General features: G+C 47.0%; 1 protein-coding gene and 2 pseudogenes across 3 annotated transcripts; 2 read left to right on the top strand and 1 right to left on the bottom strand.

Annotated features, from left to right (window-relative positions):
• Positions 1–3,678: 3,678 nt before the first annotated feature.
• LOC311514464 (olfactory receptor 52R1-like) lies at positions 3,679–4,707 on the top strand (the record flags this gene model as incomplete). Its single annotated transcript, XM_084617026.1, has 1 exon — positions 3,679–4,707. One exon carries the CDS (start codon positions 3,679–3,681, stop codon positions 4,705–4,707), a length of 1,029 nt encoding a protein of 342 aa, XP_084473152.1.
• Positions 4,708–38,548: 33,841 nt separating this feature from the next.
• On the top strand, positions 38,549–39,545 carry LOC311514561 (olfactory receptor 52R1-like; annotated as a pseudogene). Its single transcript has one exon. The product of its transcript is annotated as an olfactory receptor 52R1-like (transcript).
• An 11,696-nt stretch (positions 39,546–51,241) lies between these two features.
• Positions 51,242–56,053, bottom strand: LOC311514550 (olfactory receptor 52R1-like; annotated as a pseudogene). The gene is made up of 2 exons: positions 55,818–56,053; positions 51,242–52,030 (listed from the first exon to the last, which is right to left on the bottom strand). The product of its transcript is annotated as an olfactory receptor 52R1-like (transcript).
• Positions 56,054–72,089: the final 16,036 nt, after the last annotated feature.

The following is a 72,089-nucleotide window of genomic DNA, read 5'->3' as shown; positions in this document are numbered from 1 at the left end:
GCCTGACCTGCTGTATAACACAGGCCATTACATTTCACACAGTTTTCTCTGCATTGAGCTCCATAACTTGTGTTTGACTAAGGCCTTGTCTGCTGTAGGATTTTACATCGTAGAATCATAGAGCCACAGGGTGAGAAGAGACCGCAAGGTTCATCTAGTCTAACCCCTGCCGAGATGCAGAATGTGTTCTGTCTAAACCATTCCAGACAGATGGCTCTCCAGCCTCCTTTGGAAAACCTCCAGTGAAGGAGCTTCCACAACCTCCCGAGGTGTCTGCTCCATTGTTCTCCTGTTCTTACCGTTAGGAATTTTTTCCTGAGATTTAAATCTTCTCTAAATCTACTCTGCTGTACTTTGAACCCGTTGCCTCTTGTCCTGCCCTCAGTGGCAAGAGAGAACATTTTTTCTCCATCTTTTTTGTGGCAGCCTTCCTTTCAAGTATCTGAAAACCGCTGGCATGTCCCCCCTTTATTTCCTCTTCTCCAAGGTAAATATATCCAGTTGCTTCAGCCTTTGCTCATGCGGCTTGCATTCCAGCCCTCGAATCCTCTTTGTCTCTCAACTCTGGATCCTTTCGAGTTTCTCTACATCCTCCGTATGGTTTGGTGGCCAACACTGGACACAGTACTCAACTGTGGCCTGACCATTGCCGAGAGGAGCGGTATAATCATCTCCTGTGACTCGCATGCTCTGCCTGTGTTAACGCAACCTAACACTGCATTTGCATCTATTTTTCTGCAATAGTAAAAACATCCACACCTCTGAGAGATATCACTTTATCATCCTAACCCCGGTGTAGACAGCATGAGGTTGAACGAAGAATTCTTCCACCGACCCAGCTCCCACCTCTTGGGAAGTGGATTACCTGCACTTTTGGGAGAACCCCCATTGTCGGTGTCAGCAGTGTTTACACTGAAGCACCCGAGCAGCGATGCTGTAACATTTTAAGTGCAGACAAGCCCTTAAGCAGATCTTCAAGAGAAGCACCCAGTCTGGATCTGCAGCCATGGGGAGTTGTAGAATCCACCACTTCCCTTCGTCCGATGAAGTGAGCTGTAGCTCACGAAAGCTTATGCTCAAATAACTTGGTTAGTCTCTAAAGTGCCACAAGTCCTTCTTTCCTTCCCTTCGTAGTGTGTCCCAATGGTTAATCACCCGGAGTGCTAAAATTTTGGCCTTTTTTTCCAGCTGGATTTTGTCTGGCTTCAGCTTCCAACTCCTGGGTCCTGCTCTGCCTTTCTCTGCTAGATTACAGAGTGCATTATTACTCACAGATTTCTACCCATGGAAATCTCCCCTTGATCATCTTTTTGATAAGATAAATAGATGAAGCTCTTTAAGTCTCTCACTGTCAGGCATTTTCTCCAGCCTCTAAACATTTTTGTGGCCCTTTTCTGTACCCTCTCCAATTTTTCAACATCTCCTTTTAGAATGTGGACCCCAGAACTGGATACAGTTGGTTTCACCAATGCCATGTGCAGAGGTAAAATCCTTCCCCTGCTCCAACTCACGTCTCCCTGGTTTATGCATCCAAGGATCGCATCAGTCCTCTTGGCTACAGCATCACACTTGGAGCTCACAATGAGCTGGGTGTCCAGAATGACCTTAAATCCTTTTCAGGGTCCCTGCGTTCAATAATACAGTGCCCTAGTCTGTGGGTCGGGCCTGCATTTCCTGTTCTAAGAGGATAACTTTGCATTTGTCTGTATTAAAACATTTTCTTTCCATGGGCCCACCTCACCAAACGCTCCAGATCAATTGTTATGCCTGCCCCGGGCCCCTCATTGTAATCACTCCGCCAATCTGTGGGTCATCCTCAAATTTCATTTGCAGTGATTTTACATTTCCTTCCAAACCATTGATGAATGGAATCAAGTTTCTTTGGCAAGCCTTCTTTTCCATAAACCCTCTTGTTCACGGACATTAATTATATTCCCAGCCTTTTTTTTTACTCTAATCCCAGACCAGCTTTTCCATTGTTTCCTAACCTTGTCAAATCTTTTTAAAAAACTTTCTCTTTCCTTTTTTGAATAATTTAGTTTTAACACAGTACTGTCCTGTTGTTCCTTTCTTTCTTTTTTTTTTTTTTGGCTCTGCTCCTGTCTGATTGCGTACTTCTGGTTCCAACTGAGATGTGTGGTTGATCGGTCAGTTCTTAACCCGGTGTTTGTAACTCTAAGGTTCTGTTGTAGATGCTGTTTATCATCCCCTTTGACGGCTAATGGACTGGAAAGTATTTAATCATCTTAGGTGATATGAGTACATCATACCGCTTCTTTCCAAATGTAGAACAAAAAATAGGTATTGAACACATCTACCTTTTCTGCAGCATTAACAAGTTTCCTTTCTCTCTCCAGGAATTGGCCTAAACCTTTTCTAGGAGTTCTTTTGTTCTTAATATACTTAATTATCTTCTTTTTGTGATCCTTAGCCCTGCCAAGCATGGGTTTTTCCCTGATGTCTCTAATGTCCCTTATCAGTGTTCATAACTTCCAATTTGTATTGCTTGCTGTCTATGTCCCTGTTTCCCATCTGTTATATATTGCTTTCCCCACCCTGAACAGCTGCCTTCAGTTTGTCACTAAACCAGGTTTTTAGCCAAAGTTGTCCATTTCCTTGACTTTGGAATTGTGGCTTTCTAGTTATCTAATAACCACTTCCAATAAAATTTCCTCTTTTCCTTCCCAGTTTTCTGTCTAAATTATTCCTCCCAATCTGATTTTCTCATAATTTGCCTCAAATCTGGGGAATTAGCCCCTTTGAAACACTAAGTGTCTATCAATATTACTGGTTGGGAACTGTTCTCTGTTTGTCCATTGGAATCTAATCAGATCCACTGTTTATTTTCCTCTCCTCTATCATATACCCCCTTAGTTGCCTCTTCTCTAAACTAAACAGTCCCAGACTTTTCAGACTGTCTACATATGGCAGCCTCTCCCATTCTCGTAGCCTGTCTTGTCCTGAAAATCCCCTTTCTATCTGCTATGTCCTTTATAGAGACTGGGTGACCAAAACTGAGCACTTGTCCAGAGCAGGTTATTCTCCATCCCATTGCTTAGGTATGAGAACATTGTCTCTCTTTTCACCACTACTGCAAAGGAACAGGGGTTTCCATGGAGCTTCTATCAATGACACCCAGGTCTTTTCCCTGATGTTTGTTCTAGTTGGGATGTTTCCACATGTACATGCTCTGCAAAGCTTTGTTTTTTTTCCAGACTTAGATTTTGAGCAACCGGATAAATAGGAATCTCCCCACAGCATGGGCTCTCTAGCCTGGGATTCATTGCATTAAGGAACAATTATGGATAGCCAGTACCCACACTCCGGTTTCCTGCTGGTGCCTATTAAGGATTCCCACACCACAATGTGTCAGAATTATTGATGCATGGGGCACCATGAAACATGGAATTGGATTTGGAGAGTCAGTGTTTCATAATTCATTTTTCTGAATAATGAAAACATTATTTTTAGTGTGTGAAGGGCAACAAATCTGCTTCACCTATGAGAACAGCCCCCAGTACTGCATGTAGTGTCTAATATTAACGCTGTCTCTCCATCAGGCATTTGTACTGTGACCATCACCCTAGAGCCTGGGCACATACAGGAAGTCTGGTGAATGTATGGTACGTGCAGGAGACACCATTCTGCCTCAGAGCTGGACACCTTCTTCCCTACTCCATGTCAGATTCCAACACAACTCACTTCACCAACCCCTCCACCTTCATCCTGCTGGGCATTCCTGGCCTGGAGGCAGCCCACGTCTGGATCTCCATCCCCTTCTGTGCCATGTACGCCATAGCTGTCTTGGGGAACTTCACCATCCTGTTCATAGTGAAGAGAAAGCCGAGCCTCCATGGGCCAATGTACTATTTCCTCTGCATGCTGGCCGTCACCGACCTGGTCCTGTCTACATCCATCCTCCCCAAAACGCTGAGCATCTTCTGGTTCAATTCCAGGGAAATAGATTTCAGTGCCTGCCTCACCCAGATGTACTTCCTTCACTGCTTTTTTGTGGTGGAGACTGGGATCTTTGTGGCCATGGCCTTGGATCGCTACGTGGCCATCTGCCATCCCCTGAGGCATTCCACCATCCTGACAAACCCCGTGGTGGCCAAGATCGGCCTGGCCGTGGTGCTGCACGGTGGCATGCTCACACTGCCCTCGATCCTCCTGACGAGGCAGTGGCCATATTGCGGAACCAACATCATCCCCCACACGCACTGCGAACACTTGGCTGTGGTGAAGCTGGCCTGCGCCAACACCCATGTCAGTAGCTACTACGGCCTCTTTGTGGTATTCTGTGTGATGGGTCTGGATGTGATTTTTATCACCGTGTCCTATACCCAGATCATCAGGGCCATCTTCAGCCTCCCCACGAAGGACGCCTGGCTCAAGATTTTTGGAACCTGCAGCTCCCACCTCTCTGCCATCTTAGCCTTTTACATCCCTGGTCTCTTCTCTTTCCTCATGTACCATTCTGGCCTCAATTTGCCCCTGCATTTCCACATTCTCATTGCCAATATGTACCTCCTGGTGCCCCCCATGATAAACCCCATCATCTACGGGGTGAGGACCAAACAGAACCGGGACAGGCTTCTCCGGCTCATTACCCATAAAGGAACTAATTTTTTCTCTTTCTGCTTTGGCTCTCAGACCAAGTTCCATGCAGATCTGGGTGGTGAGCTGGTGCTGGGCCCTTTTCCCTGAATCACTTCCTGGTCAGTGAGAGACATTAAATAATTTCCTGATCTTAGTGTGCTTTGTCAGCGTGACAAACTGGGGAATCGGTCTGTGTACAACTCACTAACTCATAAGGTTGCCCCCTTTCTAATTTCTGGTAACTGGACCCCTGAGGTCCTGTCCCCTGCCCTGCCTCTTCCTCCAATGCCCAACTTCTGCTCTGCATCTCATCTCAAGGCTCCACCCACTTCTGCGCTTTTCCCCGCAAGGCGCTGACCCTCTCGCTTGCTCCTCTTCTCCACCCGTCACTCGCTGAGTCTCCCCCACCAGCTGAGTTCCCTCTGCTCTGGGGCTGAGACAGGATCTGCTGCAGCCTGATAAGGAGCCTGCAGTGAGTGCAGGAAGCACGCAGTGCTGGGCTCATCAAGCCAGTCGGGAGTGGGGAGGGAAGCCAAGAAGCCGTATAAAAGCAGCTGAGGGTTGGGAGCAGGGTTGATTGGCAGGTGGGTGAGATTGTGCATCATACAGCTTGTAGGCCCTGAAGCTTGATTACAAAGTCCTGAGGGAAGAGACCGTTCTGTGACTTATTTCTTTAGCTTTCAGATCCCTTTTGTTCCTCCTGGCCGGGAGCCTGTAGCAGGCAGGATCCATGCAATGGTTATGGGCTGGGACCCCATTGCCCTGAGCCAGGCCTTGGGGTCCAGGCAAAGGATCAGTTTTGAAGATAGGTGGATAACAGCTAAGAAAGGCAGAAGGATCAGCCCCTGCATTAGCTGGGAAGGCAGGATGCTGGGCAGAGGCTGAGGTGATGTTGGTAGCTCACAGGGAGGGAGATAAACGGCACACCTGCCATTAGCCAGCTATTTACACACATACGCAGCACCTTCTCTGGAACTATAGGGCACCCATTGCCCAGGGGCTGAAGCTGAGCTTTGAAGCTGAGTCTAACATTGACTCTTCCTGACGCTTTTGATCATTACATCTAGAAGCTCTTTATCTAGACTGCTAGCAGTATTATCCCCGTGTTATGGACTGACTGAGCCACACAGTGGTAAAGTGGTTTACCCAAGGCCACACAGTGACTCGGCGGTAGGGCTGAGAATAGGAACCAGGAGTCCTGACCCCTCCAACACCACTGCTCTGGCCATAAACTGGCACTGGTCTTCTGATCCCAGTATGTCGCCATTAATCATAACTTCACACAAAGATGATACATGCATATAAACAGGATAGTCATACTTAGCAAATCAGAACTTTCCCATTGACATCTGACCGGACATACTGTGTACAATTTTGTTGCAATTGCATAACTGTAGGAGCAACAGTGATTTCTTAGGAATGTGTATCTCTGCAATATCGGCCCTGTTCTTGCCAGATTCTGTGAGCAGGTCCTGCTGTGACGTTATTGACATAAACGATGACTGTATAGATCATTGTTCAACCACTGTTATATATTTGCAGCAAATATTGTACAAACGTCATCATGTGAGGTGTCTATGAAAAGGTTATGATTTGCTGGTTATGTTTATGTGATCTGTATATGTGTAACATTTTTGTCATTGAAATTTTGAATATTGGCTATGTACTCGTATCTCAATGTGTATTGACTATAAGTAGCCTCAGTGAAGCATTTGCTCTTGAGAAAGGACTATTCCCAATAAGTGCCCAATCAAGAAACACTTAACTGACAATTTCAGAGTTTTTTGAGGGTGGGGGTGTGTGTGTGAGAAAACCTGGATCTGTGCTGGAAATGGCCCACCTTGATTATCATGCACATTGTAGGGAGAGTGGTCACTTTGGATGAGCTATTACCAGCAGGATAGTGAGTTTGTGTGTGTGGTTTTTGGGAGGGGGGTGAGGGGGTGAGAGAACCTGGATTTGTGCAGGAAATGGCCCAACTTGATTATCATGCCCATTGTGTAAAGAGTTGTCACTTTGGATGGGCTATCACCAGCAGGAGAGTGAATTTGTGTGGGGGGTGGAGGGTGAGAAAACCTGGATTTGTGCTGGAAATGGCCCAACCTGATGATCACTTTAGATAAGCTATTACCAGCAGGACAGTGGGGTGGGAGGAGGAATTGTTTCATATTCTCTGTGTGTATATAAAGTCTGCTGCAGTTTCCACGGTATGCATCCGATGAAGTGAGCTGTAGCTCACGAAAGCTCATGCTCAAATAAATTGGTTAGTCTCTAAGGTGCTACAAGTCCTCCTTTTCTTTTAACTGACAATGAACTCTGAGAGACGCCAATCCACATCTGAGCTTTCCTGGGAATGTTCAAACTAACATGTAAACAATGGTGTGGGTCTGCAAACTATGTCATGCATGGACATGTGACTTGCCCATGTGAGTCTAAGCTTCATCTTGCTGCAGTAATTTTCTACAGTAAGAACAAAAGAGGTCCTTCCATGGGCAGAGAATATAAAAGACCCTGAAAACCCCTCCATCTTGTCTTCAATCCTGCTTCTTGCCTCTGGAAGAACCTTGCTACAAACTGAAACTCTGAACAAAGGACTGAATGACCCATCCCAGCTGTGGATGTTCTCCAGAGACTTGATTTACACCTGCAGTTTATTCCATCACTGCTACAAGCCTAAACCAATAACTTTGCCATTACTGTATGTATTTGATTACATTTAACCAATTCTAGCTCGTATGTATATTTGTTTCTTTTTATGAATAAACCTTCATATTTTAGATTATAAAGGATTGGCAATAGCATGATTTGTGGGTAAGATCTGACTTGTATATTGACCTAGTTCTGGGGCTTGGTCCTTTGGGATCGGGAGAACCTTTTTTCTTTTACTGGTGTATTGGTTTTCATAACCATTCATCCCCATAATGAGTGGCCCTGGTGGTGATACTGGGAAACTGGAGTGTCGAAGGGAATTGCTTGAATGACTTCTTGTTAGCCAGTGGGGTAAAATCTAAGTCCTGTCTGTTTGGCTGGTTTGGTGTGCATTAATAGGACAGGAACTGCAGATTTGGGGTGTAACTGCCCTGCTCTAAGCAATTTATCCTGAACTGATACTCTCAGTTGTGTCCCTCCAGAGGCCACTTTGTTACAGCATCTAACAAGATCTCACCTGGATAGAAGAAAGGAGTAACTACATTCTAGATAAAGCCAGTTTCCCCAACTTATCTGAAGAGGGGTTGGCATGGAAGAAGTGGAACCTCCCCAGAAGAGGGAACAGAGAGAGAAGGGGTTGGTCCAGCCTCTTAAAAACACAGAGACTGGATGAGCCAGAAGAAGCTGGGGCAGGAGAGAGGCACAAAGGTGACAAAGGGAGCTCTTTGGTTGCAGGGCTGTGGCTGCAGCAGAGAGACAGACTCCAGCGGGAGGAGAATCCATGAGTTTCAGGAGGTGGGCCCTGGACACCCCAGAGGGCTCGGACAAAATCCCAAAGAATGCTCCAGGGTGGTGAGGACACAGAGACAAGGAATGGCATACAGGTGTTGTGTTTACCTGGATCTGGGGATCTCCTGTGCTGTCTAAAGTAGAGGAATTGTTTTAGCAACCCATTTTGCAAAGCCTGGGTCTGTTTGCTTTAGGAATTTTGTGCCCCAAAAGCAAGAAACTGGAAACAGAATGAGCCGAAGTGAGAGCTCTGGGAATGGTGTGCTCAAGAAGTTGGAGAGTCTGGGTGAGCAGAGCAAAAACTAGTTTCAGGGCCTTGGCATGCAGGTCTCCAATTCCAGAGGGAGGCTATAGAAAGGAAGCTGCACTCTGAGAGTGAGCCTAGAAAGACAGACACAGACACATGCTGCTCCAATTCAAAAGCACATGAGTCCAGTGTGTGGGACCCAAACACACCTGCGTGGTGGGTGTCCACCTGCGGGAGATTAAGCAAGACTGTGACAGCAAACCTGGAGCTGCTACATGGATACTAGGGGACTGCGTGTGGAAGGGAAGTGGGGCTGGGTGGGGAGGTGTTCATAAGATGTCATCTTCACCCAAATGTGGCCAATTCTCCTCTGCCCTCGGTGTTTCCGTGAGTGGTATGGTTCCTGGCCTGATCCAGCCAGAATCCCTGAAGGAAATGTTTCCTGAACCAGGAAGTGCTGGTTTGGGGTCAGGGAGATGATTTGTCTCTCCCTTGGATTGTACTCCTCAGAATGGGTTCCGTCTCTCTGCCACTTGTAACATGCATAGAATCCTATGTGGCAGTTACAAATTATTACACTGTTATTCCATCAATTTCAGTGGCAATTGCAGGTGAAGCACTGAGAATCACTGCATCTGAGAGCTGATCTGGCTGGGCAAGCGGCAGTGTGCATTACTCTGGTTATTGATCCAGGTAAAGTTACCCTGGCCTTTGCTATCAAGCAGCCTGCAGTTGCAAACTGCAACCAGCCTCGGTATTAACTTGCCTGGAGGGATTGCTGCGCAGGTGGCAGCTTCATGTACAGGGCTGGATGCTGCTCGACTGATGTGGGCGTTCGTAGAGTAGCAGCTGCTGCCCTCTTCCCTTCTGCACCCTTTGTGGGGATTTCGTGGAAGCAGACTTGCTACAAAGCTGCAGATCTACAGCACAACGGGTACCCCAGCTCCTGTTGATGGAAGCGAAATGGGGGGGGCTGAGGAAGGCTGAGGAACTCTGGGCTGACATTTGCTATGCTCATGGTCTCCAGCAGCTGGTCTGTATCAAGGGGTAGCACAAGATCAGGAGTCAGCATATGTTGAACCCAGCAAGCGCCCTCATCAGCTGTGTCAGTTTTGGCAGCTTTCAAGCTGGGGACACATTACGAGAGTGAAAGACCAGGAATTCTGAAGTGGGCATACTGAGAAATGCCACTACAAGGCCAGTGATCATGTTTGTGCCAAACTTCGGTGGTACAGTAAGACTGCCACTGCGTGAATATACAACCTGACCACCTTGAGATCTTTCCAGAGATCTATCTGCACAGCGCTCGGTTTGCAAGGAGGCTACGTTCCTTTGGAATTTGCCATGAAGATGATGATGATGATGACTGACCAGAGGAATAGCTCCCCAGATACTGTGGCAAAAGATCTATTGACCCAGTCATGTGTGTGACGTTGAGGTCTGATGAACAGAAAGAGCTGGTGACACACACTGAACAAGGAAAGTGAGAGGGACATTTTCAGGTCTTATGCATGCGATGCATAGCAGGGAAAACACTCTTTCATTTTCCTTTGCTCTGTACCTTGGCTTTCTTTCCTCATGTGGTACAGAGCAGAATGCAGTCTTTTTCAGGGCATGGATGTATGTCTTATATAAAAGTACAAAAGTAGATCTCAAGGAGCTGTAGTTCTATAGATATATTGCTCTGACATGTTGTACCCCAAAGTAACAGCCTGGCAACCCCATATTCACCACTGTTATATAATTGCAACAAAGCTTGTACACAATATGTCATGTGAGGTGTCAATGGAAAAGTTATGGTTTGCTGAAGGTGATTATCCTATTTGTATGCATGTCTCATTTTTTGTAGCTGAAGTTACGAATATTGACTATGTACCTGTATTTCAAATGTGTTTCCTTCTGTGGTAACTCCCACAAGGTAGTTTACATCCAGTCTAGCCAGCACATTGTCAATGGATTATTCAAGTTGATGGCCTGTCAATGAACACAGTGGGCCATGGAAGAAGCTTTGTTAGAGAGCTTATTCCTTCACTCTCCCACTTCCCTGGTCCTTCTCGCATGAACACAGAGCAACAATACCCGAAGTCCGAAGGTGCAAACAATTCAATGTTTATTGGGGTGAACTTCCAGCAAGCTTAAATACAAGTTCCTTTTTCCTTATTTTCGAATCCCAACTTACTTCCTGTTTGCCCCTAATTTATATAGTAATATTCTTAGTTATACCTTAACCAATCATTCTACTGAAATTTAACTAACCAATCCTAACATATTGTAACATGATTAGCTAACCAATTATATCCCACCACCTTAATTAGTTTACACCCAGCAAAATTAATTATACAGCAGACAGAAACAATCACAGAACCAGACAGAGATGATACAGACAAACAATAGCAAAGTGGGAACTATAATGACAAAACAATACAGAAGTGAGGATTTCACATCCCAGCTATTGATAAGTGAGTTCTTGCCAGACAGGATGCTATCAAACTAAGTTTCCTTTTACATTTTCTAGGCACTTCCCTTTCTCTGGAGGTGATAGGAATACAATCCTGTCCTGATAGTGCCTAACAGCCCAATAGCACCTTATTTCAATGTGACTAGTTTGGAATGTGAGGATGTGACCGGTCGCTTCCCAGCTTATGGCTGCCTCTGCTGCTTAGCCAAAGGCCTTAGCCTAAGAACAGGGCCTCAGACTGTCACAGTAAGAGAAGGCCCTTACACCGGCAGACAGTGATTTTGATTCTTTCTTTTATACCTCTAGAACTAGCCAAGTAATAAGAATACCCCTAAATTCTTAAAGTACAGGCCTTTACAGACAGGCCTGAATATCTATATCCTAACAAGCTTATTCACACCTGATGGGATTTTATAGAGATGTCCTAGCTAGAACATGGGTAATGGCCCCTGTTATGACTCATTGAAACATGCAAGGGCATGTGATCAGCTCATGTGACACTGGACTCCATCTTGTGCCTGGACATTTCCATTAACTGTGCTGGGATTTTTGTTTGGGACAATGAAGTTCCCTCTACGTGGCAGAAGCTATAAAAGGGAGAAGAGACATCACCAGTTGCTGTCACTGCCCTCACAATGGAACACTTGAAAACACAGCTAGAGGGAAAAGACTTTGACTAGTGAGGTGGTCCCAGGATGAAAAGGAGAAATCCTGGAGTGTTTATAGAAGATTGGTGAACTTTTTGTGTCATCAGGATGAGACACTGTTTGATTCAAATACTGTCTAGTTTATAGAACTCAGATTGTGATTTTGCTTTATTTCTTAGGTAATCTACTTTGATCTGTATGCTATTACTTAGAATCACTTAAAATCAATTTTTTCGGTAGTTAATATATCTGTGTTGTGTTTTTTACCAAAAACAATTTTTGGTTTGAAGTGTAAACGGAAAACTGTTCAAGAACAGGAGCTGGTATCCCCATATCGAGGGAGGGGAGACTGGTTAATAAACTTACACAGGTCAGGCTTCTGATCAGGACAAGATGGTACAGCTCTGAGGTCATATGCTGGGGATATGGGGGAAATTGGCTGGAGCATCTTTATTGTTGGTTCCTGAGTGACTGGCAAAAACATTCCTGTCACGCTACGGGGTGTGTCCCTTCCTCTGTGGAGAAATAAGTGGTTCGGGACTATTTAGAAAAGCTGGACGAGCACAAGTCCATGGGGCTGGATGCGTTGCATCCGAGAATGCTAAAGGAGTTGGCGGCTGTGATTGCAGAGCCATTGGCCATTATCTTTGAAAACTCATGTCAATCGGGGGAGGTCCCTGACAACTGGAAAAAGGCTAATGTAGAGCCCATCTTTAAAAAAGGGACCAAGGAAGATCCGGGGAACTACAGGCCAGTCAGCCTCACCTCAGTCCCTGGAAAAATCATGGAGCAGGTCCTCAAGGAATCAATTCTGAAGCACTTTCACGGATTCCCCAAGGGCAAGTCATGCCTGACTAATCTAATTGCCTTCTATGATGAGATAACTGGCTCTGTGGATGAGGGGAAAGCAGTGGATGTGTTATTCCTTGATTTTAGCAAAGCTTTTAATACGGTCTCCCACAGTATTCTTGCCAGCAAGTTAAAGAAATATGGGCTGGATGAATAGACTATAAGGTGGATAGAAAGCTGACGAGATTGTTGGGCTCAATGGGAAGTGATCAATGGCTCCATGTCTAGTTGGCAGCCGGTATCAAGAGGAGTGCCCCAAGGGTTGGGCCTGGAGCCGGTTTTCTTCAACATCTTCATTAATGATCTGGAGGATGGTGTGGATTGCACCCGCAGCAAGTTTGCAGATGACACTAAACTGGGAGGAGAGGTAGATACGCTGGAGGGCAGGGATAGGATACAGAGGGACCTAGACAAATTGGAGGATTGGGCCAAAAGAAATCTGATGAGGCTCAATAAGGATAAGTGAGGGGTCCTGCACCTAGGACGGAAGAATCCCATGCACCGCTACAGGCTAGGGACTGAATGGCTCGGCAGCATTTCTGCAGAAAAGGACCTAGGGGTGACAGTGGATGAGAAGCTGGATATGAGTCAACAGTATGCCCTTGTTGCCAGGAAGGCCAATGGCATTTTGGGATGCATAAGTAGGGGTATTGCCAGCAGATCGAGGGATGTGATCATTCCCCTCTATTCGACATTGGTGAGGCCTCATCTGGAGTACTGTGTCCAGTTTTGGGCCCCACACTACAAGAAGGATGTGGAGAAATTGGAAAGAGTCCAGTGGAGGGCAACAAAAATGATCAGGGGACTAGAACACATGACTTATTAAGAGGGGCTGAGGGAACTGGGATTGTTTAGCCTGCAGAAGAGAAGAATGAGGGGGGATTTGATAGCTGCTTTCAACTATCTGAAAGGGGGTTCCAAAGAGGATGGCTCTAGACTGTTCTCAGTGGTACCAGATGACAGAAGAAGAAACAATGATGCCAAGTTGCAGTGGGGGAGGTTTAGATGGGATATTAGGAAACACTATTTCACTAGGAGGGTGGTGAAGCACTGGAATGGGTTACCTAGGGAGGTGGTGGAATCTTCTTCCTTTGAGGTTTTTAAGGTCAGGGTTGACAAAGCCCTGGCTGGGATGATTTAATTGGGATCTGTCCTGCTTTGAGCAGGGGGTTGGACTAGATGACCTCCTGAGGTCCCTTCCAACCCTGATATTCTATGGTTCTTTCATTCCTGAGAATGTTTGTGTGAGTGCAGGACCTGGAGGGGTTTGCAGCTTTTCACATTATCACTGTGTGAGACGGGGCCCAGACTGGTATGCCAGAGGGCTCAGTGGCACTCCAGTTCCACTTCCAGGATGCACCCTGGGGAAGTCTGTCACAATGGCATAGCAAGCAGTGTGAAATGCACAATTTGTTGTTCTGAGAGAGATGTGCACTTGATACAAGGGTGTGGAGATTTTAAGTGAGACGTTAAGTGTGGTTGCTGTAAGTCAGTCAAAGAGGTTACCAGTTTGTTCCTTCCTGTTTCTTATTTCAGGAAAGCAAAGTAGGGACAAAAAGCAGTAAGATGAGGGATAACATAGGAGAATTTTGCAAAAAGAAAAGGAGTACTTGTGGCACCTTAGAGACTAACCAATTTATTTGAGCATGAGCTTTCGTGAGCTACAGCTCACTTCATCAGATGCATGCCGTGGAAACTGCAGCAGACTTTATATATACACAGAGAATATGAAAAAATACCTCCTCCCACCCCATTGTCCAGCTGGTAATAGCTTATTTTGGAGCTCAGGCAGGGAGCAGCTGCCAGAGGAGACTGAACACAGGAGGGTTATGGAACTAAGCGACAGGAAACTGAGGAGAAAGAGGGAGAGCAGAAACACCAATTGGACTTGCTCGAAAAGGAGAACCAGAACCCTCCCACTCCAGTGATTTCCACCTCTCCAAAAATCCACAGATGGGAACAGCTCTGTCCTGCATACAATGAGGCAGGTGATATTGCTGACTAGATTCATAGATACTAAGGTCAGAAGGGACCATTATGATCATCTAGTCTGACCTCCTGCACAACGCAGGCCACAGAATCTCACCCACCCACTCCTGCGAAAAACCTCTCACCTATGTCTGAGCTATTGAAGTCCTCAAATCATGGTTTAAAGACTTCAAGGAGCAGAGAATCCTCCAGCAAGTGACCCGTGCCCCATGCTACAGAGGAAGGCGAAAAACCTCCAGGGCCTCTTCCAATCTGCCCTGGAGGAAAATTCCTTCCTGACCCCAAATATGGCGATCAGCTAAACCCTGAGCATATGGGCAAGATTCACCAGCCAGATACTACAGAAAATTCTTTCCTGGGTAACTCAGATCCCACCCCATCTAACATCCCATCACAGGCCATTAGGCCTATTTACCATGAATATTTAAAGATCAATTAATTACCAAAATCATGTTATCCCATCATACTATCTCCTCCATAAACTTATCGAGTTTAATCTTAAAGCCAGATAGGTCTTTTGCCCCCACTGCTTCCCTTGGAAGGCTATTCCAAAACTTTACTCCTCTGATGGTTAGAAACCTTCATCTAATTTCAAGTCTTAACTTCCTGCCTTTGAGATGCTGTGTCTGATTCATTAGATTCATAAGTATACACTTGGATTGAGGTTGTGAATGAAATAGGGGACAGACTTGTTGAAAGTCTCTGGGTAAGGATAAAGGGGGTGAAAAAAGGGTGATATCATGTGTGATACAGCAGGGCAGGAAGCAGTGGGAGAGTAATCGGGGGGAGATATACAAGTCCTAGGCTAATTAAGATGTGGTTCCCTGTAGACAAGGGAGGGTTGCTACAGGTTAATTGGATCACCAGTAGTCAGTTAAGGCCCTGCCAGGAATCTAATAAAAATATCCAGCTTCAGGCAGACAGCATGGTAAGATGAAGGAGAGAGGACTGGAGTTTGGAGATGTGTTGCTGACAATTGAAAGAGCAGAGAACTGGAGGAAAGGAGACCCTTCCCCAGCAGGGTAGGAAGTCTCCCTCTCCTAGCATCAAGGACCGAGATTAACCCTACCCAGGAGGGAAGAGGGTAATAGACCCACAGGGGTTGAGAGTGGCTGGGGCTCAGAGTGAGGAGCAAACCCAGAACCCTTCACCACTTCCCTCCTCTTCCACCTTCCTGGGCCACTAGTGGAAAGCGTCCCAGAAAAAGTGGAAAGTAGGACAAATTGCAAAGATAAATATAAACAAATAACAAAAGTATGTAGGGACAAAATTAAAAGGCCAAGGCACAAAATGAGACCAAACTAGCTGGAGTAATAAAGGGTGAGAAGAAAACAGTCTACAAATGCATTAGAAGCAATAGAAAGACCAAGTACAGGGTAGTGCCGTTACTCAATGAGGAGGGAAAATGTGGAAATGGTAGAGGTGCTTGATGACTTCTTTGTTTCGGTTTTCACCAAGAAGGTTGGTGGCAACTGGATGTCTAACATAGTGAATGACAATGAAAATAAGGTAGGATCAGAGGCTAAAATGGGAAAAGAACAAGTTAAAATTTAATTACACAAATTAGGTGTCTTCAAATGCCCAGGGCCTGATGAAATGCATGCTAGAATACTCAAGGAGCTGACTGAGGAGACATCTGAGCCAGTAACAATTATCTTTGAAAAGTCATGGAAGATGGGAGAGATTCCAGGAGACTGGAAAAGGACATTTATAGTGCTGTGACGATGCTGCCCTTGGTGGGACACAACTGAGAGTATTAGTTCAGGACAAATTGCTTAGAGCAGGGAAGTTACACCCCAAATCTGCAGTTCCTGTCCTATTAAGGCAAACCAAACCAGCCAAACAGACAGGACTTAGGTTTTACCCCACTGGCTAATGAGATGTCATTCAAGCAATTCCCTTTGACACGCCAGTTTCCCAGTATCACCACCAGTGCCAGTCGTTATGAGGATGAATGGTTATGAAAATCAAAACCCCAGGATAAGAAAAAAGGTTCTCTCAATCCCAAAGGACCAAGCCCCAAGAGCAGGTCATACACAAATCAGATCTTACCCACAAATTATGCTGTTGCCAATCCTTCAGAATCTAAAATCTAAAGGTTTAGTCATAAAAGGAAAAAGATAGAGATGAGAGCTAGAATTGGTTAAATGTAATCAAATACATACAGCAATGGCAAAGTTCTTGGTTCAGGCTTGTAGCAATGATGGAACAAACTGCAGGTTCCAATCAAGTCTCTGGAGCACATCCACAGCTGGGATGGATCATTCAGTCCTTTGTTCAGAGTTTCAGTTTGTAGCAAGCTTCCTCCAGAAGTAAGAAGCAGGATTGAAGACAAAATGGAAATGAGGCAGCTGCCTTTTATAGTCTCTTCCAGGTGGAAAGACACCCCAGTTGCTGGCACCCAGTGCCGAGAGGCTGAACAACAGCTTGAGTTGGTTCGTTACCCGGTGTGCTACACCCAATAATCATAACGGGGTGGAGAAGCAGAAAAGTTTATTTGCAGCTGCAAAAAGGTACAGGGAGAATAAAATCTCAAATCCTGCACACAGAGCAGGAAGTTACACAGGCTTTTATACATCCTTTTTCCCAGCATACTTATCCAATAGCAAGCTGCCCCAAGTATCCATATAGCCAGCCAATCCAGTTCCCAGCTAGTTCCCTGATTCTCTGTATCATTTGTTAAACTATACATAAAGCTGCTTTATTCAGCATTGTTCTTCCATATCTCCCCTGTTTGGCCTTGCTTAGTTTCAGGCAGTCTGACTCTGCAACATACTGTTGCAGATTCTCAGCATAACTGCTGCGAGTGCCTCTAGGCAGGAGGGGGGGCCAAGGACACCTGGGCCTAGTGCGAGGGGGCTTCATTGACACTCGTGGTCTTCCATCCCCTCGAGTTACCTAGTGGCCATGCCCCAGGGTCCCCAACACCCCTTTGTTCTTACTGTGGAAAATTACAGCAGCAAGATGGCGCTTGGAGTCACATGGGCAAGTCACATGTCCATGCATGACATAGTTTGCAGACCCACACCATTGTTTACATGTTAGTTTGAACATTCCCAGGAAAGCTCAGATATGGATTGGCGTCTCTCAGAGTTCATTGCCAGTTAAGTGTTTTTTGATTGGGGACTTACTGAGAATTGTCCTTTTTGAAGAAGCTGACCAAATGCTTCACTGAAGCTACTTTCAATCAAAACACATTGATATACAAGTACATAGCCAATATTCAAAACTTCAACTACAAAAACGGTACACATGTACAGAGAGCATAAACATAACCGGAAAATCATAACCTTTTCATAGACACGTTACACAACAACCTTTGTACAAAATTTGCTTCAAATGTCTAACAGTTGCAACAGTGATCTATACGGTCAAAGGTTATGTCAGTAACGTCAAAACTGCCAATCTATAAAAAGGGAAATAAGGACAAACTGGGGAATTACAGAGCAGTCAGCTTAACTTCTTTACCTGGAAAGATAACGGAGCAAATAATTAAGCAATCAATTTGCAAACATCTAGAAGATAATAAGGTAATAAATAACAATCAGCATGGATTTGTCAAGAACAAATCATTTCAAACCAACCTAATAGCTTTATTTGACAAGGTAAAAGCCTTGTGGATGGGGGGAAGTGGTAGATGTGGTCTATGTTGATTTTAGTAAAGCTTTTCATACTGTCTCGCATTAACTTATCATAAACAAATTAGGGAAATTCAACCTAGATGGAGCTACTATAATGTGGGTGCAAAACTGTTTGGAAAAGCATTTCCAGAGAGTAGTTATTAGGGGTCCAAAGTCAAGCTGGAAGGGCATAACGAGTGAGGTCTGGCAGGGATCAGTTCTGGGTCTGGGTCTGTTCAATATCTTCATCAAGGATTTAGATAATGGCAATGAGAGTACACTTATGAAGTTTACATATGATACCAAGCTGGGAGGTGTTGCAAGTGCTTTGGAGGCTCGGATTATCATTCAAAACCATCTGGACAAACTGGAGAAATAGTCTGAAGTAAATAGGATGAAATTAAATAAGGAGAAATGCCAAGTACTCCACTTAGGAAGGAACAATTAATTGCACACATACAAAATGGGCTAAAATCCACTTTATCAGATGCATGGAGTGGAAAATACAATAGGAAGATATATATATATATATATATATATATATATATATATATATATATATATATATATATATATATATATATATATATATATATATATATATATACAGTACATGAAAAGATGGGGGTTGCCTTACCAATTCTAATGAGACAATTCAATTAAAGTGGGCTATTATTAACGTGAGGAAAAATTACTTATGTAGTGGTAATCAGGGTGGCCCATTTCAAACAGTTGAGAAGTAAGGGGAAATTAGCATGGGGAAATTAGTCTTTAGTTTTTGTAGTGACCCATCCATTCCCTGTCTTTATTCACATACACTTTGCTTCTCTACAGAGGAAAAAGGACATTAAACTATCTAAATCCTACATGACACAAGGAGCCACAACAGTGGTTCCCTTAACTCACCCAACTCACCCAGCTATACCCTTAGTCTGGTAAAAGAGTCTGTCCTATCTCGGGGCCTCTCCTTCTGCCCAACCATCCCCACAAACATGATACAGTTCTGCGGTTACCTAGAATCCTACTTTTGACATCTCTGACTCAAGGAATATTTCCAACACACCACTGAACAACATACTAACCCACAGAAACCTTCCTACCAACATTACAAAAAGAAGGATTCTGCGTGGACTCCTCCTGAAGGTCGAAACAACAGACTGGATTTCTACATAGAGTGTTTTCGCTGACATGCACGGGCTGAAATTGTGAAAAAGCAGCATCACTTGTCCCATAACCTCAGCCGTGCAGAACACAATGCCATCCACAGCCTCAGAAACAACTCTGACATCATAATCAAAAAGGCTGACAAAGGAGGTGCTGTCATCATCATGAATAGGTCGGAATATGAACAAGAGGCTGCTAGGCAGTTCTCCAACACCACTTTCTACAGGCCATTATGCTCTGATCCCACTGAGAGTTGCCAAAAGAAACTACACCATCTGCTCAAGAAACTCCCTGAAAAAGAACAGGAACAAATCTACACAGACACACCCCTGGAACCCCAACCTGGGATATTCTATCTGCTACCCAAGATCCATAAACCAGGGAATCCTGGATGCCCCATCATCTCAGGCATTGGCACCCTGACAGCAGGATTGTCTGGCTATGTAGACTCTCTCCTCAGGCCCTAAGCTACCAGCACTCCCAGCTGTCTTTGAGACACCACTGACTTCCTGAGGAAACTACAATCCATTGGTGATCTTCCTGATAACACCATCCTGGCCACTATGGATGTAGAAGCCCTCTACACCAACATTCCACACAAAGATGGACTACAAGACGTCAAGAACACTATCCCCGATAATGTCACGGCTAACCTGGTGGGTGAACTTTGTGACTTTGTCCTCACCGACAACTATTTCACATTTGGGGACAATATATACCTTCAAATCAGCGGCACTGCTATGGGTACCCACATGGCCCCACAGTATGCCAACATTTTTATGGCTGACTTAGAACAACGCTTCCTCAGCTCTCGTCCCCTAACGCCCCTACTCTACTTCTGCTACATTGATGACATCTTCATCATCTGGACCCATAGCAAGGAGGCTCTTGAGGAATTCCACCAGGATTTCAACAATGTCCACCCCACCATCAACCTCAGCCTGGACCAGTCCACACAAGAGATTCACTTCCTGGACACTACGGTGCTAATAAGCAATGGTCATATAAACACCACCCTATACCGGAAACCTACTGACTGCTATACTTACCTACATGCCTCCAGCTTTCATCCAGATCACACCACATGATCCGTTTTCTACAGCCAAGCTCTACGATACAACCGCATTTGCTCCAATCCCTCAGACAGAGGCAAACACCTACAGGATCTCTATCAAGCATTCTTGAAACTAAAATACCCACTGGGGAAGTGAAGAAACAGATTGACAGAGCCAGAAGAGTACCCAGAAGTCACCTACTACAGGACAGGCCCAACAAAGAAAGTAACAGAACGCCACTAGCCATCACTTTCAGCCCCCAACTAAAACCTCTCCAGTGCATCATCGAGGATCTATAACCTATCCTGAAGGACGATCCCTCACTCTCACAGACCTTGGAAGACAGACCAGCTTGAAGCAAATACTCACCAGCAACCACACACCACACAACAAAAACACTAAACCAGGAACCAAACCTTGCAAGAAACCCTGGTGCCAACTCTGTCCATATATCTGTTCAAGGGACACCATCATAGGACCGAAACACATCAGCCACACCATCAGGGGCTCATTCACCTGCCAGTGTGATATATGCCATCATGTGCCAGTAATGCCCCTCTGCCATGTGCATTGGCCAAAATGAACAGTCTCTATGCAAAAGAATAAATGGACCACAAATTAGACGTCAAGAATTATAACATTCAAAAACCAGTCGGAGAACACTTCAGCGTCCCTGGACACTCAATAACAGACATAAAAGAGGCAATTCTTCAACAAAAAAACCTTCAAAAAGAGACTCCAACGAGAAACTGCAGAACTCGAATTAATTTGAAAACTGGACACCATCAAATTAGGCCTGAATAAAGACTGGGAGTTGATGGGTCATTACACAAACTAAAAACTAATTCCCCCATGCTAATTTTCCCCCGTACTGTTACTCACACCTTCTTTTCAACTGTTTTTAATGGGCCACCCTGATTACCACTACAAAAGTGATTTTTTTTCTCCGTTGATAATAGCCCACTTTAATTGAATTGTCTCGTTAGAATTGGTAAGGCAACCCCCATCTTTTCATGTACTGTGTATATATATCTTCCTATTGTATTTTCCACTCCATGCATCTGATGAAGTGGATTTTAGCCCACGAAAGCTTATGCCCAAATAAATTGGTTAGTTTCTAAGGTGCCACAAGTACTCCTCGTTGTTTTTGCTGATACAGACTAACACAGTTACCACTCTGAAACCTGTAACTATTTACCAGTATTTCAAATATGTTTGCTCCTGGGTAGCACCCACAATATAGTTTACATCCAGTCTAGCCAGCACATTGTAGATGTACCATTCAGGGTAATGGCCCATTAAGAAACACAATAGGCCTTAGAAGAAGTTTATCCGCACCTGACCGACTGTACTGTGTACATTCTAGCCAGGACATGAGTAATGGCCCCTGCTATGGCTCATTGAAGCGTGTAAGGGCATGTGATTAGCTCATGTGACACTGGACTCCATCTTGTTCCTGCACTTACCCACTAATTGTGCAGGGGGCTTTTGCTTAGAAAAATGAAGTTCCCTCCACATGGCAGAAGCTATAACAGGGGGAAGCGACATCATAACTTGGCCTCACTTCTCCCACAATGCAACACCCAGAAACAGGAACAAGGACTGAACTGTGGCTGTGGTCCCAGGCTGAAGGGGTTTCTAACCTGTGTATGGAAGACTGGTGGGCTGTTTGTCCCATCAGGGTAAGACACTTCTTGATTCAAATCCTGTCTAGTGTATAGAACATACGTTGCAATTTAGTTTATTTCTGAGGTAACAAACTTTGATCTGTATGCAATTACTTAGTCACTTAAAATCTATCTTTCTGTACTGAATAAATCTGTTCTCTCTATATTTTTTTTTTCCTAAAACAGTGTGTTGTTTGAAATACAAAAGGGAAATCTCCTCAGGAAATGGAGTTGGTGGATTGTCTTCTCCACATTGCGGGAGGGGCAGACTGGGTAATAAACTTACACTGGTCAGTCTTCTGACAAGGGCAAGACAGTGCAGCTCTGGGGTCCTAGGCTGGGGAACTGAGAGGAACTGGCTAGAGCCTCACTATTGTTGGTTCATGAGTGGCTCGTGAAAGCAGTCACGTAACTGCAGCTGGGTGTGTCCCTGTCTGTGTATGGCTGTTGAAAATGCAAAACCTGGAGAGGATAACAGCTTCCCATAGCCTCACAGTGTGAGAGGGAGCCCAGATGGGGATATCAGAGGACTCAGCGGTATTCCAGTTCCAGGTTACACCCCAGGGAACTTTGTCACACCCACCCAACGAACAGGCCCTCCTAAAACATGAGTCCATTTCCCTCTTGTCATGCACTCAGTTACTGATGGAGAGATGGTGCTTGCAATAGATAAGTCAGGACTCATGAGTTCTGTCTGTCATTCTCTGTGGGACGTTTGCCAAGTCACATCTCCCTTTGCCTGAATTTACCTACCTGTATAATGATAGGGACTTTACGTAGCTAAATGTTTTCAAGATCCGTCAGTGAAAGGTGCTGCACAGTATGATGATAGTTCTTGATGAGAATTACTGATCTCAGATCCCTTAGTGGCAGCCCTGTGTGCCTGCAGAAAGTGCTCATGTCTCCCTTCAGTCATCTGTCTCCAGATCTGTCAGTCTATTATCTACCAAGCCATCCTGGGAATTTACAGGGTATCAGACTCTACGGAGGCAAAGGCATTATCCCTAGTTTTCTTCCTAATCAACTTTAATCTTTAAATATACACAACTACACAGAGCAGCCAATTCCTCTCTGACTCAGCGGAGACCCCCACAGTTCTCATCTCCCTTTGGGAAGGTCCCTTAATTACTGTTTACTCCTAAAGCTGGAAAAAAACACAGAAGTGCAGGCGTGAAAAGAAAGACATTAGCTAAAGTGTCTCCAGTCTCCAGCCTGTTTACATCCAAATGCCGCTTCGCCCCTCGAGGCTGAGCACCCCCCTGGGATTGCACAGAGCTCTATTATAAACGGTGCATGCCCCGTGTCAGCTCTCGGCGCGGGACGCTGCTGCAGACGCTGGGGTGAGAGAGGTGTGGGACACGGCTACCTGCGGGGGATTCCCAGGGAAGACACCTCAATCTCACAATTCACAGGTATGTATCTCTTGCTGAAGAGCTCATCTACTCGACAAACCCAGTGCAACGTGGGTGCGATGGGATTGCAAATAAGTCTGTTCTCCTTTCTGCTCTGCACAGCCATTAAACACCCCAGGGCCCTTGCCACAGGGGTGAGTTTCCTCCAGTATGACTGTCCAAAATATCATTCCTTTTTGTGAACTCCCACCTGCCCCTGCCAATGGCCTCAAGCCCCGAGGTGGCTGTGGTTTACTGGCACAGTGGATCTTTCGTGATGAAATGTGTTAGTAGATGTACAATACAAGGCCAGATTCGGAGGCCATGCCCTGTATTTTGCTCAGGCCCCACTGAAGCAAAATTCCCCTTGGAGTAAGAACTGAGTAAAGACCTCGGGAGTCAGCTGTGTTAATGCACAGGGACTGTCACCTCCTTCTCTTGCAATATAGGGCTGTAGCTGTTAACAGGGGTGGGGGTGCGTGGACTGTTACCAGACTTTTGTCTGCTGCAAAGCATTGAGGTGGAAAGGCACCTCACTGGAATAATTATGAGAATTTTTCAACTTGGGCAAGACATCTTCTCTCCTAGCTTCATTCAAGTCGTCAGCTGAATTGTTCTGCCTGAAACTTTCAAAACACAGTTCAGCCAGAAACAGACAACCGGCATTGCAATTATAAGTCCAAACCGTTAAAGTTTGGCAAACTTATAAACAAAAGAAAATGACGTCTCCTAATTGAAGGGGTCAGAGAGCCTTAACTAAGGGTGCCAGCAGAATCATCTGCAATGGCCAATCCATTTGTGAGTCCCATTCAGCTAAGCTCTTTGCTCCAATAATGTCAATGGCAAGGAGTTCCACAGGACAAATATGGATTATGTAAACAATTTTCTTTTATCGGTGGTAGAGGGTCACATTTTCAGTGTAATTGAATGTTCTCTTGTTCATGTGTTGTGAAACAGAGTAAATATAAATGCCTGGCCTACTCTCTTTGTCGATAGATTCATATGATTTAAGGTCAGAAGGGACCATCTGATCGTCCAGCCTGACGTCCTGTATAACACAGGCCATTAAATTTTACCCAGTTACCCCTGATTCAAGGTTCATAACTTGTGTGTGACTAAGACCTGTTCCACTCTCGGATTTTACATTATAAAATCATAGACCCATGGGGTTAGAAAGGAATGCAAGGGTCAGCTATTCTGACTCGCTGCCAAGATGCAGGATGTGTTGTGTCTAAACCATCCCAGAGAGATGTCCCACCACTTTGGGATACCTCCAGCTGTTAGCCGATGGCCAAGGATGTTTGGTGAGGTGCCAGCTTTGCCCGTTTTATACCACCCGTGACTTTAACCGCTAGGACGCACTGTCCCTTTGCGGCGGGCAGCCCGGGCTAGGCTGACGGATGCCCCAAGGTCCTAACCACCCGTGACTTTAACTGCTAGAGCTCAGAGCTCCTTCGCAGCGGGCAGTCAACACTGACTGACAGGTGCCCCAATGGCAGCACTAAGAGCCTCTCCACACCCGTGACTTTAACTGCTAGAGCTCAGAGCTCCTTCGCAGCGGGCAGCCAGGATTGACTGACAGGTGCCCCAAGAGTTTGCCCCGTGGAGGCGGCACAACTCAACGCTAGGCTCTTAGTACTCTCACCTAATGGCCAGGCTTTAGAGCCAAAACGGCTGAGGTTCTTTAATTGTGTTGGCTGCTTTACAGTAAACCAGAGAAACAAGTCAGGCTTATGCACAAATGGTTACCAAAATTTATTACACTAGATTCTAATCATGTGGTTACAAAATTGCTAGTGCCTACTTATTTAAATGTAGAGATGTTACACACACAAACAAGTTACAAAACTGAAGCCACAATCCCAAAGAAAGAAAACAAAGTATAGAGCTCTATTTCAAAATATGTGTACACTAAAGATAGGAGATCAGGTGTGGGTGCTTCTTACCCTCCTTGCATCTCTCGATTCCAGCGGTGCCAAGCCAGGATCGGTCACTCAATTCCGCAGAAAGACGAATAAGGGACAAGGCGTAGGGACCCTCTTAGCTGCAGAAGCCTTAGGAGGCTGTCACTTATCTGACCAGCAGATAGATAGCGAAAAGCACTCAAAAATCATGGTGCTGTAGGTCCCCTACTTATACCTCTGTACTCCTTTATTCTCTTTCTCCTTTCTTCTGCCAAATTGAGGCTGGTCTGTCAGGGCGACGCCAGCTCTCGCAAGAGTAGTTTACACTTGCAAGGGAGAGAAACAATAAGTGTCGACTACTGGACATTTCTTTTATCAGGGTAAATATTTTCCCACCTAGGATGTTGGTGTGTGTGCATCACGCTATTTAGTAGGGGCTAAGAGCCATGTCTGTCACAGGGCCTCTGCCTGCTGGGAGCCTAATCATTGTATCTGTTCCCAGAGGCACATTGTAGCAGCACACCTGTGCTTCTCACCGCTTCAAAGGCTGTGCTAGAATTGATGTTAAGTGCCCTGTTGTTTTGGCTCCCTTGTGTTCCCAGCAATGCTGGTCTGAGAGGGGGGGCTGGCTGTCTGGCTACACCAGCGAAGGTGCTTCCACAACCTCCCAAGGTGTCTGTTCCATTGTCCTCCTGTTCTTAAAGTTAGAAAGTTTTTTCTCAGATATAATCTAAATCTGCTATGCTGGAGTTTGAACCTATTGCCTATTGTCCTGTGTTCTGTGACAAGAGAGAATAACATTCCTCCATCTTTCTTATCCCTGCCTTTTAAGTATCTGAAGACCACTCCTGTCATAAATATAAAGGGAAGGGTAACCACCTTTCTGTATACAGTGCTATGAAATCCATCCTGGCCAGAGGCACCATCCTGTTCATTGTAAAGGGTTAAGAAGCTCAGCTAACCTGGCTGGCACCTGACCCAAAGGACCAAGAAGGGGACAAGATACTTTCAAATCTTGGAGGGGTAGGGGAGGCTTTTGTTTGTGCTCTTTGTTTATGTGGTTGTTCTCTCTTGGGACTGAGAGAAGCCAGACAGAAATCCATCTTCTCCAACCCATCCTAATCCAAGTCTCCAATATTGCAACCAGTATAGGTAAACCAGGCAAGGCGGATTAGTTTATCTTTTGTAGGTATATGTTTATCATTTAGCTAGTTATAGAGGTATAAAAGAAAGAATCAAAATCACTGTCTGCCCGTGTAAGGTCCTTCTCTTCCTGTGACAGTCTGAGGCCCTGTGCTTAGACTAAGGCCTTTGGCTAAGCAGCAGAGGCAGCCATAAGCTGGGAAGCGAACGGTCACCTCCTCACATTCCAAACTAGTCAATCTGGGGCTGTTAGGAAGGGGATCCGATCTATCACCTCCAGAGAAAGGGAAGAGCCTAGAAGATGTAAAAGGAAATTTAGGTTGATAGTTTTCTGTCTGGTAAGAACTCACTTATCAATAGACACAGCTGGGAAACTCTTATGTCTTTATAGATGTAGTTGTGAAATCCTCACTTCTGCATTGTTTTGCCCACTTTGCTATTGTTTATTTGCATGGTCTCTGTCTGGTACTGTGATTGTTTCTGTCTACTTTATCATTAATTTTGATGGGTATAAACAAATCAAGGTGGTGGGATATAAGTGGTTAGCTAATCATGTTACAATATGTTAGGATTGGTTAGGTAAATTTCAGTAAAATGATTGGTTAAGGTATAGCTAAGAATATTACAATATAAATTAGGGGCAAACAGGAAGTAAGTTGGGATTCGAAAATAAGGAAAAAGGAACTTGGATTTAAGCTTGCTGGAGTTCACCCCAATAAACATCGAATTGTTTGCACATTTGAACTTCGGGTATTGTTGCTCTCTGTTCATGCGAGAAGGACCAGGGAAGTAAGTGGGTGAAGGAATAAGTCCCCTAACATCTTGGTGCCGTGACTTGGATACATCACATCGGATAGGTGAGTGGCAGCCTGTAAGTCCCCCTCCCCAACAGTCGGCGAAGCTGCTTGGAGGGGGTATGGCGAACTCTCGTGATGGTAGTTGTGGGTTCTGGAAAGCTGGGGTAAAGGATTTTTTGAACAAATGGATAAGAAAGAATCAGGGCCCATACCAGGTGCAGGGGTTCACCTGGGATGAGATTGAGAAGGAGATGGGAGAGGTTTTGGGAGACCCCAAGGGAAAGGAGTGTAGGAAATAGGGAATGGTATTACCAGGTTTGTGTGCTAGGATGGTGTCAAGGTTCCTTCCCCACTCTGAACTCTAGGGTACAGCTGTGGGGACCTGCGTGAAAACCTCCTAAGCTTACTTTTACCAGCTTAGGTTAAAACTTCCCCAAGGTACAAACTATTTTACCCCTGCACTTCCACTGCCACCACCAAACTTGATCTGGGTTCCTGAGAAAACGTAGTTTGGACACATTTTTCCCCCCCAAAATCCTCCCAACCCTTGCACCCCACTTCCTGGGGAAGGTTTGGTAAAAATCCTCACCAATTTGCATAGGTGACCACAGACCCAAACCCTTGGATCTAAGAACAATGAAAAAGCATTCAGTTTTCTTACAAGAAGACTTTTAATAGAAGTAAAAAGGAATCACCTCTGTAAAATCAGGATGGTAGATACCTTACAGGGTAATTAGATTCAAAACATAGGGAATCCCTCTAGGCAAAACCTTAAGTTACAAAAAAGACACACAGACAGGAATATTCATTCTATTCAGCACAGCTATTTTCTCAGCCATTTAAAGAAATCATAATCTAACACGTACCTAGCTAGATTACTTACTAAGTTCTAAGACTCCATTCCTGTTCTGTCTCCGGCAAAAGCATCACACAGACAGACACAGACCCTTTGTTTTTCTCCCTCCTCCCAGCTTTTGAAAGTATCTTGTCTCCTCATTGGTCGTTTTGGGTCAGGTGCCAGTGAGGTTACCTTTAGCTTCTTAACCCTTTACAGGTGAGAGGATTTTTCCTCCGGCCAGGAGGGATTTTAAAGGGGTTTTACCCTTCCCTTTATATTTATGCCAGATGGCATACTCGGTAAAAAGGGAAGCTGATCTCCTCCAACACATGAAGGATTTGGAGGGGATTGTGGATCAGCAACGGATTTTAACAGAAAAATCCGTGTTAGCAGTAGAGGTAGCGGATTTGAAGGCACGGGATGCTGCACGGACAGAGGAGTCTTGTGAGGCAATCCGGAGAGAGAGGTACGAACTGCTGGGGAGAGTAGGAGACTTAGAGGAGGAATTGTATCATTGTGAACATGGGGGCAATGGACTTGGGGCCCCAAACCATCCGCCCCACTAATGGCATTGAAGGAGACACCTCCACCACCCTACCCTGAAAAAACACTGTACCCACCACTGCCAGGGGACGTTGTAAGCCGGCGATCCACAGTTACAGCCCCTGCGAGAGAGGCTACCCGGGAGGAACTGCAGGAGGCAGGAATAGTGGCCCCAGTTGCGGGGTGGGGGGACCATGCCCCACAGGTAGTAGAACAGGCAGAAATCCGCCCCTTGTCCCTGAAGGACCGGGAGGCAGTACTGGGCCGCTTGGGAAAGGCACCCCGGGATGATCGGGATCAGTTTGTGCTGTGGCTAGTGGAAGTGGGCAGGGAGATGGAGGGTCTAACTCGGGAGGACCAGGTGATCTTATGGCGTAGTCTTTTGGGACGAGGTACCTTGGGAATCGATGTGGCAGGAGTGGCACATCCATTTCTAATCCCCGGACAGGTGGCAAAACCCTTGCTTGGGGTGTACTCTCGTACTGCGGGGATGAATAAGATGAAGCGAGTCCCTGGGGAAACAGGGCGGGATACACTTAATCGCATACAGGCCTGGGCACGGTGCTGGGTGGATCCCCTGGACGGTCCATGGGTGATGCCCCAGACAGGGGCACCGGGACCTGGTGGGGGTGTGGAGCAGGGCAGGGGTGTGGAATTGCTGGAGAAATGGTTGGAGCTGAGCAATCCGCAGTTCGTGGGGCATTTAAGGTTGCAGCACCCTGAACTTGCTCCCAATCAGCTACCCCAGTTTCTGGAACAGGCAGATGTGTGGAGGCAGATGTGCCAGGGGGAAGAGCCAGTCCATGCTATTACTGCGGGGGATCAATACAAGGTGGAAAGGAGTGGGTCAGCCTGGAGAGGAGGAGGTAGAGGGAGAATTCGTGGCTTTGGGAGGGTAGTCAGGGACGAGCGGGCAGCTATAGAGCAACAGATAGAGCAACATAGCGAGCTGGACGTGCACAAGTCCATGGGGCCGGACGAGTTCCATCCGAGAGTGCTGAAGGAATTGGCGGCTGTGATTGCAGAGCCATTGGCCATTATCTTTGAAAACTCGTGGCGAACCGGGGAAGTCCCGGATGACTGGAAAAAGGCTAATGTAGTGCCAATCTTTAAAAAAGGGAAGAAGGAGGATCCTGGGAACTACAGGCCAGTCAGCCTCACCTCAGTCCCCGGAAAAATCATGGAGCAGGTCCTCAAGGAATCAATTCTGAAGCACTTACACGAGAGGAAAGTGATCAGGAACAGTCAGCATGGATTCACCAAGCACAAGTCATGCCTGATTAATCTAATCGCCTTCTAGGATGAGATTACCGGTTCTGTGGATGAAGGGAAAGCAGTGGATGTATTGTTTCTTGACTTTAGCAAAGCTTTTGACACGGTCTCCCACAGTATTCTTGTCAGCAAGTTAAGGAAGTATGGGCTGGATGAATGCACTATAAGGTGGGTAGAAAGCTGGCTAGATTGTCGGGCTCAATGGGTAGTGATCAATGGCTCCATGTCTAATTGGCAGCCGGTATCAAGTGGAGTGCCCCAAGGGTCAGTCCTGGGGCCGGTTTTGTTCAATATCTTCATAAATGATCTGGAGGATGGTGTGGATTGCACTCTCAGCAAATTTGCGGATGATACTAAACTGGGAGGAGTGGTAGATACGCTGGAGGGGAGGGATAGGATACAGAAGGACCTAGACAAATTGGAGGATTGGGCCAAAAGAAATCTGATGAGGTTCAATAAGGATAAGTGCAGGGTCCTGCACTTAGGACGGAAGAACCCAATGCACCGCGACAGACTAGAGACCGAATGGCTAGGCAGCAGTTCTGCGGAAAAGGACCTAGGGGTGACAGTGGACGAGAAGCTCAATATGAGTCAGCAGTGTGCCCTTGTTGCCAAGAAGGCCAATGGCATTTTGGGATGTATAAGTAGGGGCATAGCGAGCAGATCGAGGGACGTGATCGTTCCCCTCTATTCGACATTGGTGAGGCCTCATCTGGAGTACTGTGTCCAGTTTTGGGCCCCACACTTCAAGAAGGATGTGGATAAATTGGAGAGAGTCCAGCGAAGGGCAACAAAAATGATTAGGGGACTGGAACGCATGAGTTATGAGGAGAGGCTGAGGGAGCTGGGATTGTTTAGCCTGCAGAAGAGAAGAATGAGGGGGGATTTGATAGCTGCTTTCAACTACCTGAAAGGGGGTTCCAAAGAGGATGGCTCTAGACTGTTCTCAATGGTAGCAGATGACAGAACGAGGAGTAATGGTCTCAAGTTGCAGTGGGGGAGGTTTAGATTGGATATTAGGAAAAACTTTTTCACTAAGAGGGTGGTGAAACACTGGAATGCGTTACCTAGGGAGGTGGTAGAATCTCCTTCCTTAGAGGTTTTTAAGGTCAGGCTTGACAAAGCCCTGGCTGGGATGATTTAACTGGGAATTGGTCCTGCTTCGAGCAGGGGGTTGGACTAGATGACCTTCTGGGGTCCCTTCCAACCCTGATATTCTATGATTCTATGAGATCCAGAGACTGCAGGCTAAACCGACTACCCACGATCTTACCAGATCAGGGGGAAAGTGGCCCCAGAGGCCAGGGGACTGAGACTGCCTGAAATGCCAGACACACAATTTTGCATGGAGACAGGAATGTCTTTGGTGCCAGGACCCCCGGTCCCCCCATGAACCAGTGGGAGGGACAGAGGTGGGTGCTGCAATTTAGGGGTGCCCTGGGAGGCGTCCTGTCCATGTTCTCAGTTTAAGACGTGATGTATCTGGTCGCCCCACGCTCCGGGGGCAATCGAAGGGAGTCCCATGAGGGATTTTTTGATAGACACTGGAGCAGCCATCAGTTTAACCACACGGGGGCAGGGGAGACCCTCAGAAGGGACTGTGACAATTGTAGGGGCAACGGGAGGGGAGACACAGTTAACCCTGAGGCGGGGACAAATCAAAGGAATCTGGGGGAAAGGGGAGATTATGTGGGGTTGTAATGATATGCTTAATTTGTTGGGGGCAGGAGATTTACACAAACTGGGACTCGTACTGGATTTAGCCAATTGGGTGTGTTTACTGGGGCAAACGCAGGACGGTCAGGGCTATACCATTCCCATGGGGATAGCCACTATGACCATTAAGGCGGCACATGCCCTCCCACCACCCCCGGCTGGGTGGGAACACATCCCTGTGTGGGCGAAGGATAACTTGGATTGTGGGAGGGGCAGCATGGAGGTACTGATGGAGGGAGGGGACCCTCCCCCACAGAAACAGTACCCCATTCCTCGGGAGGCATTGGCAGAGGTGGGGGCAACGACTGGGGAATTGGAACAGGAGGGGGCTGATTCGGGCAGTTGCATCCCCTTGTAATGCTGCTGTGTGGCCCGTGAGGAAGCCAAACGGTACCTGGCACCTCACTGTGGATTACAGGGCACTAAATGCTCTGGCCAATTCGCCAGCCTCAGTGGTGGCAGCATACCCTGAAATGTTGGCCCGTATTGGACCCCAATTCCGAATTTTCACTGTTTTGGACATAGCGAATGGGTTTTGGTCTCTGCCACTAGCTACCTTGTGTCAGCATTCACATGGGAGGGCAGACAATTCTCCTGGACAGTCCTACCCCAGGGATATCGGGAATCCCCTGCAATTTTTCGCAGATACATGAGACAGGCTCTGGAGGGGGTGGATTCAGCAAGGTGCACACAATATGTAGACGACCTGTTGCTAATGTCAGGGACAGAGGAGGAAGAGAGGAAACTAACTGAGCAGGTCCTGCAAGCTTTGGCAAGAGCAGGATTGAAGATCAATGGGAAAAAGGCTCAGCTGGGACAGACAAGAATGACCTACTTAGGAGTGGAAGTGTCTCAGATGGGAAGGGAAATTGATAAGGGACGGGTGCCACTGATCCAGTCCCTGCCACTGCCTACGCATGTTAAAAGCTTGCAAAGTTTTCTGGGTCTAACTGGATTTTGCAGGGATTTTGTGGGCAATTATGCAGAAATAGCCCAGCCTCTATTTGACCTAACCCGAGCCTGAACTTGGGAATGGTCAGAAGAGTGTCCTGAGGCAGTGATCAGAGTAGCAGCCGTGTTAGTCTGTATTTGAAAAAAGAAAAGGAGTACTTGTGGCACCTTAGAGACTAACCAATTTATTTGAGCATAAGCTTTCGTGAGCTACAGCTCACTTCATCGGATGCATAAAGTGGAAAGTGTGTATATAAAATCTCCTCACTGTACTTTCCACTTTATGCATCCGATGAAGTGAGCTGCAGCTCACGAAAGCTCATGCTCAAATAAATTGGTTAGTCTCTAAGGTGCCACAAGTACTCCTCTTCTTTCTGAGGCAGTGAGAGTGCTAAAGGAAAACCTGGCCAGTGCTCCAGTGCTGGCCTCCCCAGATGGGGAGAAATTCTTTCATCTGTACCCTTTGGTATCGGACACTACCAGGTTGTGCATTAACACAGGAGTAGGGAGCAAAAGACTGACCTGTGGCCTTTGCCTCTCGACTTTTGAGTGCTGTGGAACTGAAGTAGGGATGGTGTGAAAAGGTCTTGTGCACCTACTGGGGGGCAGGGAAATTCAAGTACCTCCTGGGAATGCAGAAAGTAATAATCTGATCTCATCATGACCCCTGCGGCTGTTACATATGCACACTGTCTTACAGGGACCAGTGAGTGGGCAGCGTACTGCCCAATGGTTGCTGGCTCTACAGGCAGAAAACATTAAAGCAGAGGTGTTAAAGGAACCCATAGTCCTGGTAGCTGGATTACATCTGGCTGGCACCCCGCACCAATGTGAAGTCAGCCCAGGTAACACCCAACATCAGGTGTTTCGGGTGGCTAACCCCAATCAGGTAAAGGAGGGGACACTGGTATGGTTTTTGGATGGAAGTTGTAGGTATCAAGGGGGACGGAAAACTGCAGGCTTAGCTGTTGTGGGAATCAGAGGCAATGAGACAGTCAGCACCGTTGGTTTCTCACTAGAAGCAAAGTCAGCTCAGGAGGCAGAACTGGCAGCCTTGCTAACAGCTTTAAATGAAGTGGATCCCAAATTTGAGCCCGAATGTTGGGTGGTGGTAGATTCAGATGATGTATTTCGTGGGGCCACATTAATGCTGAGATGGTGGGCAGATAATCATTTCAGGGCGACAGACGGCTCCACAATCAAGCATGCTACCTGGTGGAAGCGAGTGGAGGAGCTGAGTCACTGTTTTACACGGATCAGTGTGGTAAAGGTGAAGGCACCCAAGAAAACAGGACCCCTAAGCAAAGGGAATAATCTGGCCGATGTAGAGGCCAAGCGGGCTGCAACAGAGGCACCCCCATGGCCCTGGGAGCCAGAAGAGAGTGTGCCTGTCACAGTGTTAACAAGAAGCGGGGTGGATACAGATCGGGGAGGGCGAATTCGAGAGTTGCAGGAATCTGACCCAGGACTGGAAGGCATCATGAAACTTGGGGCCAGGCATGTGCCAAAGGTGGAACTAATGGAAGGGATTTGGTGTGTCTTAACAACTGAGGGACCGGTCATGTTGTGCCCTCAGGGAAGTCGGACGGCTTTCTTAAGCTGGGTGCATGGGAGCTTGGCAGGGGGGCACCCCGGGTTTGAGGAGGCACTGGGAACTTTAAAAAGGTTGTGCTGGTGGCCAGGAATGGCAGCTGATTTAAAATCACATCTGGAACGTTGTTTGGACTGTGCCAGGCACAGCCCACCTCACAAGGTGCTAAGGGGAGAATTAATGAGACAAGCCCCAAAGGGACCATGGGAAAGAATACAGATTGATTACACAGGACCCCTACCACCAGATCAAAGGAAAAACCGATTCATGTTGGTGGTGATGGATGCTTTCAGCAGATGGGTGGAAGCTTTCCCCACAAAGTATCAAACTGCCTGGGTAACTGCTGCAATACTGGTAAATGAGGTATTCACTCGCTGGGGGGTCCCAAAGGTGATTGACTCAGACCAAGGAGCTCCTTTTCGGTCAGATTTGTTAGGGGAGCTATCGGCCCTCACTGGAATCACACAGTTGTTCCATATTGCTGATCACCCCCAGGCTGCGGGGCAGGGGGAACGCATGAACCGCAACATTAAAAGTGAGCTAAGAAAGGGAGTGGAAATGGGAGGAAAAAACTGGTCACAGTTACTGCCCTTTGTCTTAATGAGAATAAGGGCCTGAGAATCAAAGGGCACAGGATTTTCTCCATATGAAGCTCTCATGGGAAGGCCTATGGAACGGTGGGAAAATCTACTTACCCCAGTACCTGGGGAAGTCACTACACACGGCTTAACACAAGAATGGATTTTAACTCTAATCGACCATGTAAAACAAGTACAGCAGGTGGTGGCCTGGCGAGACGAGCAAGGAGCAGCAAGAGTCAAAGCATGGTACGACCTGCCTGTGGAGCGTAATCTACCCATGGTGGGAGATCTAGTGATGTACAAGATTCCAGGTCAACACCATCCATTCCCAGCTCCTAAATGGAAGGGTCCCTATCTTGTCCTTGACCAATTAGGGCCCAGTCTGCTATTACTGGGTACAGAGAATGGAGGACGGGAGTGGGTTCACTGCACCAATTAAAAAGGTACAAACAGGGGATTGGGAAAGGGGACATGTAAATTTTGTTATGTATGTATTACAGGTTAATTCAAAAAGGAGAAAAGGATGAAAATTCCCTGGCCCTGGATGGAACAATTACTAGTGCTAGTCACAATTGTCACATTTACAAATTCTATTCAGATCCCACGATGTGAAGTGTCAAAAGGAGGAAACACATGGACGGCTACACATGCAACCTGTGGTAATAAAGCTAATGAAGACGATGAGAATCTCCCCATAGAAAGATGTACCACTAATACTCCAACAGGAATTTGGCAGTGTCGGTATATGGTTTATGGATTAGATGGGGGAATCCCAACCAGGTGGAGAATATCAAATGTATCAGGAAATATCGCATGGTACTCCCTGGGTGCTGCCATGATTAACGATAGTGGAAAACACAGTTACCCAGCTATGTGGTTTGTTACGGAGGGTCCAAAGAATATAACCCTCTGGTCTCCTGGAGCAAATGAACCCTCTGGGGAAAATAGGGCCCCACATTTGGGTGTAAAATCCCCTTTGGGACGCTAGGTGTATGATGAGTTAACCATTTTACAGACTGTAACCCTACAGGTGATATGGATGCCAAGTTGGAAGAATCCAAATTTAAAGTGGCCACAGCCCGGAGCCGAGAATATTCCCCGACGAGCAAATGTCTGGGAGCCATTGTGGGAGCAGGTGCAGCCAGCACTTTTTGACGTGTCCTTTCACTCTATTCCAGGGATGGGACGCCCCAAGGCATGGTGGGTGGACCGAATCCATCCTAATGGTAGTATGTACATAAAAGGACTGAAACAACAATTCAATGGGTGGGTGAGGGGACACACCTGGAATCGTCGTCGGAAAAGGGGATCGTGGGAAGTGGGGAACACTGTGCTGGGCACATGGAATCTGGGGGATGAGGGGGTAACCAAACAATTAGTAAGCCAAAATGTGAAATTTCAACAACAAATTAATCAGTTAATGGCACAGCAACTATCAGCAGTTGCCAAAGGGTGGAGGACACAGTCGAGGTAAACTTGCAGCTAACTCACTGGGCAGGGGACCTGGTGACCTGGGTAGGGGATGGCTTCAGAAGACTAACATGGGGAGAAGTGTGCGTAGGTATTCAAAATGCTCAGTTAATAATGTTAATGAATATTATGAGAGATGCTTGGTCAGAACAATGGCCTTCAGTATTAAATTGGGAGGCTAGCCCATATTTATCCACAATTGCAAAAACATACCCATCTACCTGGAAAATAACATCTCTGACCTGTGGGGACAGTTCTTGTGTAATTGTTACTATGATACCATGGGAAGGAAATGCAAATAAGGTGGTTCCCTTGAACCCTATGGGAGTAAGTAGGGAAGGGGGAGCACGTTGGGAGCCACTAGGGAATAGGTGGGGGGATGGAATGGGGTAAATTGGACTGTCATCACATTAAGCAGTTGTATATCCAGAGGAGGAATATGGATGTGCCCCTCTCCTATGACTATGGAGGAGCAGGATCAATGGCCTATTGCAAAGGGGGGGGGCATTTAGGGGTAATGTATATGGGGTACGGTGTATTCTGTTGGGAATGTATGCAATCCTGCAATATAACACTAGGAGACAAAATCTTTCCAGTGTATGACCAAATTATAAACTTCTATACACTGCCACTTGGACTATGGTGCACCAATGGATCAGTGGACTTAATCATTGTAAACAATCGAACCAGCACCTACTACCCCATACCGTACCAAGTAGTTGAATTGGTTTGGACAATACCAAATTTCACTGTGGATATTCAATGGACACACAATATGGACAAAAGTACACAAAGATTACAAGAGCAACTTGCTGCAAGTGCCAACAGTTGGACACACTTACAATACTCACTACAGGATGGTGCTGACAAAATTTTAACCCTATCAAAGGAGGAGAAGCAGTGTTTTTGGTGGTGGCCAGGATGTTGGACCGTACTGCAGTGGTCAGGACTCTCGGTGTTGCTGTGGATTATCATAGCAGCTGGTGTATTGTTAACTATATGTGTGTTACATTGCATATGGAAACGATCAAGGGGGGCACAACCCTCTAGAGAACAGCCACTAATTATAACCTATAAGTAATGTATAAGTAATGTAGTAAGCCCCCCTCCCCCCAGTGTACTAGACAACCTGCACCCAGTCTTCTCAGGCCCACTACACTGGGAAGTCTGGAACACTAATTGGAATAGGTGTAGTATGCCTGTATGAAAAAAGGTGCAGGGTACGGTACTCATCTTAGGTGATATATGTTTCTCATTCTGCTTCTTTCCAAATGCAGAACACAACTATATCTTGAAGATATCTACCTTTTCTGCAAAATTAACAAACTTCATTTGTCCCTCAAAAAATTAGCCTAAACCTTTTCTAGGATTTCTTTTGTTCTTAATACACTTTAATAACCTCCTTTTTGTGATCCTTAAACCTGCCATGCATGGATTTTTCCATGATGTTTTTAGCATCCCTTATCAATTTTCATACATTCCAATTTGTATTATTTGCTCTCTATTTTCCCTCTTCCCCATTTGTTATAGATTGCTTCCAATCCCGTCCCTCCTAATTGCTGTCTTCACTTGGTCAGTAAACTGGGGTTTTGTCCAAAGTACTCTACTTTCTTGACAGTGGAATGGTGGATTTTTGCCAATCTGATAAACTCTTCTTCAAGAACTCCAAATTTTCATTCTAATTTTTTTCTTGATTTTTTCCCTCCCAATCATTTTTATTGATATTTTGCCTCTCCTTTGGGGAATTAGCCCCTTTGAAACATTGTCTATAGATAATACTGGTTGGGAAGTGTGCTGGGTTTGTCCATTTGAATGTAATCAGTTTGTTCTTTATTTTCCTCTCCTCAATCATATGCCCCCTTCTTTGTCTCTTCTCTAAACTCAACAGTCCCAGACTTTTCAGTCTGTCGGCATAAGGCAGCCTCCCCCATTCTCATAGCCTGTCTCAGAAATCCCCTTTCTATCTGCTATACACTTTATAGAGACTGAGTGTCCACAACTGAGCGTGTGTCCATAGCAGGTTATTCTCCATCCCGTTCCTTAGGCATCCGAACCTTGTCTTTGTTTTGGCCACTGCTGTGAATGAGCAACTGTTTCCAAGGAGTTGCTATCAATGACCCTCAGGTCTTTTCCATGAGGTGAGTTCTAGTTGGGATGTTTCCCTCTGGTACATGTTTCCTCAAAGCTTTGTTTCTTTTTCAAACTTAGATTTTGAGCAGCCAAGTGAATGGGGAACTCCCTACAGCATGGACTTTCTAGCCTGGGTGTCATTGCTTTAAGGAATAATGATGGATAACCAGTATCCACACTTGTGTTTCTTGCTGGTGCCTATTAAGGTTTCCCAGACCATGTCATAGGGGAATTATTTTCGCATGGAGCACCATAAAATATGGAATTGGCATTAGTAGGGTCACTTGTTCTTAATTCATTTATCTGAATACTGAAAATGTCATTTTTTCAATGTGTGAGGAGTAACCAATCTACTTTGCCCTTCATAACAGCCCCCAGTAGCGCATGTAGTGTCTCATATTAACATTGTCTCTCCATCCAGGCATTTGTACTGCGACCATCACCCTAGAGTCTGGGCACATACAGGAAGTCAGAGGAACGTACAGTACATGCAGGAGACACCGTTCTGCATCAGATTTGGATACTTTCTCCTACTCCATGTCAGATTCCAACACAACCGACTTCACCAACCCCTCCACCTTCATCCTTCTGGGCATTCCTGGCCTGGAATGGGCTCATGCCTGGCTCTCCATCCCCTTCTGTGCCATGTATGCCATAGCCACCTTGGGGAACTTCACCATTCTATTTGTTGTGAAGAGGGAACTGAGCCTCCGTGCCCCCATGTACCATTTCCTCTGCATGCTGGCAGTCAGCAACCTGGTCCTGTCTACATCCATGCTGCCCAAAATGCTGACCATCTTCTGGTTCAATTCCAGGGAGATCAATTTCAGTGCCTGCCTCACCCAGATGTACTTCATTCACGGCTTCTCAGTGACGGAGTCTGGGATTCTCGTGGCCATGGCTTTTGATCGCTACGTGGCCATCTGTGATCCCCTGAGACATTCCACCATCTTGACAAACCCCGTGGTGGCCAAGATTGGCCTGGCTGTGGTGCTGCGTGGTGGCATGATCATACTGCCCTGTGCCTTGCTGGCGAGGCAGTGGCCATATTGCGAAACCAACATCATCCCCGATACCTACTGCACACATATAGCCGTGGTGAAGTTGGCTTGCGCTGATATCCGCATCAGTAGTTACTACGGCCTCTTTGTGCTATTCTGTGTGAAGGGTCTGGATATGTTTTTAGTTACATTGTCCTATACCCAGATCCTCAGGGCCATCTTCAGCCTCCCCACAAAGGATGCCCGGCTCAAGACTTTGGGGACCTGCAGTTCCCATCTCTGTTCCATCTTAGTCTTTTACATCCCAGCTGTCTTCTCCTCCCTCGCGTACCGGTCTGGCCAGAATGTGGCCCTGCATTTCCGTGTTCTCATTGGCAACTTGAATCTCCTGGTGCCCCCCGTGCTAAACCCCATCATCTACGGGGTGAGGACCAAACAGATCCGGGACAGGCTGCTCCAGCTCTTTATTCATAAAGACATCTAAATTTTTCCCTGGTACTCTGGCTCTCAGACCATCTGCATGCAGAGCTGGCTGGTGATATGGTGCTGGGCCCTCTTCCCTGAATCACTGACTGGACAGTCAGAATAACATTGAATCTTTTCCTGGCCTTAGTGTGCTGTGTGAGCATGAGAGACTGGGGAATCGGTCTGTGTACCACTCATTAACTCGTAGGGTTCCCATATTTCTAATTGCTTTTAACTGGACCCCTGAGGCTCTGCGCCCTGCCCCGCCTATTCCCTCAAGGCCCTGCCCCTTTTCCACTTCTTCCACCAAGGCCCTGCCACTGTTCTGCCTCTTCCTCCAAAGACCTACCCTTGATGCTCAGTGCTCTTCTCCCCAGCCCCAGCCACTCACTGCATCATCTCCACCTCTGTACCATGGCCCACCTTCAGCAGGTCCCCCTCTGCTCCAGGTCTGGGATGGGAGCTGCTTCTGCCTGACAAGTAGCCTGCAGTGGATGCAGTACTGGGGCTGACAGGACAATCAGGAGTGGAGAGGGAAGACAGGAAGACGCATAAAAGCAACTGAAGCAGGCGGGCGAGACTGTGCATCATGCAGCTTGAGGGCCCTAAAGCTCAGCTCCAAAGTCCCGAGGGAAGAGACCATTGTGTGGCTTATCTCTTTAGCTTTCAGCTCCCCCTTGTTCCTCCTGGCTGGGGGCCTCTAGCTGGCAGGGTAAGGACTGGGAGCCCTTTGCCCTGAGCCAGGCCTCGGGGGCAGGACAAGGGATCAGGTGTGAAGCTATAAGGAGAACAGCTGAGAGAGGCAGAAGGAGAAGCCCCTGTGTTAGCTGGGAAGGCGGGATGCTGGCCGGAGGCCGGGGTGGCTGCGGGAGCTCACAGGGAGGAGGATAAATGGCACATCTGCCATTAGCCGGGTATTTACACATGCACACGGCACCCTATCTGGAACTACAGGGCACCCATTGCCCAGGGGCTGAAGCTCAGTCTAACGTACGCTCTGCATGATGCTTTTGATCACTACATCTAGAAGCTCTTTAGCTAGCCTGCTAGGCAGCATTATCCCCATGCCATGGATGGACTGAGCCATGCAGGGGTAAAGTGATTTACCCAAGAGAACACAATGAGTCAGTGCCAGAGCTGAGAGTAGGAACCAGGAGTTCTGGCCCCCAGCACATTGCTCTGGCCATGAACTGGCATTGCTCCTCTGCTTTGTGTTAGATGCAGTGAGTTTATTTCTGTGTCATGATCAATGGCAACCCATTGAAAAAAGGCAGCTACACCTTGGGACTCAGCAAGGCATGCAGGGACCTGCCTATGAACAGAACTCTACGATTTTTCCATGCCACGTGCTGGGTGGCTTGCGGTTGGGACAAAGAAAGCACAGGCCACATGGCAAAAGGACAATAAAAGGCAGCATCATCATCTCTGTATGGTCTTCAGTCCGGCGTGTTCCTTCTGGAGGGACTTTGCTACAAACTGAAGCTCTGAACTAAGGACTGAATGACCCACATAGCTGTGGATGTACTCCAGAGACTTGATTTGAACCTGCTGTTTATTTGATCACTGCTACAAGCCTGAACCAAGAACTTTGCCATTACGGTGTGTCATTGATTCCATTTAACCAATTCTAGCCCTCATCTATATTTCTTTCGTTTTATGAATAAACCTTTGGATTTTAGATTCTAAAGGATTGTCAACAGTGTGATTTGTCAGTAAGATCTGACTTGTATAGTGACCTGGGTCTGGGGCTTGGTCCTTTGAGATCGGGAGAACCTTTTTCTTTTCCTGGAGTATTGGTTTTTATCATAAATATAAAGGGAAGGGTAAACACCTTTAAATCCCTTCTGGCCAGAGGAAAAACCCTTTCACCTGTAAAGGATTAAGAAGCTAGGATAACCTCACTGGCACCTGACCAAAATGACCAATGAGGAGACAAGATACTTTCAAAGCTAGAGGGGGGGAAGAAGAAAAGGTTCTCTCTGTCTGTGTGATGCTTTTGTCGGGGACAGAACAGGAATGGAGTCTTAGAACTTAGTAAGTAATCTAGCTAGAGATGTGTTAGATACTGATTCCTTTAAATGGCTGAGAAAATAAGCTGTGCTGAATGGAATGGATATTCCTGTGTTTGTGTCTTTTTGACTTTTTGCCCAGAGGGTTTCTTTCTGTTTTGAATCTGATTACCCTGTAAAGTATTTACCATCCTGCTTTTACAGAGGTGATTCTTTTACTTTTTCTTCAATTAAAATTCTTCTTTTAAGAATCTGATTGCTTTTTCATTGTTCTTAAGATCCAAGGGTTTGGGTCAGTGTTCACTTATGCAAATTGGTGAGGATTTTTATCTAGCCTTCCCCAGGAAAGGGGGTGCAGGGTTTGGGGAGGATTTTGTGGGGAAAGAGGTTTTCAGGCAGGCTCTTTGTTACACGCTTGGTGGTGGCAGCAATAAAGTCCAAGGGCAAAAGGTAAAATAGTTTGTACCTTGGGGAAGTTAACCTAAGCTGGTAAAAATAAGCTTGGGGGGGGGGGGTTCATGCAGGTCCCCACCTCTGTACCCTAGAGTTCAGAGTGGGGAAGGAACCTTGACAGTTTCCATAACCATTCATCCCTACAAGAAGTGACACTGGTGGTGATACTTGGAAACTGGAGTATATAAGGGAATTGCTTGTATGACTTATGGTTTGCCAGTGTGGTGAGACGGAAGTCCTCTCTGTTTGGCTGGTTTGGTTTGCCTTAGTAATAAAGGCCACCCAGCCTTGGGCTGTAACTGCCCTGCTCTAAACAATTTGTCCTGAACTGATACTCTCAGTTGTATCTCACCAGAGGCCGCATCGTTACACCCTGTGAAGTCAAAATACCCAAAGCAGCATAGAGCTGGGCTCTCTCCTTGGCTGACTGGGGGCAAGTTATTCCAGCCAAGATTTTCAAAAGTGACTAATCATGTGGGATGTCTCTGGCTTCGACTGCAGAACTTGACACACACACACACACACACACACACACACGCCCCCAGGACTCCTCATCAGAGGGTGGCTGCTCAGCCGTTTCTGAAAAGATCACCATTGAAGGTATCTCAAGTAGTGCCCCCCAAATGGAGACCCCTCAAAAATCACGAGTTCCCTGTGTGTGCCTCGGTTTCCTCTGCCATGAAAAAGGAGATTCTCATGCTTTCCCGCACCACAGCGGGAGTGTAGCACCATGAAGGTGCATAGAGCATTTCAGAACTGTGGGTGGAAGGTGCTATCCATGGGCAAAGCAAATGTAACCCCAACGGAGTTTACCTAGGTCCCTGGGGTTCCCTGTGTGAGTAGCTCAGAGAGGTGCATTCAGTTGGGAGGGAGGGGAAGACAAGGCAGACCCAGAGTCTGCTCAGCAACCCAAAGGGAGTGAGATGCCCTCCCCTGGGAGCTCAGGAGTGGGGGGACGTGATTTTGGGAGCTGTCTGGAGCCCGCTAGGGAAAAGGCAGGACTGGCTATGGGGGGATGGTGAGTTCCAGGCCTGCATGCAGGGTTCCCCCTGAGAACTGGCCTCTGAGGACCTGAAAGCAAAATCCCCCAGCTTGAGCCTTTCCTGTTCCAAGGCTGAGAGGGCCAATCAGTCAATGACTCAGTGAGGACATCAATAAAGTAGCTTCATGTTGTCATGGATCCACAGGTCTGGTGCTCTTGAACAGCTCCGGAACAGCCCCTGGAACAGTGTGGCAGCCCCCTTAAGGTCACATTATCCCACTATGGTCAGCCACCTGACTTCACTGCCTCCTGGGACTGAACCTCGGAGCCTTCAGCCCCCCGCTTTCCACCGTGAGCTCCCCTCAGCCAGTCCACCTGGGTTGGACACCTGAGAGAGACTCGAACACCCGAAGGAAGCAATGCACTCCCCACTTCAGGCTCTGCAGTGACGTTCAGCCAGCACTGTGAACAGCAGTCGGGTTTATTCGGTGCCTGGAACACAGGGTAGAAAGCCCTTGGCGGGAGCAGAGAGAACAGAAAGCTACAGCGTGGTCCATTTTGGTCAGCCCAGAGCCCTCTGACCCCTCTTCAGTCCCAGTTCAGGAGAGTCTGCTGCTCCCAGCAGCACACACTTAACAACCCCCACCTGGCCCCTCCTCAGTCCTTTGTTCTCCAGCTGATCAAACATGATTGGCCTCCTGCGGGGGGGAGGGGCATCCATGGTTGTTAGTTGCTAGGTAACAAATGACTGGACAATTGGAGTGGCCATTGTCTTCTCAGACTCATGGAAATGGGGCCCAAGACTCAGAGAGCCAGGTGTTCATCACACCTGTATCTCTGCAGAGAGTAAAACTTCTCTCACCACCTAGTTAACTATGCAGCATGGAGGGGAACCTAGACCTCCCCCACGGCAACTTGAGACCATTACTCCTCGTTCTGTCATCTGCTACCATTGAGAACAGTCTAGAGCCATCCTCTTTGGAACCCCCTTTCAGGTAGTTGAAAGCAGCTATCAAATCCCCCCTCATTCTTCTCTTCCGCAGACTAAACAATCCCAGCTCCCTCAGCCTCTCCTCATAAGTCATGTGTTCCAGACCCCTAAACATTTTTGCTGCCCTCTGCTGGACTCTTTCCAATTTCTCCACATCCTGCTTGTAGTGTGGGGCCCAAAACTGGACACAGTACTCCAGATGAGGCCTCACCAATGCCAAATAGAGGGGAATGTTCTCAGTGGTACCAGATGACAGAACGAGGAGTAATGGTCTCAAGTTGCAGTAGGGGAGGCTTAGGTTGGATATTAGGAAACAATAGTTCACTAGGAGGGTGGTGAAGCACTGGAATGGGTTCCCTAAGGAGGTGGTGGAATCTTCTTCCTTAGAGGTTTTTAAGGTCAGGCTTGAAAAAGCCCTGGATGGAATGATTTAGTTGGGGATTGGTCCTGCTTTGAGCAGAGGGTTGGACTAGATGACCTCCTGAGGTCTCTTCCAACCCTGATGACATAATAAAAAGGGAAGGGTAACCACCTTTCTGTGTGCAGTGCTACACAGTCTCTCCTGGCCAGAAGCAAAACCCTTTCATCTGTAAAGGGTTAAGAAGCTAAGGTGACCTTGCTGGCACCTGACCCCAAATGACCAATGAGGAGACAAGAAACTTTCAAATCTGGAGGAAGGGGGTGAACAAAGGGTTTGTCTGTCTGTGTGATACTTTTGCTGGGAACAGATCAGGAATGCAGCCTTACAACTCCTGTAAAGTTAGTAAGTAATCTAGCTAGAAATGCGTTAGATTTCCTTTAATGTTTAATGGTTTAAAGGTAAAATAAGCTGTGCTGGATGGAATGTATATTGCTGTTTTTGTGTCTTTTTGTAACCTAACATTTTGCCTAGAGGGATTCTCTATGTTTTGAATCTCATTATTTTATAAGGTATTTACCATCCTGATTTTACAGAGGTGATTCTTTTACCTTTTCTTTAATTAAAATTCTTCTTTGAAGAATCTGATAGATTTTTCTTTGTTCTTAAGATCCAAGGGTTTGGGTCTGTGTTCACCTGTACCAATTGGTGATGATTCTTATCAAGCCTTCCCCAGGAAAGGGGGTGTAGGGCTTGGGGGGATATTTTGGGGGAAGACGTCTCCAAGTGGGCTCTTTCCCTTTTCTTTGTTTAAAAAGCTTGGTGGTGGCACCATACGGTTCAAGGACAAGGCAAAGTTTGTACCTTGGGCAAGTTTTTAACCTAAGCTGGTAAAAATAAGCTTAGGGGGTCTTTCATGCAGGTCCCCACATCTAGAGTTCAGAGTGGGGAAGGAACCTTCACACCTGATATTCTATGATTCTATGAATGATCACATCCCTCAATCTGCTGGCAATGCTCGTACTTATACAACCCAAAATGCTGTTAGCCTTCTTGACAACAAGGGCACACTGTTAACTTTTATCCACCTTCTCGTCCACTGTAACCCCTAGGTCCTTTTCTGCAGAACTGCTGCCGAGCCATTCGGTCCCTAGTCTGTAGCGATGCATTGGGTTCTTCCGTCCTAAGTGCAGGACTCTGCACTTGTCCTTATTGAACCTCATCAGATTTTTTTTGGCCCAATCCTCTAATTTCTCTAGGTCCCTCTGTAGGCTATCCCTTCCCTCCTATCCCGCAAGCACTTTAGACAAACTGACTGGTAAAGGCAAAGCATAAAAATAAGTCTATTAACTACAGAAAGGTGGATTTTAAGTGATTCTAAGTGTTAGGCCCAGAGGTCAGAGTTGGCTGCTGCCTCGCCCCTCGAGTCCCCTTTTGCCCCTGGGACCAGGGCCTCGAGTATTTCAAGCCCAGTCTAGCTAGCGAGGAATTCTCTGGGTGCACCCAGAGACTTTGAGCGAGGTCCCAGAGACCCCTGATCCCTTGGCCTGCCAGATCCACTTACTGGCATGGTGAGGGGGATGAGCCTTGGGTCAGTCTGCTTCCAATGTCTCCACGCCCCCTTTCTGGAGAACTGCTCCCAGGGGCTTCAGGCCATGGATTGTATGTGTGTGTGTGTGTGGGGGGGGGTCCATATTCCCTACCTCCCCACTGCACGCTGCATCATTGTTGGCCACAGTCCAGCCCTTAGTAAATAATTTGTGTGGCTACCGTGCTGGGGACCAAGGGACTGAGAAAGGAGAACATTGTACAGTTCATTGCATGTGCTTTCAGATGATTTGAGCTCAGTTAAACTCAGCCCCTTGGGGCAGGGTTTGTGGGTCTGTACAGCGCCTAGCACAGTGGGGTCCAGGGGCCTGCCTGGAGCTCCTACACCCTACAATAGTAAAGATTCATTCCCCAATGCGCTCCCATTGCTCTGTGGTGCCCAGCAGCACAGAGCAGCCGGGAAGCAGGCTGTGTTCCTCCCATACCAGAGCATCCCCATGAGGCAGTGTTGTCCATCCCCTGTAATGCAGTACTTGGCTCTCCAGCTGGATCTCTCTGGAGCCCCACCCCACCCAGGACATTATTGTCCTTCATGTCCTTCCCCAGGATTAAAACCCAGATAACAGACCAGAAAGTCTCCTGCTCCACCTGGGGTCTTACTTCAGCACCAGGCTCTTCACCCAGTGACTTCCAAAGGAGAGATCCCACCAGCTCTCAGCATCTCCTCTGCTTCCCCTTTGTCCTCTGCCAGACCATCAGTACGTGCCATGGCTCTCAAGTCCTGTCCCTCCCTATGACCCTCCTGCAGCTGGTTCCTCTCCTCTCCCACATGTGTGGGTCCTTCTTCCACCTCTCCACCTAGAAGAGGGGTTCCACCTACTGTGAAGACGACCAGCATGGACCCACCCAGCTCCTCCCCAACCGGGGTGGTTACTGACCTGAGCCTGACACCTCTTCCAGAGCAGCCAGGCAGGCTAACTGCTCACTCAGGCTCCCGTTAACCCATCATTGGCTGAAGCGGCTGGGGACGGGGTGTTATATGCCCATCATATGGGCTTTGCTGCTGCTCAGGGTCTCCAGAGTAATGCCATTGAGAGTCAGCAGCAGGAGGAGCAGCGGGCTCAACGGGTAGTGATCAATGGCTCCATGTCTAGTTGGCATCCGGTATCAAGTGGAGTGCCCCAAGGGTCGGTCCTGGGGCCAGTTTTGTTCAATATCTTCATAAATGATCTGGAGGATTGCACTCTCAGCAAATTTGCGGATGATACTAAACTAGGAGGAGAGGTAGATACGGTGGCAGGTAGGGACAGGATACAGAGGGACCTAGATAAATTGGAGGGTTGGACCAAAAGAAATCTGATGAGGTTCAACAAGGATAAATGCAGGGTCCTGCACTTAGGACGGAAGAACCCAATGCACCGCTACCGACTAGGGACCGAATGGCTAGGCAGCAGTTCTGCAGAAAAGGACCTAGGGGTGACAGTGGACGAGAAGCTGGATATGAGTCAGCAGTGTGCCCTTGTTGCCAAGAAGGCCAATGGCATTTTGGGATGTATAAGTAGGGGCATAGCCAGCAGATCGAGGGATGTGATCGTTCCCCTCTCTTCGACATTGGTGAGGCCTCATCTGGAGTACTGTGTCCAGTTTTGGGCCCCACACTACAAGAAGGATGTGGAAAAATTGGAGAGAGTCCAGCGAAGGGCAACAAAAATGATTAGGGGACTGGAACACATGACTTATGAGGAGAGGCTGAGGGAACTGGGATTGTTTAGTCTGCAGAAGAGAAGAATGAGGGGGGATTTGATAGCTGCTTTCAACTCCCTGAAAGGGGGTTCCAAAGAGGATGGCTCTAGACTGTTCTCAATGGTAGCAGATGACAGAACGAGGAGTAATGGTCTCAAGTTGCAGTGGGGGAGGTTTAGATTGGATATTCGGAAAAACTTTTTCACTAAGAGGGTGGTGAAACACTGGAATGCGTTACCTAGGGAGGTGGTAGAATCTCCTTCCTTAGAGGTTTTTAAGGTCAGGCTTGACAAAGCCCTGGCTGGGATGATTTAACTGGGAATTGGTCCTGCTTCGAGCAGGGGGTTGGACTAGATGACCTTCAGGGGTCCCTTCCAACCCTGAGATTCTATGATTCTATGCTAATATTTCACATGCATCGCCCAAATGCCAGCCCGGCCAGCCATCCAATTCCCAGTGGGGAGATCAGGAGCCCATCACCAACCCCATGCTGACTCCTGTCCTGGGACGGTCTCTGCAGAGCACCACTGAGAATGTCATCTCCTGCCCGGACACCACTTCTCCCTCCCAGTCTGTCTCCACTGGGGGAGGCCTTTAAACTAGGTTCACCAGGGGAAGGAGACCAAAGCAACTCCTGTCTCAGAGCTGACAACATCACTGCACCTAATATAACCCTTCGCTGGTGTTTCTCCATAAAGGGCAGCATGCGAGGTCATGGCTGAAAGCTGGTAACTAACTTACATCCCTATGAGATGTGTGCGGGGCCGATAGTCCAGGGCTAGTGTAACTATGTTGAGAATCGTGGCCCCATGGCCTTGAAGTGAAAGCGAGTCACGTGGCGAGAGCCCGGTGGAAACCATCACAAACAAGCTATAATCATCGAAGCCACGTGGCGGGAGAAAGGCATGTTACCGCAGACAGAGGCTGCCCCGTCTGTGAACAAAGACAAAAGACTGATTCAGTCTGTCCTGGGGTGGAGGGAGACATTCTGCTCCCGTTCACTGAGGAGGTAGCTAGGGAAAGTTTGCGTCCCGGCTCCCTGGGGCCAGCAAACACTGCAAGAGACTGACCTTTGGAGTGAAGCCCTGTGATCAGCGAGGAAAGGGGACTATTCACAGGCCTTGGCCCTAGGTGACATTTTCTGACTGTGTTTTGTACGTGGCCATTTAACTCTCTTCCTTCAATACCTTTCCTTTTGTTTCCAACTGGACTCAGGGCCGGGCCTGGGACAGGTGCTGGGCTGCAGGCTGAGAACCACAGCGCCCCGCGCCCTGAAATCGCCCACAGTCCCCGATGCCCAGCGCCCCCGTCCAGAGCGGGGCCAGCACTGGAATCCGGGGTGTGGGCTGGGCAGCGGGACTACACCACTGCGGCTGCGCCGGGCCGGGCATCAGCGGGGACGTGGACCCCGCACCTGCCACCGTGCGGGGCCGGGCAGCAGTGAGGACCCGAACCTGCCACCGCCACCACCACCGTGCGGGGCCCTGACCCTGAACCCACCATCTAACCCCTCTCAGAAATGCGGGCAGCCTCCTCTCCTTGATAACCATCCGGTACTTCGCCTTGCTGAGATCCGCCAGGTGCGGGAGGAGGGATGGGAGTGTGCCCGGAGTAGGAAACTATCCGCCCCCACACCGCCCGATTCCTAGTTCTGCGCTGGGGAGCAGCCAGCCTCCTCTGCTGCCCCCTGCCCCCTCCCGCCAGGCTGTGGGGTGGAAGCTCTTCAGTGGCTCTGTTCCTGTGCAAGCCCTACCAGGGTCACCCCCTCGCTGGAGTGCTGTACAGCGCACAGCGACACCTAGTGGCTGAATCATATACTGCAAGTGAACATAATTACAGGGGCTGGTTCTGAGCAAATGCTATAGGTAGTTTCCATCTCTTGTTTATTTGTTAACCCCTATGTCCATATGGAAAATGTAACAAGTGGCCCAGGAAGGCCTTGTGGATGCTGAGCAGCTGTGAAAGTCAGGATGCTTTGGGTTCCTAAACATACATGGATGTGCACCTGGCCCAGGATCCTGTCTCTGACAGTGGCTGGTTAGGTTAAAATTTTTAATTTATATTCTTACTTTGTTACCTACTTTGCAGAGAGAGAGAGAGAGAGCCTGTCAAGACTCCTGGTTTCTATCTGAGCTCTGGGGGAGGGAGTGGGGTCTAGAGAATTACAGCAAGGGGCAGAGACATTTGGGATCTATATAAGAACAGCTGAATGGCCATACTGGGTAGCTGCAGTTACATGAATGCTTTCACTAGCCACTCATGAACCACCAATACAGAGGCTCCAGCTACTTCCCCCCAGCTGCCAAGCCTAGGACTTCTACCTTCTTGGCCTGGTCAAGAGCCTGACCAGTGTAATTTTATTACCCAGTCCACCCCTCTCTCAATGTGGAGAGAACATTGCACCAGCCCCAGTTTATGAGCAGATTTCCTTTTTCCATTTCAAACAACACACTGTATTAACAAAAACAACGAGGAGTCCGGTGGCACCTTAAAGACTAAGAGATTTATTTAGGCATAAGCTCTTGTGGATAAAAAACCCACTTCTTTAAATGCATGGAGTGAAAATTACCAATGCAGCCTGGACAGTTATCTCACCAGCTGGTGCTCCATCTCGTTCCCTTCCTGCGGTGCGGTTGCATCCAGCTGCAGAGTTAACGGAACCCTCATCCACCTCCCAGAGGTTTCTAGGATTCAATCACCATCTTTGGGCTCCCCTCTGGGACACACCTCCCTATGATCCCGAGAGTGGAAAGAGTCCCTGGTTCATCTGTGACAGGCTTGCAGCTAACATCTGAAACAGCCGTCTCAATGAAAGGCAATATGCTCTCTTCCCTTTCTGAGGAAACACCGCCTTCAGCGGCAGGGCAGGAGCCAGCCTAAGCCGCCCCTGCCCTGAGAAATATGCAGTTTCTCACTGCTGCGGAGGACTAAAGAAGACTTTCTCCCATTCCCTCAGCAGTTTCTGGGCCTTTACCATTAACAGCCGGAGCTACACGGAAGAAATAATTGCCAATTAGCATATCAATAGAATTATTATCTACTACGCCCGCTAATAATACACCTTACAAACCCTCGGTTTCTATGTGCACTTTAGCCAACGGTACAGGGTTTTGTAACCTCCTACTAATAAAAGCTGTGAAATCTGTCCTGGCAGCGTGTTACCTTCTTGCACTATACTCTGCCTAACCACACAAATCACGGTATCTTCCCACCCAAGGTGTTTCCTGCCAATAACGCTGATTTTACTACCCAGTATAAGTGACAGGTGCCTGAGGGGCTTCTGTGCTCAGGGTCCCAGCATTCCCATGGGCTACCTGCTTCCTCCCAGCACAGGGCATTCATTCCCCAGGTGGCCAGTGGAATTGCAATAACAGCACCTTCTGGGTTCTTCTATTTTTACAGGAGATTTGGGTCCAGTTACCAGCAATTACAAAGACGGCAACCCTATGAGTTCATGAGTTGTAAACAGACTGATTCCCCAGTTTGTCACACTAATACAGTACACTCAGGTCAGGAAAGGATTTCATGTCTCTTTATCCAGTAAGTGATTCAGGGCAGAGGGTCTGGCACCATATCACCAGCCAGTTCAGTATGGAGCTCTGTCTGAAAGTGAGAGCACCAGGAGAAAACTTTAGGTCCCTCTATGAGTAAAGAGCCAGAGCAGCCTGTCATGGATCTGTTTGGTCCTCACCCCATAAATGATGGGGTTTAGCATGGGGGGCACCAGGAGGTACACGTTGGCCATGAGAATGTGGAAATGCAGGGGCACATTGCGGCCAAACCACTCCGTGAGGAAAGAGAAGAGAGCTGGGACATAAAAGATGGGACACACAGATGAGACATGCAAGTCCCAAAAGTCTTGACCCGGGAGTCCTTTGTGGGGCGGCTGAAGATGGCCCTGAGGATCTGGATATAGGACACGGTGATCAAAAGCATATCCAGACACATCCCAGAGAATAGCAAAAAGAGGCCATAGTAAACACTGACGCGAAAGTCGGTGCAGGCCTGCTTCATGACGGCCATGTGCTCGCAGTATGTGTGGGGGATGATGTCGGTTCTGCAATATGGCCACTGCCTTGCCAGGAAGGGATAGAGCAGTACAAATATGCTGCTGCACAGAAACACAGCCAGGCCGATCTTGGCCACCATGGCATTTGTCAGGATGGTGGAATGTCTCAGGGGATGGCAGATGGCCACGTAGCGTCCAAAGCCATGGCCACGAAGATCCCAGACTCCATCCCTGAGAAGCAGTGAATGAAAGTACATCTGGGTGAGGCAGGCACTGAAATCGATCTCCCTGGAATTGAACCAGAAGATGCTCAGTGTTTTGGGCAAGATGGACGTGGACAGGATCAGGTCGGTGATGGCCAGCATGCAGAGGAAATAGTACATGGGCTCATGGAGGCTCGGCTCCCTCTTACTATGGTTAAGTTCCCCAATACAGCTATGGTGTACATTACTCAGAAGGGGATGGAGATCCAGAGATGGGCCATCTCCAAGCCAGGAATGCCCAGCAATATGAAGGTGGAGGGGTTGGTGAAGTTGGATGTGTTGGAATGTTACTTTGGGGTACAACATTTCAGAGCAATATATCTCTGAGATCTAATTTTGTATTTTTATGTAAGACATAGACCCATGTTCTGAAAAAGACTACATTCTGCTCTGTAGCACAGGAGGAAAGAAAGCCGAGGTACAGAGTAAAAGAAAAGGAAAGAGTGTTTTCCCTGCTACCCATGACACGCGTAATACCTGACCCCCTGAAAATGTCCCTCTCACTTTCCTTGTTCCTTGTTCAGTGAGCGTCAACTGCACTTTCTCTTTGTCAGACCTCACCCTCACACACGTTACGGGATCAACAGACCTTTTGCCACAGTATCTGGGGAGCTATTTTTCCAGTCAGTCATCATCATCTTCATGGCAAATCCCAGAGAAACGTAGCCTCCGTGCAAACTGAGCGCTGTCTGGATCAATCTCTGGAAAGATGTTCAAGGTGGTCAGGTTGTATATTCGCGCAGTGGCAGTCTTATTCTGCCACCAAAATTTGGCACAAACTGATCACTGGCCTTGCAGTGGCATTCCTCAGTATGCCTACTTCAGAATTCCTGGTCTTTCACTCTAGTAATGTGTCCCCAGCTTGAGAGCTGGAGTACCCGTTGTTCTGTAGATCTGCAGCTTTGTAGCAAGTCTGCTTCCATGAAATTCCCACAAAGTCTGCAGAAGGGAAGAGGGCAGCAGCTGCTACTCTACGAGCGCCCACATCATTCAAGCAGCATCCAGCCCTGTCTATGAAGCTGCTACCTGCCCAGCAATCCCTCCAGACAAGTTAATACCAATGCCGGTTGCAATTTGCAACTGCAGGTTGCTTGATGGTAATGGCCAGGGTAGTTTTACCTAGATTAATAACCGGAGTAATGCGTACTGCATTCATGCCCAGCCAGATCATCTCTCAGATGCAGCGATTCACACCTCAGAGATACACCTGCAATGGCCACTGAAATCGATGGAATAACAGCCCCTTAAGCATTTGTAAATGGCAACTAGGATTGTATGCACATTAGAAGTTGCAGATAGAGGGAGACCATTCTGAGGAGCACTTTTCAAGAAAGAGCCAAATCATCTCCCTGACCGAAAACCAGCACTGTCAGGTTCAGGAAACATTTTCTTCAGGGATTCTGTCTGGATTAGTCCGGAAACCGGAGTACTCAGGGAAAAACTGAGGGCAGAAGAGAAATGGCCACATTTGGGTGAAGATAACATCTTGTGGACACCTCCCTGCCCAGACCCACTCCCCTTCCACACACAGTTCCCTAGCATCTGTGTAGCAGCTCCCGCAAGTGGACACCCATCAGGTAGGTGTGTTTGGGTCCCACACCCTGGACCCATGTGCTTTTGTGTCAGAGCAGCATTCAGGCCCTGTCTCTGGCTCTACTTTTTAACAGCCACTCTCGGGGTGCAGTTTCCATTCTAGTGCCTCCCTCTGGAAGTGGAGACCTGCACTCCAAGGTCCTGAGACTAGTTTTGGCTGAGCTCCCCCAGCTCTCCAATTGCTTCAGCACACCCTTCCCAGAACTCCCACTTGCGCTCATTCTGTTTCCAGTTTCTCTATTTCAGGGTACATGATTCCTAAAGCAAACACACCCAGGCCTTGCAAAAGGGGTTGCTAAAACAATTCCTCTACTTTAGACAGCACAGGAGATACCCAGATCCAGGTAAACATAATACAACACCTCTACGCCATTCCTTCCCTCTGTGTCCTCACCACCCTGGAGCATTCTTTGAGATTTTGTCCGAGCCCTCTGGGTGTCTGGCCACCTCCTGAAACTCAGGGCTTCTCCTCCCGTTGGAGTCTGTCTCTCTGTTGCAGCCACAGCCCTGCAACCAAAGAGTCCCCTCTGCCACCTGTGTGCCTCTCTCCTGACCCAGCTTCTTCTCGCTCATCCAGTCTCTGTGTTTTTAAAGGGCTGGACCAATACCTTCTCATTGTGTTCCCTCTTCTGGGGAGTTTCCACTTCTTCCATGCCAACCCCTCTTCAGAGAAGTTGGGGAAAATTGGCTTTATGTAGAATGCAGTTAATGCTTGCTTTTGTCCAGGTGAGATCTTACTAGGTGCTGTTAGTCTTTAATAACCAAACTATGTATAGACAGATGCTTCTCCCCAGCCTCCTGCCCCTGAGGACAAGAAGCGTGAGTGAAGAGTACAGTAAAAGCCCAAAGACATAAGGATACAGACGGTTCATAGAATCAAACATGAGTTAATAGGGTTTCCACCGGTCTGGGTTTGCTCAGACAGTGGTGTTTTTGGCTTCTGTGTCCAGGTGCCATTAAGGGCTTCCAAATACCCAGGTTTCAAACAGAAATTCTGGTCAAAATGGGGACTGGTGTCTGGTTACTGCAGGATGGAGAGAGGCATCAGCTCATTAACCCACAGCAGCCCTTGCTCAGCTGTGGCCACTTCCTACCTGCAGGCAGGCTCCTTGTCAGGCTGCAACACCTCCCGTCCCAGCCATGGAGCAGAGGGAGCCCAGGTTGGGGAGAAAGGTGGAGATTATCCCGCGAGTGCAGGGATGAGGAGAGAAGAGGGATGGGCCTAGAGAGAAAAAATGGAGAAGCCTGTGGGGGCACAAGGGAAGAGGCACAAAAATGGGTTGGGCCTTGAGGGAAAATGTGGAGCAGGGGTGGGGTTTGGGGGAAATCAGCAAGGCAGAGTTGGGTCCTCAGGGGTCCAGTTGCCATCAATTAGAATGATGCCAACCCTAAGAGTTACAAAGCTGTACGAAGAATGAATCCTCAGTTTGTCATGCGGAGACACGAGGGTAAGGTGAGGAAAGGGTTTAATGTCTATTTAACTGTCCATTCAGCGATTCAGGGAAGAGGGCCTAGCATCATGTCACCAGCCAGTTCTGCAAAGAGCTTGATCTGAGAGCCAAAGCAACAGGAAAACACTTTAGGTCCCTTTATGAGTGAAGAGCCAGAGCAGCCTGTCCCGGATCTGTTTGGTCCTCACACCATAGATGATGGGGTTTAGCATGGGGGGCAACAGGAGATACATGTTGCCAATGAGAACATGAAAATGTAGGGGCACATTGTGGCCAAAACGGTAATTCAGGAAGGAGAAGAGACATGAGATGTAAAAGAATAAGATGGCACAGAGGTGGGAGCCGCAGGTCCCAAAAGTTTTGAGCCGGGCATCCTTTGTGGGGAGGCTGAAGACAGCCTTGAGGATCTGGACATAGGACACAGCGATAAAAATCGCATCCACACAGGTCACGCAGAATAGCACAAAGAGGCCGTAGTAACTAGTGACCCGGGTATCAGCACAGGCCAGCTTCATCACAGCCATGTGTTCACAGTGCGTGTGGAGAATGATGTTGGTTCTGCAATATGGCCACTGCCTTGCCAGGAGGAAAGAGGGCAGTATGATCATGCCACCGCGCAGCACCATGGCTAGGCCGATCTTGGCCACCATGGAGTTTCTCAGGATGGTGGAATGTCTCAGGGGATGGCAGATGGCGACGTAACGATCCAAAGCCATGGCCACAAAGATCCCAGACTCCACCACTACAAAGCAGTGAAGGAAGTACATCTGGGTGAGGCAGGCACTGAAATCTATTTAGCTGAAATTGAACCAGAAGATGCTCAGCGTTTTGGGCAGGATGGACGTAGACAGGACCAGGTCGGTGACAGCCAGCATGCAGAGGAAATATTACATGGGCCCATGCAAGCTCGGCTCCATCTTTAGGATGGACTGGATGGTGAAGTTCCCCAAGACGGCTACGGCGTACATAGCATAGAAGGGAATGGAGATCCAGACGTGGGCTGCCTCCAGGCCAGGAATGCCCAGCAGGATGAAGGTGGAGGGGTTGGTGAAGTGGGTTCTGTTGGAATCTGACATGGAGTAGGAGAGAAGGTGTCCAACTCTGAAGCAGACCGGTGTCTCCTGCATGTACCGTACATTCACCAGACTTCCTGTATGTGCCCAGTATCTAAGGTGATGATCATAGTGGAAATGCCTGAATGGAGAGACATAGTAAATATAAAACACGACTTGCTCTACTGGAGGCTGTTCTCATGGGGGAAGCAGATTGGTCTCCCTTCGCACACTGAAAAAATGACATTTTCATTATTCAGAGAAATTAATTATGAAACACTGACCCTACTAATGCCAATTCCATATTTTATGGCTCTCCATGCATCAGTAATTCCTACACATCATGGTGTGGGAATCCTTAATAGGCACCAGCAGGGATCTGGAGTGTGGATACTGATATCCATAACTGTTCCTTAATGCAATGAATCCCAGGTGAGAGATCCCATGCTGTAGGGAGATTCCTATTTAGCCGGTTGCTCAAAATCTGAGACTGGAAAAAAACCAAAGCTTTGCTGAGACACGTACATGTGGAAACATCCCAACTAGAACAAACGTCAGGGAAAAGACCTGGGTGTTATTGATAGAAGCTCCACGGAAACACCTGTTCATTTTCAATAGTGGTGAAAAGAAAGACAATGTTCGCATGCCTAAGCAATGGGATGCAGAATAACCTGCTCTGGACACGCGTTCAGTTTTGGTCACTCAGTCTCTATAAAAGATATAGCAGATAGAAAGGGGATTTTCAGGCTATGAAAATGGGGGAGTCTTCCAAATGTAGACAGCCTGAAAAGTCTGAGACTGTTTAGTTTAGAGAAGAGGCTACTAAGGGGGTATATGATAGAGGAGAGGAAAATAAACAGTGGATCTGATTACATTCCAATGGTCAAACAGAATAGTTCCCAACCAGTAATATCTATAGATACTTAGTGCTTCAAAGGGGCTAATTCCCCAAATCAGAGGCAAATTATCAGAAAAGCTGATTGGGAAGAAAAAAATAGACAGAAAACTGGGAAGGAGAAGAGGAAATTTTATTGGAAGAGGTTATTAGATAACTAGAAAGCCACAATTCCAAAGTCAAGGAAGTGGACAACTTTGGCTAAAAACCTGGTTTAGTGACAAACTGAAGGCAGCTGTTTGGGGTGGGGAAAGCAATGTATAACAGATGGGAAACAGGGACATAGATAGCAAGTAATACAAATTGGAAGTTATGACACAGATAAGGGACATTAGAGACATCAGGGAAAAACTCATGTTTGGCAGGGCTAAGGATCACAAAATGGAGGTTATTAAGTATATTAAGAACAAAGAAATCCTAGAGAGGGTTTAGGCCAATTCCTGGAGAGAGAAAGGAAACTTGTTAATGCTGCAGAAAAGGTAGGTGTGTTCAATACTTATTTTTTGTTCTACATTTGGAATGAAGCGGTATGATATACTCAGATCACCTAAGATGATTAAACACTTTCCAGTCCATTAGCCATCAAAGGGGATGCTAAACAGCATCTACAACAGAACCTTAGAGTTACAAACACCGGGGTTAAGAACTGACCGATCAAACACACATCTCAGTTGGAACCAGAAGTACGCAATCAGACAGGAGCAGAGCCAAAAAAAAAAAAAAGAGAGAGATAGGAACTACAGGACAGTACTGCGTAAAATGTAAATTATTCAAAAAAGAAAAGGGAAAGTTTTAAAAAAAGATTTGACAAGGTTAGGAAACAATGAAAAGCTGGTCTGGGATTAGAGTGAAAAAAAGGCTAGGAATATAATTAATGCCCGTCAACAAGAGGGTTTATGGAAAAGAGGGCTTGTCAAAGAAACCTGATTCCATCCATTAATGAGGGTACAAGTTTGGTTGATCAAGGAAATCGCACAGATGCAATACATTTTGATTCCTCTGAGGCATCTGCTTTATTGGGGAAAAACGTTCAGGGAACAAATATGTGCACTACACAGTATCAGTAGAGCACATGTAAAATGGATGAAAATTGGGTTAACTGACGGAGCTCGGAAAGCTTCTGTCAATGGGCCATTGTCAGCGAATGGGGCTGTTTCTAGTGGGATTCTTCAAGAATCAATTCTAGGCCCGATACCATTCAATATTTTCATCAATGGTTTGGAAGGAAATGGAAAATCACTGCAAATGAAATTGGAGGACGACCCAAAGATTGGCGGAGTGAATCATAGAATCATAGAATCATAGAATATCAGGGTTGGAAGGGACCCCAGAAGGTCATCTAGTCCAACCCCCTGCTCGAAGCAGGACCAATTCCCAGTTAAATCATCCCAGCCAGGGCTTTGTCAAGCCTGACCTTAAAAACCTCTAAGGAAGGAGATTCTACCACCTCCCTAGGTAACGCATTCCAGTGTTTCACCACCCTCTTAGTGAAAAAGTTTTTCCGAATATCCAATCTAAACCTCCCCCACTGCAACTTGAGACCATTACTCCTCGTTCTGTCATCTGCTACCATTGAGAACAGTCTAGAGCCATCCTCTTTGGAACCCCCTTTCAGGTAGTTGAAAGCAGCTATCAAATCCCCCCTCATTCTTCTCTTCTGCAGACTAAACAATCAAAGCTCCCTCAGCCTCTCCTCATAAGTCATGTGTTCTAGACCCCTAATCATTTTTGTTGCCCTTCGCTGGACTCTCTCCAATTTATCCACATCCTTCTTGTAGCGTGGGGCCCAAAACTGGACACAGTACTCCAGATGAAGCCTCACCAATGTCGAATAGAGGGGAACGATCACGTCCCTCGATCTGCTCGCTATACCCCTACTTATACATCCCAAAATGCCGTTGGCCTTCTTGGCAACAAGGGCACACTGCTGACTCATATCCAGCTTCTCGTCCACTGTCACCCCTAGGCCCTTTTCTGCAGAACTGCTGCCTAGCCATTCGGCCCCTAGTCTGTAGCGGTGCATTGGATTCTTCCGTCCTAAGTGCAGGACCCTGCACTTATCCTTATTGAACCTCATCAGATTTCTTTTGGCCCAATCCTCCAATTTGTCTAGGTCCTTCTGTATCCTATCCCTCCCCTCCAGCATATCTACCACTCCTCCTAGTTTAGTATCATCCGCAAATTTGCTGAGAGTGCAATCTACACCATCCTCCAGATCATTTATGAAGATATTGAACAAAACCGGCCCCAGGACCGACCCCTGGGGCACTCCACTTGACACCGGCTGCCAACTAGACATGGAGCCATTGATCACTACCCGTTGAGTCCGACAATCTAGCCAGCTTTCTACCCACCTTATAGTGCATTCATCCAGCCCATACTTCCTTAACTTGCTGACAAGAATACTGTGGGAGACCGTGTCAAAAGCTTTGCTAAAGTCAAGAAACAATACATCCACTGCTTTCCCTTCATCCACAGAACCAGTAATCTCATCATAAAAGGCGATTAGATTAGTCAGGCATGACCTTCCCTTGGTGAATCCATGCTGGTGGTTACAATGAGGAGGCCACAGCAGGCATAACAATTGATCTGGAGCATTTGGTGAGCTGGATCAATGCAAACGAAATCAATGATCTGGAAGCAAATAGAAAATCACTGCAGATAAAATTGTGGATGACCCAAAGATTGGCGGAATGGTTACAATGAGGACGCTAAGGCAGGAATACCAATTCGTCTGGAGCATTTGGTGAGCTGGGCCCATGCAAACAGAATGTTCTAATGCTGTCACATGCAAAGTTAGCTTCTTGGAACAAGGAATACAGGCCTGATGCTCAGACTAGGGCACTATGTTATGGAACGCAGTGACCTGGAAAAGGATTTAAGAGTCACTGTGGAGTTCCCAGTGTAAGGCTGTGGCCAAAAGGGCTGATGTGATCCTTGGATCCTTTCCTTAAGAACTTTTTAACCCTTTACAGGTAAAGCAAGCAGAGAACAGCCACCAAGAGGAACTTAAAAGGAAGCTAATGTTTTCATACAAACAAAAGAGAAAAGGGAATGCAGGCCTGACCCACAGACTAGGGCACTGTATTATGGAACGCAGGGACCCTGAAAAGGATTTAAGGTCATTCTGGACACCCAGCTCATTGTGAGCTCCAAGTGCGATGCTGTGGCCAAGAGGACTGATGCGATCCTTGGATGCATAAACCGGGGAGAGGTGAGTTAAAGCAGGGGGAGGATTTTACCTCGGCACATGGCATTGGTGAAACTGACTGTATCCAGTTCTGGGGTCCACATTCCAAAAAGGATGTTGAAAAATTGGAGAGGGTGCAGAAAATTCCTAATGGTAAGAACAGGAGAACAATGGAGCAGACACCTCGGGAGGTTGTGGAAGCTCCTGCGCTGGAGGTTTTCCAAAGGAGGCTGGAGCCATCTGTCTGGAATGGTTTAGACAGAACACATTCTGCATCTCGGCAGGGGTTAGACTAGATGACCCATGTGGTCCCTTCTCTCCCTGTGGTTCTATGATTCTACGATGTAAAATCCTACAGCAGACAAGGCCTTAGTCAAACACAAGTTGTGGAGCTCAATACAGGGATAACTGTGTGAAATGTAATGGCCTATGTTATACAGCAGGTCAGGCTGGATGATCAAATGGTCCCTTCTGGTCTTATAGCCTATGAATCGATCAAAAAAGAAAGTAGAACTTGAAGTGTTTGGACTGAAATTTCCCATGCTGGGTGTCTGCTTCCAGCTGAATTTGTTCTTTCAAAGTTTCAGACCTAACAGTTCAGCTGCCTTCTCGAATGAAGCTAGGAGAGAAGATGTCTTGGCCAGGTTGAAAAAATTCTTGTAATTGTTCCAGTGAGGACCGTTAGAACCTCTGTGTTTTACAGCAGATAAGTCAGGAAATAGCCTCTCCTCCCCACCCCCCCAGCCATTAACAGCCAGAGCCCTGAGATGTAAGAGCAGGAGGTGACAGACTCTGTGTATGAACACACAGCTGGCTCCTGAGGTTTAGATTCAGTTCTTACACCAAGAAAAGCTTAGCCTCAGTGGGGCCTGATTAAACTATGGGCCAGGGCCTCAAAATTTGGCCTTTGTATTGTCCATCTACTAACATCTGTCCTCCTGAAGGATCCACCATGCCACTGAAATCCAGCCATCTTGGGGCTGAAGGCCATCAGCAAAAAGGGACATTTTGAGCCATGATACTGGAGCAAACTCATGCCTTGTGAAAAGTGCCCTGGGATGTTTAACGGCTGGGCAGAGCAGAAAGGACCCCAGATGTGTTCTCTATCCCACCGTGCCCATGTTGCTGCACTGGGCTTGTCGAGCAGGTGAGCTCTTCAACAAGAGATGGTACCTGTGAATCCTGAGACGGAAGTGTCTTTCCCGGGAATCCCCGTCACGTATCCATGTCCCACACCTCTCTCACCCCAGCATCTGCAGCAACATCTCACACCGAGAGCCGATACAGTGGTGTGTGCTGGTTATAACAGAGCTCTGTGCAATCCCAAGGTAATTCGCTCAGCCTCTAGTGGCAAAGCAGCATCTCAATGTAAACAGGCTGGACACAGGAGACACTCGAGCCAATCACTCTCTTTCCATCTCTGCGCTTCTGCACTCTTCATCCAGCTTTAGGAGTAAACAGTAATTAAGGGACTTTCCCAAAGGGAGATGAGAACTGTGAGCCAGAGAGGAATTGGCTGCTCTGTGAATCGTTGTATATGCAAAAATGATACTGGATGAGTAAGAAAATTAGGGATAATACCCAGGTCACTTCCAACCCTAATCTTCCATGATTCTATGATTCTACAGCCTTGTGGATGCTCAGCACCTGTGAAAGCCAGGATGCTTTGTGTTCCTAAACATGCATGGATGTGCATCTATCCCAGGATCCTGGCTCTGACAGTGGCTGGCTCCGGATGCTTCAGAGTAAGGTGTGAGTGACTCGGCAGTTGTAGGATGTACTCCCCTCCCTCTTGTTATTTTTCTTAGTCTCCAAAACAGATCTGGAGATCAGGTTAAAAAAAGAACCAGGAAAGTTCATGGAGCTATTAGCCAGGATGGATTGGGATGGTGTCCCTAGTGCCTCTTTGCCAGAAGCTGGGAATGGGCAATGGGGGATGGATCACTTGGTGATTAACTGTTCTGTTTATTCCCTTTGGGGCACCTGGCATTGGCCACTGTTGGAAGACATGGTACTGGGCTAGACGGACCTTTGGTCTAGCCCAGTATGGCCGTTCTTAAAAGAAAGATTCGTGAGGGGAGACACGAGCACTTTCGTCAGGCACATGGGGCTGTCGCTAAGGGCTCAGAGACCAGTAATTCTCATCAGTAACTATCATCATACCATGCAGCACCTTCACTGAAGGATCTTCAAAATACTTAGCAAAAGAAAGTCACTTTGAAGATATTCCCGTTATACAGATAGGTAAACTGAGGCAAAAGAGATATGACCTTGCCAAAGTCACACAGAGAATGACACAACCCAGGAGTCCTGACTTGCCTACTGTAACCATGCCTTCTGCTTGGAGAGTTTGTTCGTTCAATACTCATTGTGCCTTTCAACTCCGCCCTTAACATTCACATGTGTTTAGTTACTGATTTTCTTTTCCCCTCAGTGTCCCCTTTAATAGGGATCTCAGTTAAAGGTAATCTTTGGGGTCTTGTTATGCCGGGATCTGGTGAGATGATAATGTAAGGGAAATTTGCATGTTGGCTAGCCCTCTGTGGAGCTGCTTCCCAATCTCAGGGTTATGCCCATGCAAAAAATCCACCAACATCCCTCTCTCCGTCTTTCTCTTTGATCTCGATTCCCAGCACTGGGACCTTGCCCACCCTCTCCCCATTTCCTAGCGGTTTGTGATCTGTGCTCTCTGGGCTAAGAGGTGTGTCTTCTCCAAGCAGCTCTTTCACACCTGTTTTGTGTGTCTTACCAGCCCAAGGAATTACCTTCTCCCCTTGGTGTGATGGTTCATTAGCATAGTAACGAACAACTATCTATTCAGTAGGATCTACAAAATCACAATCTGAGTTCTCTAAACTGGACAGGATTTGACTCAAGAATTGTCTTACCCTGATGGTACAAACAGTTCACCAATATTCCACACACATGCCTTGATTTCTCCTTGCCAGCCTGGGAGCCCCTCCTCAAAGAATTTTTCCTCTAATCGTGTTTTCAGGTGTTGAGTTGTGGCGGGGGGGGGGGGGGGGGGAGGGGAGTGAGGCCAAGTGGTGATGTCACTTCTCCCTTTTATAGCTTCTGCCATGTGGAGGGAACTTCATTGTCCCAAAGAAAGATCCCAGCACAGTACTGGAAAAGTACAGGCACAGGATGGAGTCCAGTGTCAGATGAATTTTCATGCTTCAGTGAGTCATAGCCGGGGCCTAACCCATACCCTGGCTAGAACATCCACAGGAAAGTCCATCAGGTGGGGATAAACTTTTTCCATGGACCCTTGTCTTCACTGTTGGGCCATCCACTTGAATAGTCTAGTCACAATGTGCTGGCTAGACTGGACGTAAACTACCTTGTGGGAACTACCACAGGAGCAAACAGGTTTGAAATAGAGGCAGATAATCAATATTCATAACTTCAGATACAATAATGAGACATGGATACAAAGAGGATAGTCATATTCAGCAAACCATAACTTTTCCATAGACACCTGAGGTGACATATTTTGTACAAGAATTGTTGCAATTATATAATAGTAGTTAATATGGAGGTGCCAGGGTGTTGCTTTGGGGTACAGAGTGTCACAACAATATATCTATCAAATTAGAGCTCCCTGAGATCTAATTTTGTATTTTTATATAAGACATACAACCGTGTACTGAAAAAGACGACGTTCTCCTCTGTACCACAGGAGAAAAGCAAGTTGAGGTACAGAGCAAAGGAAAATGAAAGAGTGTTTTTCCTGCTACCCATCACATGTGCAATATGTGACCCCCGAAAATGTCCCTTTCACTTTCCTTGTTTCGTGAGTGTCACCTGCATTTGTGCGACCTCAGCCTCACACACGTAACGGGATCAACAGATGTATCGCCACAGTGTCTGGGGAGCCATTCCTCCCCTCATTCCTTATCAACATGGCAAATCCCAAAGGAACGTAGCCTCCTTCCAAACCGAGCACTGTCTGGATCTGTCAATGGCAAGGTGCGTAAGGGGGTCTGGCTGTATATTTGCGCACTGGCAGTCCTGTTGTGCTACTGAAGTTTTGGCACCCATGTGATCACTGGCCACGCAGTGGCATTTCTTGCTATGCCCACTTCAGAATTTACTGGTCATTTCTTCTAGTCATGTGTCCCCAGCAAGAAAGCTGCCAAAAAATGACAGAGCTTATGGGGGTGGTTCTGGGTTCAATGTATCCTCACGCCTGATCTTGTGCTGCCCCTTGATACAGAGCAGCTATTGGAGACTGTGACAGGTTGGTCCCCCATTCTGGGCTGCCACCAGATGTACTGGGGTTTCACAGAGCCCCTTCTGCTCCACCAGCCTGGATTCTCTCTCCCTGTTTTGCAGAATTAGGCTCTCCAGCACACACACACAAGCAGGGCCACACCCAGCTACAGAGGCTAACTGAAGTATTCTCTGTGTGAGAGGATTTGCCCAGCATTTCTCACCCTAAATGTTATTTTAGGCAAGTTGCAGAGTTTCTGTGGCTTAGAGTTCCAGTTATTTCTTCTTACAGACTGGACTTCTGTCTGTGTTTGGATTCACCCCTACCTTGCACCTCAGGTTACTTCCTTTGTTCCTTCAGGTTCTTACAACAGTTTTTCTTCTTGGGTAGGAAATGGAGGAGAGTCCAGATTAACCCCCTCCCCAGCCTTAAAAATGATTTACCTAAGGTGGGAAACCTTTGGTTTATCCCTATCCCCCTATAGAGGAAAAGTACCAACAGTGTCCAAGGTGGTATTTTGTATCAGGTGATCTTATCACCTGATCTTGCTGTGTCAAAGCAACTAGGAAACCAGGTTTATTTGCAATGTCCACAGGAAGGAATTCCAGGCAGATGGCAGATCCACATCTTCAAAGACAAATTGTCTTTTTCTAATGGTCCATTAAGGCTGATTGCTTATTGTGTGGTGGGTGTTTCAGAAATATACACACAGATGTAATTGTTAGAGGGTCAATATTCTTAACTTTATATGCAGAAATGATACATGCATACAAATAGTATAATCACATTCAGTAAATCATAACCTTTCCAATGATATCTTACATGAGCTATCTCACATAAAGCATATCTTAGTTATGCCATATTCATAACATAACCATATGTCTATAAAGAATATGGGGTGTAGCATCACAGAGACCAGGAGCACTGAAACTGTCATCCTGGAGTTCCTCAGCCTTCCTCAGCCCCCACATTTCGCTTCCTGCTGGGGTACCCATTGTAGCAAGCCTGCTGCCATGACATCCCCACAAAGGCTGCAGAAGGGAACAGGGAGCAGTTGCTGCTGTGCAAGTGCCCACATCTTTTGAGCAGCCTCCAGCCCTGTCTATGAAGCTGCCACCTGCCCAGCAATCCCTCCAGACAGGTTAATACTGAGCTGGTTGCATATTGTAGCTGCAGGCTACTGGATTGTAATGGACAGGGACTTCGTTTTACCTGGATTAATAACCAGATTAATGCGCACTGCTCCATGCCCAGCCAGATCAGCTCTCAGATGCAGCAATTCATAGTGCTACACCTGCAATTGCCACTGAAGTCTATGGAATAACAGCCCCTAGAGTGTTTGTAACTGGCACCTAAGGTGGGAGGCACATTAGAAATGGCAAAGCGAAAGGAGGTGTGTGAGTGGGTGATTTGCACAAGGAAAGGGAGAGATTGACACAACTGCATGGAGAGAGACATGGGATGAAGCTCACTAGGACAGGGACACCAGGCCTCTTCCATTTTGGGGAGCACTTTCCAGTGGAGAGACAAACCCTCTCCTTGACCCCAAGCTGGCAATGCCTGGTTCAGGAAACATTTCCTTCAGGGAGCCCAGCTGGATCAGTCTGATAACCAGAGCACTCCGGGAAACACCAAAGGTACAGGTGCCATATTTGGGTGAAGAGAACATATTGTGGACACCTTTCCACAGGTTTGTGATCACCCAGTCCCACTCTCCTTCCACTCACAGTCACCTAGCATCTATGTAGCAGCTCCAGGTTTGCTGTCACAGTCCGTGTGATGGTGCCCCCTGGAAGGCTTTATGGAAATATGCTTATGAATATATATAACATAATGTTCTATGCTACATATGTCATGTTACATATCTCTGTAAAGGTTATGATCTACTGAATCTATTAATCCTATTTGTATGCCTGTATCATTTTTGTATTCAAAGTTATGAATATTGGCCGTTTCCTGGCTTGATTTCTAAATAACCTTAGTAGAACATTTGGTCAGTTCCTGGAGAAAGGAATTCACAAAGTTAAGTGCCCAATCAAGAAGCACTTAAGGAATAATGCATCTTGGAAGGCTCCAGTCCACATAAGAAGTCTTCCTGGAGACATTCAAGATGTCACATGGGCAATGGCTGCTGCCTGTAAAAACTGAGTCACACATGGACATGTGACTTGCCCAGGTGACTCCAGAACTCCATCTTGGAGCTGGACTTTGCAAAGGAGAGAGGAGGGGGTCTCCACCCACAAGAGAAATGCTATTTAAGCCCATGGGAGACCCCTCCATTTTGTCTTCAGCTGGCTTTACCCCCAAGGATACCTGAAAGAAACTGGAACAAAGGACAGTAACTACAGGGGGCATGAGTGTTTGCTGGACCCAGACTAGAAGGAGACTAGTCTGTAAAAGACAGCTTACTGGAACTGGTGAGGTTTTTATCTGTATTCAGTTTGATTAGACACAGACGTGCATGTTTTATTTTATTTTGCTTGGTAATTCACTTTGTTCTGTCTGTTACTACTTGCAACCACTTAAATCCTACTTTCTTTATTTAATAAAATCACCTTTTACTTATTAATTAACCCAGAGTATGTATTAATACTTGGGGGGGGGGGCAAACAGCTGTGCATATCTCTCTTTCAGTGTTATAGAGGTCGAACAATTTTTGAGTTTATACAGGGTAAAACGGATTTGTTTAGGGTTTGGACCCCATTGGGAGTTGGGCATCTGAGTGTTAAAGGCAGGAACACTTCTTAAATTGCTAACAGTTAAGCCTACAGTTGAACCAGGGAAAGTGGTTCAGAGCTGGGTCTGGGTTTGCAGCAGGCTAGCGGGTCTGGCTCAAACCAGGCAGGGCACTGAAGTCCTACGCTGACTGGGCAGGAAAGAAGGAGGAGAAGTAGTCTTGGCACATCAGGTGGCAGCTCCCAGGGAGTTTCTGTGATCCAACCCATCACAACCCTGCTCAAACTCCTGTGGCTGGACACCCTTCAGGCAGCTGTGTTTGGAACCCACATGCTGCACCCATGTGTGCTTTTAAGCTTTCCTGAGTCTGAGCCATGTTCAGGCCCTGCTCTGGCTCTGGGTTTCTAGGCCCACACTTGGGGTGCAGCTTCTGTTCTAGCACCTCCCTTTGGGAGTGGAGACCTTCACACCAAGGCCCTGAGTCTACTTTCAGCCTGGCTCCCCCAGACTCTCCAATTCCTTCAGAACACCCTTTCCAGAGCTCACCCTTGGGCTCACTCTGTTTCCAGTTTCTCTCTTTGAGGCACAGGATTGTTAAAGGAAACAGACCCAGGCTTTGAAAAAGGAGTTGCTAAAACAATTCCTCTCCTTTAGACAGAAGAAGAGACACCCAGATCTAGATAAACACAATACAACACCCGCAAGCATTCTTTGGGATTTGAGTAGAGCCCTTTAAGCTGTCCAGGGGCCTCCTCCTGCAACCTGTAACTTCTCATGAAGCTGGAAACTGTCTCTCTGCTGCAGCCATAACCCTGCTGCCAAAGAGTCCTGTCTGCCATCCTTGTGCCTCTCTCCTGCCCCAGTTTCTTCTGACTCATCCAGTCTCTCTGTTTTTAAAGGGGTGGACCAACACCTGGTCTCTCTGTTTCCTCTTCTGGGGAGGTTCCATTCCTTCCACGCCCTCCCTTCTGAAGAGAAGTTGGAGGAAATTGGTTTTATCTAAAATGCAGTTACTCCTTTCTTCTGTCTGGGCGAGATCTTGTTAGGTGCTGATAGTCTTTAATGATGAACCTATTTATAGACAGATGCCTCCGTCCTGGCTCTAGCAGGATGATTGATCCAAATTCAACCTTTAAAGACATATTATAGAAGTATGTAAATGGTAATTAGGGCCATTCATTTTAAATAGTTAACAGAGTTGTGGTAAATGGACTAGAGCTTTGAAATGCAAATCTGTATTGTTAGAGAATTAGAGATAATATTAACTGTACACATTTACTTACGTCTTGTTAGATGTTAACCACGTATACAGATGGTTCCTGTCTGTTGCTATATCTGTCGCTTCAAAGATCAAAAGGAAATACTAACATTTAAATGAAACTTGGGTGTAATAATTTCATTGTCTACAATTCTCTTTGAAGTTTGTAGTAAACTGCTTATGAATTGCTGATGAATGGAAATAGTTACCTGTGTATACATAGGAAATAGGTAATTCTACTTGAAAGCAACTCTTCTTCACTAGCATAGCCTGACAATGGTCTCTAAAAGAATTCTTGAGCCCTGATCCTATCATCTCAAAACTGCTTAAGCTTCATCAGGGGAAGCTTGAGCCACAAGACTCAGGTCTCCCCTTCTATTCTGGATCACTCTGATATTGGACAGCAACCTCTGAACTAATTCTGAATGAACTCTTTGCAACACTAAAGCTCACCATCTCTATCATGAAATGGACTTAAGAACTCGATACATGTCTGTATGTATAATGATATTTTAACCAATACTCTCTCTCTCTTTAAAGAAATCTTAATTTATTTAATAAGAATTGGCTGTCAGCGTGTATTTGGGTAATATCTGAAATATTCATTGACCTAGGGGATAATGTGTCCTATCCTTTGGGATTGATAGAATTTTATATAAGATGAACAAAATTTTCCAGCGATCCTCATCATATTTGACTTGACTGTCTCAGAAAAAGCCCAAGGCTGGGTTGCTTTAACGGATCCGGCAGGGTGTAGGAAGACATTGGGTCATTAACCATGGCTGCCTCCTATCCACAAGTAGGCTCCTTGTTAGGCTGCATCAACTCCCAGCCCAGCCCTAGAAGAGAGGGAGCCCAGCTGGTGGGGCGGGGTGGAGATTGTGATGGGCTGTACCCCCAGGGTGGAGCCTGAAAGCTGTTGGAACCAACATGCCCCCTAACTACTCAGCTGGGTTGGCCTCTCCCTCTGCTCTGCTGGTGATGTCAAGCCAGTCCCTCTGGTCCCTGTTGTCACCCAACCCCTCCGGAGGTGGAACCACACATCGAACTGAGTCACCCGAGAGCTTTACCTAAGCCATTCATGGACCAACCATGGAAGCTGCAGCCAATTTCCCAGCTCCCCAGCCATGCACCCCCACTTTAGTATAAGGTGTAATATGCATGATTTGTCTGAAAAGCTTTTAGGTATGCTAGGTGTAGTAAACAAGAAGCCCTATGGGGCTACTAATTCTCAGCTAACACCTGTAAATAGGCTCAAAGCTTGTCATAGAAGGGAAACCATAATGAATCTGGTCTGCTGTGTGGAAGGGGAGACTGAGGCACACCACCTCATGGCGTTGATGAATATCTGCATTGAGTTATCATCAGTGGGGAAAAGCACAATAGTTAACAATGCTGCACAGATAAAAAGAGCCGTTTTGTAGCCACTCAGAGAAGGCACACTTCCTGACTTTTGATATCACTAGGCTGATCTACAAAGTGTTAAAAGGTACACAGAACTGTGCAATAACACATGCAGGTAACACAACAATGTTGTGCAACACATGAATGTTTGAAATGCAAAATAGAATTATGTTCAGGATTAGTGGCTCGTACATTGTCCTCTCCACATTGAGGGAGGGGCAGACTAGGTAATAAATTTACACTGGTTAGGGTTCTGACCAGAGCAAGATGGTAAGGCTCTGGGGTCCTAGGCTGGAAAACTGGGGTAAATTGGCAGGAGCCTCTCTATTGTTGGTTCATGGGTGGCTAGTGAAAGCAGTCATGTAACTGCAGTTGGGTGTGTCCCTGTCTGTGTATGGTTGTGTAAGTGCAAGAGCTGGAGAGAATTGCAGCTTGTCACAGCATCACAGTATGAGATGGATCCCAGACTGGTATGTGAGAGTGGTCAGTGGTACCCAGGTTCAAGGTTGCGCCCCAGGGAAATCCATCACATCCACCCAAAGAACAGGCCCCTCTAAAGCGTGAGTCCATTTCCTTCTTTTCATATGCTCAGTTACTGATGGAGAGACAGTGGCTACTGTAGGCAAGTCAGGACTCCTGGGCTCTCTCTATCATTCTCTGTGTGACCTTGGCAAGGTCACATCTCCTTTGCTTCAGTTTACCTATCTGTATAACAGGGATATGTTCAAAGTGACTTTCCTTTGCTAAATATTTTGAAGATCCTTTAATGAAAGGTGCTGCATGGTATGGTGATAGTTACGTATAAGAAATACTGCTCTCTGAGCCCTTAGCAACAGCCCCATGTGCTTGCAGAAAGAGCTCGTGTCTCCCCTCAGGTGTCTTTTTCATAAGAACATAAGAACGGCCATACTGGGCCAGACCAAGGTCCATCTAGCCCAGTATCCTGTCTTCCAACAGTGGCCAGTGCCAGGTGCCCCAGAGGGAATGAACAGACAGGGAATCACCAAGTAATCCATCCCCTGTTGCCCATTCCCAGCTTCTGGCAAACAGAGACTAGGGACACCATCCAGGCCCTCCTGGCTAATAGCGAGGGATGGACGTATCCTCCATGAACTATTTAGTTCTTTTTTGAACCAGATCTCCAGATCTGTTTTAGAGCTTAAGAAGAATTATAAGGGGGAGAGCAGAATATCCTACATCTGCCTAGTCACTCACACCTTACTCGAAGTGTCCGGAGCCAGCCACTGTCAGAGCCAGGATCCTGGGCTAGGTGCGCATCCATGGATGTTTAGTAACACAAAGCATCCTGGCTTTCACAGGTGCTGAGCATCCACAAGGCCATAGAATCATAGAATCAAAGGAGATTAGGGTTGGAAGAGACCTAGGTATTATTCCTAATTTTCTTAAATCATTTACTATATTTTTTAAATATTCAACGACTCAGAGAGCAGCCAATTCCTCTCTGACTCAGCACAGAGCCCAAGAGTTCTCATCTCCCTTTGGGAAGGTCCCTTAATTACTATTTACTCCTAAAGCTGGATGAAGAGCGCAGAAGCGCAGAGATGGAAAGAGAGTGATTGGCTCGAGTGTCTCCTGTGTCCAGCCTGTTTACACTGAGATGCCGCTTTGCCACTAGAGGCTGAGCGAATCCCCCTGGGATTGCACAGAGCTCTGTTATAACCAGCACACACCACTGTATCGGCTCTCGGTGTGAGATGTTGCTGCAGATGCTGGGGTGAGAGAGGTGTGGGACATAGATACGTGACGGGGATTCCCGGGAAAGACACTTCCGTCTCAGGATTCACAGGTACCATCTCTTGTTGAAGAGCTCACCTGCTCAACAAGCCCAGTGCAGCAACATGGGCACGGTGGGATAGAGAACACGTCTGGGGTCCTTTCTGCTCTGCCCAGCCGTTAAACATCCCAGGGCACTTTTCACAAGGAATGAGTTTGCTCCAGTATCATGGCTCAAAATGTCCCTTTTTGCTGATGGCCTCCAGCCCCAAGGCAGCTGCATTTGAGTGGCACAGTGACTCCTTCAGGATGAAAGGTGTTAGTAGATGTTACAATACAAAGGCCAAATTCTGAGTCCCTGTCCTGTTGCTTACTCACTCAGGCAAAACTTTTCTTCGAGTAAGAACTGACTAAAAGCCTCAGGAGCCAGCTGTGTGTTCATGCAGAGAGACTGTCACCTCCTCCTCTTGCATCTCAGAGCTCTGGCTGTTGATGGCTGGGGACGGGGGTGGGGAGGGGAGGCTATTACCTAACTTTTATCTGCTGTAAAGCACAGAGGTTCTAATGGTCCATACTGGAAAAAATATAAGCATTTTTCAACCTGGGCAAGACATCTTCTCGCCTAGCTTCATTCGAGAAGGCAGCTGAACTGTTAGGTCTGAAACTTCGAAAAAACAAATTCAGCTGGAAGCAGACACCCAGTATGGGAAATTTCAGTCCAAATGCTTCAAGTTTGGT

Source organism: Lepidochelys olivacea (assembly GCF_965140295.1).
Source record: "Lepidochelys olivacea isolate rLepOli2 genome assembly, chromosome: 1".
NCBI classification, from domain to species: Eukaryota; Metazoa; Chordata; order Testudines; family Cheloniidae; genus Lepidochelys; species Lepidochelys olivacea.
The sequence above is the reverse complement of the archived record's forward strand: the minus strand, read 5'-3'. Positions and strand labels throughout refer to the sequence as shown.